At 34.1% G+C, this 72,089-nt stretch overlaps 4 protein-coding genes and 3 long non-coding RNA genes across 8 annotated transcripts; 4 read left to right on the top strand and 3 right to left on the bottom strand.

Moving 5' to 3' along the window:
- Window positions 1-1,803: 1,803 nt before the first annotated feature.
- LOC109157705 lies at window positions 1,804-6,015 on the bottom strand. Its single transcript, XR_002050270.1, has 3 exons — window positions 5,669-6,015; window positions 2,171-2,176; window positions 1,804-1,818 (listed from the first exon to the last, which is right to left on the bottom strand). It is a non-coding gene; the product is annotated as an uncharacterized LOC109157705 (long non-coding RNA).
- On the top strand, window positions 2,592-5,661 carry LOC109157704 (myb-like protein AA). The gene is made up of 2 exons (XM_019305543.1): window positions 2,592-3,036; window positions 4,386-5,661. Exons 1-2 carry the CDS (start codon window positions 2,691-2,693, stop codon window positions 5,294-5,296), a joined length of 1,257 nt encoding a protein of 418 aa, XP_019161088.1. The 5' UTR covers window positions 2,592-2,690; the 3' UTR covers window positions 5,297-5,661.
- A 1,402-nt stretch (window positions 6,016-7,417) lies between the features above and the next one.
- On the top strand, window positions 7,418-9,449 carry LOC109157827. The gene is made up of 3 exons (XR_002050291.1): window positions 7,418-7,561; window positions 7,655-7,722; window positions 9,239-9,449. It is a non-coding gene; the product is annotated as an uncharacterized LOC109157827 (long non-coding RNA).
- A 15,242-nt stretch (window positions 9,450-24,691) lies between these two features.
- On the top strand, window positions 24,692-27,494 carry LOC109157852. The gene is made up of 2 exons (XM_019305690.1): window positions 24,692-25,372; window positions 27,017-27,494. Exons 1-2 carry the CDS (start codon window positions 24,903-24,905, stop codon window positions 27,264-27,266), a joined length of 720 nt encoding a protein of 239 aa, XP_019161235.1. The 5' UTR covers window positions 24,692-24,902; the 3' UTR covers window positions 27,267-27,494.
- A 14,872-nt stretch (window positions 27,495-42,366) lies between these two features.
- On the bottom strand, window positions 42,367-44,147 carry LOC109157854. Its single transcript, XR_002050294.1, has 3 exons — window positions 43,950-44,147; window positions 43,791-43,862; window positions 42,367-42,977 (listed from the first exon to the last, which is right to left on the bottom strand). It is a non-coding gene; the product is annotated as an uncharacterized LOC109157854 (long non-coding RNA).
- Window positions 44,148-44,368: 221 nt separating this feature from the next.
- On the top strand, window positions 44,369-48,779 carry LOC109157853 (mitochondrial import inner membrane translocase subunit TIM10). Of its 2 annotated transcripts, XM_019305692.1 has the most exons (6): window positions 44,369-44,499; window positions 45,584-45,730; window positions 45,913-45,965; window positions 46,366-46,404; window positions 46,492-46,561; window positions 48,378-48,779. In XM_019305692.1, exons 2-6 carry the CDS (start codon window positions 45,689-45,691, stop codon window positions 48,426-48,428), a joined length of 255 nt encoding a protein of 84 aa, XP_019161237.1. In that variant the 5' UTR covers window positions 44,369-44,499; window positions 45,584-45,688; the 3' UTR covers window positions 48,429-48,779. The 2 variants fall into 2 exon arrangements, with proteins under 2 accessions (XP_019161237.1, XP_019161236.1); XM_019305691.1 differs by lacking the exon at window positions 44,369-44,499 and having other exon boundaries at window positions 45,525-45,730.
- A 100-nt stretch (window positions 48,780-48,879) lies between these two features.
- LOC109157850 (probable serine/threonine-protein kinase At5g41260) lies at window positions 48,880-52,546 on the bottom strand. The gene is made up of 10 exons (XM_019305687.1): window positions 52,327-52,546; window positions 52,035-52,249; window positions 51,797-51,932; window positions 51,164-51,297; window positions 50,968-51,073; window positions 50,787-50,872; window positions 50,489-50,677; window positions 50,124-50,288; window positions 49,360-49,473; window positions 48,880-49,266 (listed from the first exon to the last, which is right to left on the bottom strand). Exons 1-10 carry the CDS (start codon window positions 52,406-52,408, stop codon window positions 49,024-49,026), a joined length of 1,470 nt encoding a protein of 489 aa, XP_019161232.1. The 5' UTR covers window positions 52,409-52,546; the 3' UTR covers window positions 48,880-49,023.
- Window positions 52,547-72,089: the final 19,543 nt, after the last annotated feature.

Genomic DNA, 72,089 nt, shown 5'->3' with positions numbered 1-72,089 from the left:
TCAAAAGATAATCTATTTGCGATTTTAGCAAATAATCTGCCGAATACATCTATTGATCATAATGATCATAAAAGAAGTGACTAGGTCCTATATCCTTGGACCAAACATAGCTATCGATACTCCTTGACACCAGAAGTGTAGGAGACCTATCGGTGAAAGAGATATGAATCATAATACTAGATCTAGTAAAGAAATATTGTCACTCTTGAAATAGTTTGAATAATTATGTCCTGCAGACGTTCGTTCAGATGACGAAAAACCCTGGTAAGACTTATAGGTGCACCAAACAAACGTAATACTAGGGATACGGAACGACCAGATCAAAATATCTTTGGGAAATGTTTAGAATCTGGTTGTTTTAGAAATTGCCATTACTTTTACAAATATGGGAGTTTTACAAAAAAGTTATAGTTGTCGACAACACAATTGCTATTACAAATTGCTCGTTATATAATCTGGATCCAGAGTTAGGCACCAGAAGTGCCATGACTATTTAATATATAAAGGAGAAATTAAGGCATAGCTTGACTCGCTAAAATGAATAAATTCTCTTTATAACAATACACCATTTGAGCGTTAACCCTGAAGGTTACAAATGAGTGTGTGCATAAAAGAGAAATAAGAATAATGAGGTGATAAAGCGAGTTTGTAGCCTATGGGTTCACGCAGAGACCCTTAATTGAATTTAATCAAATATACTCTCCCACGGTAAATGGCATTAAGTTCCGCTACATAATACAATTGGCAGAATAATAAATTCAGATATGCAGTTAAATTTATCTTGAGAAATCCTTGATGGATTCATAATTCTCGAAATGAGGATTTTGAAGTATTATTATGTGTCATTATTTACTCTTTAAAGGGTTGCGAATGGAGTTAATATCCTCATTGAAGGAATAATATGTACCATTGTGTGCTCGATAAAGGGTTGATAATGAACTTATTATCTCAGTCAAGATTGATGGTGTAAACATCAATGAAATATATAAAGAACTCGAGAATGTCAGTTCATGTTTAAAGACTGAGACTTTTGAAATAAAAAGCTTGTGAAAGCTATAAGTATTATCTCGACTTGAAGATCGAGTTTTTCTTTGAAGATTCTTTTATATACACCAGTCAACCTACATCTAAAAATGTTTTTTTTCACATGTCTATATGCATATAAGTGTCATGTTTTTATCAAACTAAAGGTTGCCTAATAATCTCTTGAAGCAGATAAGGAACTTTTTTGGACTCGAAGTCCCTTACTTCATTATCATTGGAGCACCATTATAGAACCAGAAGTTCCATAACCGCAACATATTTGCGATAAAATTGCTAGCAAAATCTAGTGTTCCCCTACAAATGAAGTACTTGAATAATGATTGACATATCCTCCGGTATCTTCGAGATACAAAAACATGACATTTATGTAAGAAACCATGATACGGTTTTAATAGGCTACTTGGGTACTGGCTGTTTTTGTTTGATCCCCGCAATGCCAAGTCCAAACTGGTTATACAATGTCTTTCCCTAAATGTTCAAAATGAGGACAATAATACTTGTGTTGCACAAATGTTATATGAGCTCTAGAAGAGCCATAAGATTATTAGACATTTACTCTAGTGACAATCCAGAAGATTTGTCCAATCCATTTCTTCAAATTTTTGAAATATATGTAGAACTTGAAGATTTTTATCTTCAGGGGGAGACATGAAGTACATTTACTCGAATCAATCCGGAAGATTGAATGTGAAATCCTGAAGATTAAGTCATAAAAGACTCACAGTTGCGCATTATTTGCAACACATAAATTCATAAATATCATGTACTCTTTTCCTCACTAGTTTTCTCCCATTGGGTTTTTCTAGTGTGGTTTTTAACGAGGCATGTGTATGATATAGTAATGACAATGGAAAAGGTTGCGAAATAATTGCTTAAATGGACAAACCCCAAAATCCTGAAGATTATGCAGTTTGCGCCCTGAAGGCTTATGGTTGTACTCTTTTTCCCTTAACTAAGTTTTTCCCACAGGGTTTTCTTAAGTTAAGGTTTTTAATGAGGCGACCAATACAATATATGTTTTTATATATATCATGTACTCTTTTCTTCAACTAGGTTTTTTCCCACGTGGTTTTCCTAGTGAAGTTTTTAATGAGGCATGAATGTATGCTATCCATATACCTTGTACTCTTTTCTTGTCTAGGTTTTTCCCACTGGGTTTTCCTAGCAAGTTTGTTATTAAAGCAAGATTGTGGACAAATAATGTCCAAGGGGGAGTGTTATAAATATTTCATTCATTATGGACATTATTGTTGGTTTGTAACATATGTAACAGTTATGTCATTTAGTATAATACTTAATGATTGTACATGTATATATATTCAGATATTGAAATAACAGATGGAGGGGTCTCTCTGGCTTATTGTGTTCTTTATCTCTTCTCTATCTTCTTTATCTAAATTCTATTGATCAATATGTTTGAGCTAATAAACATATTACAACAGTAATGACATAATGGTCATTTAGTTAAAATAAAAAAACGTAGGTAAAATTGTGATAGCAGCAATGTCCGGAACAGGTGCCTACAATATCTACGCACCTGTCTTCCTCACTCGCAGCACTGCAGCTGTTTGTACTTAGGCGGGTACCTAAGATAATACTATAAATTACTTGAAAAAGAATCAAATTAATAATAATAATACGCAAAAATGGAGCTTGACACCGCCGAATTGGAGGATGCGGCGGTCTCTGCTGGCGACGCCACCGTCGAGAGCGGTGCCGGTGGCGGTACAGGTGAGGAAGACGACGAGGTGGTGGTGTTGGAAGACGGCAGCGGAAACAGCGACCAAATGAGCGATAAGAAGGCGGCGGCGGACCGAGTGAAAGGGCCGTGGTCGCCGGAGGAGGACGCGATACTGAGTAGGCTCGTGAGCAATTTCGGGCCGAGGAATTGGAGCCTGATCGCTCGAGGAATTTCCGGCAGATCGGGGAAGTCGTGTCGCCTCCGCTGGTGCAATCAGCTTGACCCTGCCGTCAAACGCAAGCCGTTTACTGGTAACTCTCAATTTCATTTTCTCCGAAACATATTTAGGAATTTTGCTAATTTGAACCATCATCATAGGGCAAAATGTGTAGATTCACTTGTAAGAGAAATAGGATTTGATAATTGCATAGACTCGCTGTTTACACCAATGTGGATGTGACTTTAAACATACAAAGAGGACTGAGAAGAAATCATAGTTGTAAAGCTTTGTCTTTTACTAAATTGTGAATTAGTATCAAAGAAAACAAGTTACAAGCAAAGTGAATGGAATGGAATCTCTCAAATCAAATTCCAGTTGTTATAAAAAGTTGAATAGTGAACATTGATAGGGTGTCCTATGAACACGAAAAAGGAGAGTGTATTTTCCATTTCAAACATAAGTGCATCCTTGTTCTTTCCCTATAATGATAGCCCCTCCTACAGTCCTACTCTCCTAGGACACATTAGATGGTAGTGGTATGAACTGAGGCATTTAAACTCGAGATTTCATACTTCTAGATGAGGGTAAAAGTGTTGGTAATACATATATATATGCATGAAATTCCTATGTTAACTGTGGAGGTTAGCTGTGCTTAGAAAGTAGTTTATTTATTTATTTATTATTATTATTTTTTACTTTTTGAAGTAGTGAAACAATTTACATATTCATTAGATGTTCTGGCTTGGAGAAAATTGTATTGAGTTCAATTTGTAAGCATTAAGTTATAGCATGCTGTCAGTCGGTTTACCACTTCCATTGCCATTTCTCCTTGTAGAGTAATGAACAGAGAATTGCTTCTACCTATTTTCCTTGGTGAGAACAAATATCCGTTGTAAATCTTGCTTGGGAGTTTGTTTAGAAAGCAACTAATGCTTGCTAATCCATTTGGTAATGGATGTTGAAATATACTATTTAGAATTCTGTGTGGAGTGAGCTATACTTGTAGGCTTTCCATTTTAGAGAACAATCACTTTCATTTCAACTGGTTTGGGACATTTGATAGAGTCTGGACAAGTTCTTTGTTAGGCACCAATTCTTATTTATTTCTATGTCTAACACCTAAAGCCATATGGCCCAAAGTAGATCACCCCCGGGTATGTTTGGCGTGGGGGGATTGTTGTACTCTACCTTTTCTATCATCATTCCTCGTATTTCTGCATGTAAGGGGAAATGTGCGTAGTTTACCACTTTGCCTTAGATAGGATATTCTGCATTTTATAATTATTCTACAGTGACGTAAATGCTTTTAGTACAGAATGTGACAAAAATTTCAATTATCTAAATTCTAAAATGCCAACGAGACTAAAAAATCTATCAATTGTGACAAAATTTGATGATCTAAAATACCAACGAGACTAACAAAACTATGAATTGTGACAGAGGAAGAAGATCGCATAATTCTCCAGGCACATGCTGTCCATGGAAATAAATGGGCATCAATTGCAAAGCTTTTGCCTGGAAGAACAGACAATGCAATTAAAAATCACTGGAATTCTACCTTGAGGCGGCACTATGCGGCACTTGGAAAGCTTAAGGGTGAGTTTGGTAACATGGGTGAAGATGTTAGCCCTGAAAGATCTAAAGCTTCCTCTGAGGATACTCAATCATGTGGAGACGTCAATTCATTGAAGGCTTCTGAGGGAAAAGATTTCTTCTCGGTTGAAAATCCAAATGATGTACCCTCTGAAGACAAGAACCAGGATGCAGTTCAATCTATTGAAGAACCAAGGGAACCGCCTACTCTGTTCCGCCCTGTGGCGCGTGTAAGTGCTTTTAATGTTTATAATTCTTTGGACGGCCCAGAAGCCTTGTTCTCAGTACCAAGAGTTACTCCTCTACAAGGATCTTCGCTTCAAGCCACCTCAAATCCAAATATCGGGATCAGCAAATTGCTTGAAGGAGCTTTTGGTGAACAATTGGTTCCTTGTCAGTGTGGCCATGGTTGCTGTGGAAATTCACCTCAAGGAAATCATAACAGTTCCTTACTGGGTCCTGAGTTCGTTGACTATTCAGAGTCTCCATCCTTCCCAATCCATGAATTGGCTGCATTAGCCACCGACATAAGTAACGTCGCTTGGCGTAATAGTGGATTGGAAAATGGAAGCATCAACTTGTTCTCCAATTCAGCTAGTAGTGTGATGTGTGGCGCCTCTCATGCACAAGGAGAAAGTTTGGAGGAGATGAGGAAGAGCGACCACCATTCACAGCTTGAAAAGGGCAAGGCATTGATGGCAGATCCAGCTTCAACACCAATATCTAGACAACCTCTACAAGTAAATACTAAAACTTGAAGCACGAGCTAATCGGGTGAATTCATTCGCATAATTTGGTAAAATTTTCAAAGCCACATGACAAGTAAGTAATCCAGAATACATTATCGTGTATTTGAGCCTCTAATCAGTAAAATATCTTGGCCTTGGCCCATGGCTTAGAGTTGCTCACAAATTGTTCAAGCTAAAAGCCTAAAACAGTCTTGAGTCCTTGCATTAACGTGCTGGAGAGATGGGATTTGCATGGTTGTTGTGCCTTAACAAGAACAACATACTACATTTTTTAGTTGTTTTCAGATTTTCATTTTCTTTGAAAGCATTTAGCCAAAGGTTGCGGTGGTAGAAATGTAGAATGGAATAACTTGGTACATTTTTGCTTTTGCTTCCTTTTACATTTTTTTGGATGATGAGGGAAACCTCACAACCCTTTTGGGTATAAGTAAACTCAGCCTTGTGACCCTAGCTGGCAAAGGACCATAAGGAAGTAAACCAGACTAAGTTACCTATAGTTGACCGGCTCAAACCAAGGAGGCAAGGATTTGAACTCGTGACCTTGTGGTTACAAGCGTGGATCTCAAAGGTTGAGTCCCCAACCCCAAGGGCCCCCCACACCATGGTGACTTAATAGCTCAGCAGACAGGATCAAATGTCGGTGCGCACAAGGGATCTACCCACTTTGGGTATAATCTCCACACTGCTACTGCCGAGGTTCGAACCTTGGTCTCTTCTCCTAAATACTGCATGTTGAACCAGTGAGCGAAAACCGTGCTTACTAACTTAATTTTACAGTTTGTTTCTTCTGATTGTATACTTCTACTTGGTGCCGTTTGAGTGGGGACCTTTCTGTTGGCCGACAACTCGTGTTCTGTACTTTGGTATAATGTTCTGTACTTTGGTATAATACCATTGCCCTGTGCCCCTATTATGTGTGTTTGTCTTTGCAGAAGCCTCTTATTCTTGGAGATATCTTGATATTGACATACATATATGGAATTTAGACAGCAAGAAGATGGCAGCAGACATTATTATTTTGTGAGCCTATGCGGCTATGCTCATATTTACTTGATGAAACTCCATGTACATTATTATCCTTGAATTGGATATTCATCATTAGAATTTTTCTCAAATGTCTTTTACTACCTCTTTCTAAAACTGGCAAAAGAGAAGGATATTGGGGTTGATAAAATAATTTTTTTTTTTAAATGGTGACATGTAACAACGGCAAATTATGTTGTGCATCCGTATGCACCATGCAAAAATGTGCATCGTTTTATTAGAAACTGAATTTTTTTTTTTGATCGAAACTGATTTTTTTTTTTTTTTTTAAGTGAGATGCATGTTTTTAATAAAACGACGTCGTTTTTGCATCCGTATGCACCATGCACAGCAACAGTCTTTTTTTTTTTTTTTTGGGGGGGGGGGGGGGGGGGGGGAGGGGTGGGTAAAGAGGCATTATAGCAACCCCATCTGGGGTTTATTTGAGGTTTTTTCTTTTAAAAAAATATTAAAAGCGCGGTGCACATTTTGCACACCAATTGCGCTTAGTGGAGACTCGTGCCTGTTGGACACGTAAATCATAATTTTATTTTAGACGACAATTTTCTCTCGTCTTTTTTTTTTTTTTTTTCATTTCATTTTCTCACTTCTAATTGACCTGGAAAAAAAAAATCCCCCAAAAAAATCACTTTTGGATGCTCTTAGAAAAGCTCCCTCACGTCATTATCATTTTAATGATGTTTTCTAATCAAATTATTACATGTGACCCTTTTTTTATTACCGTTGTCGTGGTTATAAAATATGAGTTCTACTATGCATATTCTTAAACTCTCTTAATTTTACATCCTGATGTGACAAATAAGGATGAGTTATTTCCATCATGGGTGTGACACCCCGTAAACCTAAATACTAATTGAGGATTAATTGAAGAATTAATCCAAGCTTTCTTTGCTAATTCATTTCTAAAAAATCCTGAAATTTAATAGTCGAGGGACTAAATTTTGACTAGTCACTTAAATCTATTGAGTGTACCTTGTGCTTCATGAGTTGTGTCCTTGTCCCCTTGTCTTTCCAACCTTAGTAAGGGTAAAAGAGGCTTTTCACTCATGAATTGTTGTTCAAGCTACCCTAGCAAGATATTTCATTTCATTCATTCAAGCCTAAGTCTCAAACACTCTAGCCTCTCTCTAAAATAACTTAGCTTATTCTTCAAGCAAGAAGGTGAACCTCCAAGCCTTGCAAGATCCTTCACCAAGATTCCTACTTTCTTCTTCTTGAGCATAGGAAAGGGTAATGTTCTTAGCTTTTTGGTGTTTTTAGCCATCTTTTGGGTGTCTTTAACTAAAGTTAGAATCTTTCTTGTGTTTTGGTTTGTGTAAGAAGTTGGTGTGGAAGAAGAGCTCTAGGAAAGGCTTAAGAGGGTGAAAAAGAGTAGTTGTTGGTCTACAAAGGTAACCCATGTTATACAAAACCTATTTTCTTACTTAAATGATGATTATTGGCTTCTACTTGATGTTCTTGATGTGATTTGTGAGATTTGATGCATGGTCTTGTGATGATGCATGTTTAGAGCTTGTTTTTAGGTTTCTTGAATGCCATTGCTGGGCTATTTCTTGGGTTCAAGTCATATCATTGTTGTGTGTGAGATTTTGGGTGTTTTGGACTTGAAATTGGCCTTGTCGTTGATTTTTCCCGAAAGGAAATTTTGGAGTACGGAGCGTATCCCGCGGGCGGAACGGCGGGCAGTGGCCTACCCGCCGCCCCACCCGCAGGGAACAGGCTCTCGTGGGCATTGTACCCCCGCGGGCAGGCCCACGGGGGGGGGGGGGGGGGCGGGGGGGGGGGGGGCTACCCGTGGCCCCACCCGCGGGGAACATTATGGTGGGTTGCGGGGATTTGTTCCCCGTGATCCTTTTCTTCTTGGTGTTGATGTTTTGACCTCCCGTTGTTGGATTATTGAGCTATTTGTGAGTGTTCTTGATGTTTCGTATGTCTAGAACGGTGTGTTAGGAATCCATATAGGATTTGGTGTCTTGAATCGTGCTAAGGTCCAACCTTGTGATTCGTTGGGCTAATATGAGTCTTGAAGGTTCGTTTTGACCATTTTGGTTTACTCGCTTGTTGAGCATGCTAGTTTGATGTTGTTATGCTAGTATGTGTGGTTTGTTCCTTCTTATTGGGGTTGGCAACTTGTGTTGTTAATCATTTGGTGTGGGATTGTATCCTTCGTTGTTGAGTAACGTCTCATGTCTTTGTTGTGATCTCTTGACTGATTCTTATGGTGTGATCTTGAACAAATCGTTGTACCCTTTGTTGATACTTGATTGGGGCCATTGATGGGCCTTGATCTTCTTGATGATGATGATGACTATGTGTGACTATGAATGAGATTGGTGGTGTGTGACTTGAGCTTTGCTCACAAGATTGGTGGTGTGTGAATATGATATTTAATGGTACCCTCGTGTACTGAGAATTCGGTGGTGTTGGTGGGGGACGACGGTCCCAGGCAGAATAAGGTTGGACTCAGAAGTATACGGTGACACTAGGAGGTAACGGTTGGAATTGTGATAAGGTCGAGACTAGCCATAAGGTTGGAACAGGGCATAAGGTTGGAACTTGGAACTATGAAACGTGACACATGAATGTGTCTTTATGTGATTGTGTGATTCCCTTGCTTATAAGCATGTCTTGATGTACTCTACCTTGTGAATGGTAGGTTGCATCCTGAGTTGTGTTGTCTTCGATGTTTGTGGTCTTGTTGTTGTTGTGAGGTTGATGATCCTCGTTCTTATTGAGAGTGTGATGAGTCTTTGATGTTGACTTCTTTCCTTGGTTTTGAAATGATATATATTGTATTCCCCAGTTTCAAATGGCTTTGATTATATCTATCTATATTATGCTATTTAACGCGTATTGATGGGTTACCAGCATTATTCGCTGACCGGGTGTTATCCCTATGTTTTACAGGTCTTGAGTAGATGACGAGCGCGCTAGTCGTTGTGGTAGCTAGTATAGTTCCCTCTTTTAGTTGCTTGTGTTGGGCCTGTGAGCCTTTGTTAGTTCATGGCCTGTGTGCCTTAGACTTGATATTGTTTTGATGGATAGTTGTAGACTTAGCATGTGCACCCATGGTTTATGGGCGTGGCATAACGCTTTCCGGTTTTATTTAGCTTTCGCTTTTGACTGCTTTGATGATTAGTCTTTTTATCTTTGAATTTATGTTTTTAAAAATGTTGGTAAACGGGGGTGTTACAATGCGAGTACACCGAAAAGTGTTTACATCAAGAACTTGTGACATGGAGTGAAAGTTAGGAGTATAAAATGATAGTACATCAAATATTTTTCATAAAATATAGGGTTACTTGATTGAGTTGATTCACCCAAATAATAAGTCAGACTTGACTTGAAGGTTTAGTTACAAGTTGTTGCCTCATCTAGACAAGACATGTAACATACATCTCCATCCAACGTACTCTAAAAATTGTGTCATTACTCATTAGACCTAAGACTGGAATTGGCGACAAGTATGAAGTAATACAAAAGTAACTTTGTTCGGTTTTTTAGTTGATCTATAAGGTTGTTCTCATCCCAGTAAATCTCTCCCTTGCTAAATAAGATTTTTCCTTTTTCTTTAATGCCACTATGGCTAGCAAGCTTGTTATTTTTGCAACCTTGTTAATGGCAGCAAAAGCTACCATGTAGTACTTTTTTGTTTGTTTGTTTGTTTTTTTTTTTTTTTGTTTTTTGTTTTTTGTTGTTTTTTTTTTTTTTTTTTTTTTTTTTTTTTTTTTTTTTTTTTTTTTTTAGTTTTGAGTTAATGTTTTAAAGTGATGTGGTATTGGAGTCCACTTTTAAAAATGGATTAGATTTAATTTGCATGATGTAATGTAAATAGTAAATGAATTGTAAATTTAGTAATGTGGAGGTAGGACTCACTTTTGAATGTGAGAAAGTATTGCAGGGATAACTACAGTTTCGCTGGATAATATACACTCAAATATGTGAAATTGTTATTCAGTTTCATTTTGTATGTTGGTACCGTTGGTAGAAAACACAAATAATAATAAAAAATAAGATTATTATTTTCTGGAAAGAAGGGAAGAAAAGATGAAGAAATTTGGCTAGTGTTTGGTGTTGGGTTTTTGCAAGAGTCAAGTGAGCACTCTTTCTTTAAAACCTTATTTGCCACCTCCCAAAGATGCTAGGAGCGTTGTGGCCTAGGCTTCCCAGGATAAAACTTGCTAGTGATTCAATGTTTGAGCACTCAAACAAGGAATCCGGCGAGCAAGACACGGTTATGAACACAGTATGGCTAAGAAGAGGAGTAGAAGCAGAATTTTGAGGTTGGAAAACAAAAGTTTCGTGCAGTGTTCTTGCTGTTCTCACTGTGTGTAAAACTCTACTGCCTCTACCCTCTCTTATATAGGGTTGAAGGAGCCAATAGCCTTTATTATGGCAATTAAAAATGACATTAAAGCTGCCTTCCAACAGCTATAACAGCAGGCCACTACCTGGGAATTGAATTCAGAATTCAAAATTGGAATTAATAGACAATTAATTCCGTAACAGATGGATCAATTAATTCCGTAACAGATGAATTCAATCCCCTCAACAGTCAGAACTTTCGGGTTCCAGACCGTTAGCGTACAGGGTTCGGTCTCAACTTTCGACCTCATCCAGTTTCGGCCCTTGCACCTCTCGTGGACTCTGTTGCACGAGAGTTGTGCTCTCGGTGCACCACAACCTCTCGTGTTCTCTTGTAGCACGAGAGTTGTGCTCTCGGCTCGTGCTCTCTTGTAGCACGAGAGTAGGTGCTCTCGGTTCGGTTCTGGCCGAACCAAGTGGCTATAATGAAAATGATGTCCGCAAGGCTAGCCAATTTCCGAATGACATTCGTGCCCCCAGGTGCCGGCGCACACGAGCTTGGGCTTGAATCAAGCCTTTTTCAATCTCTGCTAGTTGGAATTTGATTTGCACCCCCACCCCCACCCGCGCACGCGCGAGAGAGCCTCTATGCTATACAATTCTACAAGCTTCAAAAGAGTTCTTGTATATAAGGGGGGAAAATCTTCATTCCAAAGCAATGTGGGACAAAAGCTCACTTTTTCCCTTCATTTTCCAGCTCAAATGGGTCTACTTTGAGAATCAATATCTCATTCACCCATTATCCGTTTTGAGCGTACAATATATCGATCTCTTCGTCTCACTACGAAGAATCCGAATCCACTTTAACCCGACCCAAATCGGAAGTGAACCCCACTGATAATTGTACCACAAAATAGCCACTTAACATGCCATTTTATGCCATTTTAAGCTATTTTTCCAACATTGTATACATTGCAGTTTCATTTCAACACAACTACAGTTTCACTTGATAATATAAAAATAATACGTGAGGCAGTGTCAGTTTGGATACACTATAATTTCAGTTGGTAATTAATACATCAAACATGCGCGCTCCGTTAATTGTAACGGCGCGTTGTTTTTTTTACTTAAAAAATGGCGTTGTTTCATAGTATAATTGCTGAAAACACCTTATGTACTTTCGTTATTGTTAGGTGTTTGGCTCTCATTGGTTAGAACTACATGACAAGTTGAGTCTTTATCAATATTTCAAAAGAGACTCTCGTTTATATTATAATTTTATTATTTTCTTCCTATAATAATATTTAACAAATTTTATATTATAATTTTATTATTTTCTTCCTATAATAATATTTAACAAATTTGTAACTAAATTCTAGATTAATACAAAGAAAGAGTCTTTTCCAACATGTTATTGATCATCGACTCACATTATCTTCATCGGTATTTAATCCTATCAACAAGGTATCCACAGCCCATCAATCATAATCTTTTGCATGTAAATAATTCGTCACTTTTATAATTGGATTAGAGAATATCAAAAAGCAACTTTGAATTTTCACCCAAACAAAACTTAAAAAAAAAAAAAAACACTTTTTCTCCCTGAATTATATATTTATAGCAATTTTTCTTCCTGAATTATTTAAGTGGCTATTTTTTCCCTGAAATGTTAAATGGACATATTTACTTTTAAAATAAATATTTCATTTATTTTTCTTTTCCAACAAAGTATCCTCAACCAGGGGGAAGGCGGCCAGTTGGTCGCCTTCCGCCGGAGAAGGCGAGGTTGCCTTATTTTTTGTCGGAACGGAGCGCTGGTCGCCGAATTTTTCGTCGGAATTGAAATGACATGTAATAACAAGTCATTTACCGATTCTTGGGCTTCATTAACTCAATTTGACATGTTTGAGGGTTTAATTACACTTTTTAAAAGTTTAGGTACATAATTGACTTTTGGTGTATAATTTAGGGGCCTATTTGACCATTTTCCCAAACTTATTTTACGAAGTAACTTATATGAAATTACAACTGTTTATTAAGCATAATTTTGTTTTTGGGATTACGATGAAAACCCACAATCACTAGCTGAATGTATGTATTAAGTAAACCATGATCTTATGTAAAATTCTGCAGATCACAGAGAAATAAACCGCACTAAGAAATTCATGTGCACCAGACTCAACCGAGAAGATGTTGATAAAAATCAAATTTATAACAATTTAGTACAAAAAATTGATCTAAAATCATGCTCCGCTCATTTCACCACTCCTTTTCCAATTATATTTTTAATTCTTAGAATAATGTCGGTTATTGTTTTTTTAAACAAAACAAAAAACATAAAAAACAAAAAACAAAAAAAAAAACAAAAAAACAAAAAACAAAAAACAAAAAACAAAAAACTAATGTCGGTTATTGTTATTATATGTACACAACTTACAAATAACCAAAGTACTAGAAAACCAACCTTTTCTGTAACTGACCAAGAAAATCAAATAATCACATGATCACATGTATCATTGTCTAATAAAGGGAAAGGGGGAACTAAATAAATGAACAAGAAGAAAAAGCAAAAGAAAAAATAAAAGTTGGAAAAGAAAAATGATTCTGTGAGGCCAACTGCCCCAATGCAAATAGTCCAATATTTTCTGGTGCACTGCCTCCTCCTCCTCCTCCTAAACCACCACAGTGGTCCACCATTACTGAAAAAGTCACAGAAAAATGGTGTATGCATGCATTCTTCTTCTCCAAAAGATTGAATCCCCAATTCCAATGACATCTCACACTCAATGGTTCAGTAAACATATCCAAATATCGGTGCGCACAAGGAATTTACCTACTTTGAACATAATTTCCACATTGCCGCTGTCGACGAGGTTCGAACCTTGGTCTCTTCTTCTAAATACTGCCTACTGAACCAGTAAATTAAACCCGTGCAGACAATGCATCATTCTTCTTCTTCCATCGTTGGTGGCTCTGCCGCTATTATATATACTAGTATAGTACCCGTGCGATACACGGATAATAACATATATTCAATAATTATATATATTATTTATCAAATTTAAATAATGTAAATAAATACTCAAAATATTGTATAATATTCTAACAATATCTTATTATAATAAAGTATGTATAATACCTAATATCAAATTTTGCTTTATAATGACTTAGTGTTGAGATTAAATAAAAATTAAAAAAAAAAGAAAAGGAAAAAGAAAAAGGGACAATATACCCATCACTTGGCAAACTACAAAAATACCATGGACATACAAAGAGAACTATGCCAAAAATATCACAAAAACTGGACCTAATTTGTGGGTATTTATAAGCAAGTTAAGGGACATCTAAAAGCTAGAGTACAAAGTGACTTTGCTAGACATAAATTTTGAATTTAAAAATTTTAAATAAATGTAGTCAGCACAACAAATAATGTATTTGGCTGCTTAGAAGTATTAGAATTTGCATATACTAAACTATTACACTAAATATAATGTAATATTAGTAAGCGCAGGCTATGTGTATTGTTTAAGATGTTTAAGATAATATATTTTTTTTAGTAAATGCAGGCCATGCGTGTTGCTTCCATGGTGGACCAGGGTCACCTTTCATGGTGGGTCCTGGTCCAAAACGACATCGTTTTATATCAAATGTCAATTAGTACATCATATTTAACAATATTATCATAGACTATGTTCATAATATTTGTTCTATATGTTCATAAATCAAACTTTAGTGTCCCTAAACACAAAACTAAATATACATTATATGCATTTTCATTCATCTATAGTTGGTTCATAATATTCATTCAATGCGCATAAAAATAAAGCTTAATGTTCATAGACAGTATACTATGAACGCATCATGTTTAGTACGGAGTAATATTCATTGTGTGTTATACTCATAATATTTGTTATAAATGTCTATAAAATATAGACATTAAAGATCATGAACACTAAACTAAATATATACATCATATGTATTTACATTCACTCTATAGTAGGTTCATAGTGTTCATAAAAACAAAGTTTAATGTATATAAATATTACTATAGACGCATCATGTTTAATAACATTCATCACGTACTATGTCAATAATATTTATAAAATATTTCACTTTTGGTCCCTTGACAATAATACATGAATCATATTTGGTCCTTGACTATTAAAATTTTCTAATTAGGTGCATGACTATGTAATTTGTATCACATTTAGTCTTGTCGTCCAATTCCGAGCTAACTATTGCCGGAAGTGCTGCATTTGCTTCTTCCCGAATGACCACTTATGGAAGGAACAATGCATACATTTACTTATTCCGGAAGGAGCACTTCCGACAATAGTTTGCCGAAAAATTACATAGTCATGCACCTAATTAGAAAATTTTAATAGTCAATGACCAAATGTGATTCATGTATAATAGTCAGTGGACTAAAAGTGAAATTTATTCTAATATGTATAAGCAATTTCTTGATATTATTCAAATATACTAGTATTTGTCCCCGTGCGATGCACGGAATGAATTTGTTAAAATATTTTAAGAATATTTGGATCGATATATAATTATATAAATTATTATATCGAATATTATATAATGCAATTGAGGAATTAAGTTGGATCGATTGTATTTTATAAATGTTATCATTGCTTGAATTCGATCAAATAATTGTCCAAAATTAATAGTCAATATATAGATGTACACATTAAGTGCAGAAACTTTAAATATTTTAAATATCAGTGTTCAGTGAATTATATCTGATGATCATATTTAATTTTGAGTGAATTATTAATATTCATTACCTTTTACAATTGGTCTAATTTGTTTTTCATCTTTAAGCAAAATCTTCCTTACACATTCTATACATAATTTTACATCTTTATATATGAGTATTCTAATGAGGTCCTATAATTTTGAATAAAGTTGTGCTACAAAAATAGTCATAATTAATTTCTTTTGAATCATTCATATGCATGAACATTTTCATCTTTAATTACACAATTTTCCTTATAAATTGTGGATACTAACCATTCTATTCAATTTTCCATTTGTAAATATATATCTTTACACAACTATATATTTCCAATAACATATACACACACACATTTTTTTTTTTTAATATTTCCAGTAACTATACATTTTATAAAATATATAACCGAGATTAATATTTTTTTCATCTCGGCTAAACTTTGATTTTTTTTTTGACATACTCGACTAAACCTTATAATTACACAATCCTTATATATTCTTAATATAAAATAACATTTGGTGTAAAAACGATTAATTTTCATATCGATTAATATTATTTCCATCTCGGCTAAACTTTATATTTCCATCTCGTATTGCAAAACATTTTTCATCTTTAATTACAAAATTTTCCTTATAAATTGTGGATACTAAATGATTCTATTTCATTTTTAATTTTTAAATAAATATATATATATATATATATATATATATATATATATATATATATGTATATATGTATATATGTCTTTACATAATTACATTTTAGTAACATATATATACAGATTTTTTTTTATATTTTCAGTAATTTTATATTTTATAAAATATATAACCGAGATTAATATTCTTTCTATATACTGAGTCAGTTTGAAAATATTTTTCATTTTCAATCAATTATTAATAGTCATTTCCTATTTCAATTGGCCTAAATTTCGTGTCATTTTTATTCTCAATCAATTATTCTTTTTAATACGTATTAATTAATTATTTAATTATTAATAACAGTTTTTTTTTTTTTAATATTTTCACTAACTTTACATTTTATAAAATATATAACCGAGATTAATATTTCTCTCGATCTCAGTAAAACGTTGAGATGCAAATTTCATTTTACATGTTTATTAATACATTTTATACCAGTAATTTTTATATTTTTAGTAATTTATTAATATTCAAGTATTAATATTCATTTCCTTTTCCAATTAACATAATTTTCATAAAAAAATTATATTTCCAGTAATTTATTAATATTAAAGTATTAATATTTATTTCATTTTTATTTTTTAATCAATTATTAATAGTCATTTCCTATTTCAATTGGCCTAAATTCTGTGCCGTTTTTATTTTTAGTTAATATTTTTGTAATATTCTTTTAAATACTATAATTTTCCCTATGGACGTGCAGATGTGGGTAAACGAATAAAACAAATGAATATTCGAATGAATTTAAACCCATTAAATCTTTCAATTTAAACAAAAGACATAAATTTTAAATTTTAAATATAAAATCTATATGCTTATTCGTGCAGTTGACTGAATATGTTTATTACCAATTAATTATATTACCAATTTTATATTATAAAACACCATACATATTATTACCAATTATACTATTATGTTATTACCTAATTAATATTTTTATACACGTATTACCAATAGAATATTTAATTTGTTATAAAATAGGAAAATTTGTTTTATATATATATATATATATATATATATATATATATATATATATATATATATAGATTATGTATTATTTTTATAATTAAGGTATAATATTATTAAATCGAAATTATTTAAAATATATAGATCTATACTAAGAAAAATCTTATTAATTTCAGATATTAAAATTATATATTTATATTAAAGGTAAATTTATAAATAATTAAGTTTCAATAAGGGGAAAATTGCATCTTTGGTCCCTGAGTTATACCCAAGTTCCGACTCAGTCCCTGAGTTATGACCGTATCCATTTTTAGTCCCTCAGTTATGAACGAAGTGGCGTATTTGGTCCCCGAGCGTTAAAACTGACGAAAAAATTAAAAAAATATTTAAAATTTGAGGGGTAAAATAAGAAATTCACATTTTATTCTCCTTCTTATATCATAGCCATTTTCACAACATTATTTTCACTTTTTAGCCTCTTATTTCATGATTGTTCAATCCATATATTCTCAAGATATACAATTCTTAATAAAGTTACTACAGAGCTTACGAAAGAATTTTACGTACTAAAAATCTCAAGTTACTCCCTTGGTGAATTTGTCATAAAAATAACATGAGAAATTTGATATCTTCTTGTATTTCAAAAGTTATGGTTTAATTACCATTATGTTTAGTAAGAGATATCATACACTTTTCGGATGATGTGTTTTACATGCTTGAAGACAATGATCAAGTGTTATCTTGTTTGTACTGATCAATCACAAGTTCCTTATACGAGACTCAGGTTACTAACAAGTCATACGAAGATTATTGAATTGCTTTTAGAGTTGAAGAACCTTGAAATAAAATGATGCTAGGAAGTTGAAAATAATGTTGCAAAAGTGATTTCAATATAAGAAAGTGAATAGAATGTGAATTTCCTACTTTACCCCTAAAATTTTAAATATTTTTTAATTTTTCCGTCAATTTTAACGGTCAGGGACCAAATGCGCCACTTCGCTCTTAACTGAGGGACTAAAAATGGATACAGTCATAACTCAGGGACTGAGTCGTCACTACCATTATAACTCAGGGACCAAACTCGCCATTTTCCCTTCAATAAGTTTAGTTATTTCCTAAGTTATATATGGTTAGTAATGAATATTTTCTATATTAGATTATGCTTATATATGGTTTACCCGTATTAACCATCACTATATTAGATTAATATTTTATTATTTTAATATAATATATAATTAAATTAAAATATATGGTTAATATTTATTCAATATTATTATGAAAGTATTACAATTATAAATTTACAATTATAGCTTTATATATGAAAAATATAGAAACTTAAATAGTTTAAATCAAAATTATTAAAAACAATGCGTCTAAGTACAAAATAAATTATACTTGATTTAATAATTAATTATTAATATAATTGCCTAATATAAATTTACAATTATTAATAATTATTTGTGGTAATTATTAGGCATTAAAAAATAAATAAAAAGAATAAGAAAAACAGAAAAAGAAATAATATATAGATGCTATACGATATCTTACATAAGGCAAATTGATATAAAATTTAATCTAGAATTATAGTAGGAATAGGAAAGTAGGATATAATATATTATATTAGTAATTGTATTAACATATTTTAATATACAATTGTTGTACACAAAAGAATTTTATTTTTATTAATAGTATAGAAAAATTTAATTTCATTATATTTTAAATAAATGTTACCATAATTATATGTAGTAATTTGTCATATATAAATTTCTTACTTTAATAATATTAATCATATGATAATCTATTCTATTAATAAAAAATAAAATCCTCCCTGCATAACACAAAGAGAACAATGAAAAAACACCATCAGATACTTAGTACTTAAAACACAACCCACAATATATTTATAAAAAAAAAAAAAAAACCCTAAATTGTACTTTCAAGTATGCACATATAGAGATATTTTAATCTATTGGCCTTCAATTCTTTCTTAGAATAAGAAGAAGTATCTTCATTAGATGAAGAGGAACCACTTTCCACCACCTTCTTCTGAATGTTGCCATCGAAATTTTTTTTTCTTTTTCTCTATAACTTGTTTTAAAACGAATCCTTTTTTTTTTTTTTTTTTTTTTTTTTTTTGTGTTAGCTTTCTCGACGGTAGCTTTCGTTTCTCACTTAACTACAAAGTCACCAAAAAATAGTGAACTCGGGTAATATCCCTTACTGACTCCATAACCATTGCATCGCACAAATAACAAAAATCATGACTGGAAATAAAATATATAAACAATATTACAAAATTATTGTTTTAAACAAAGAAATAATACAAAAAAAAAAATACATATAATACAAATTTTTTTTAAAAAAAACAATAATTAAAAACTATGGAAGATCAATTACAGACAAAAATAATACGAAAAAAATATTTTCTAAAAAAATTAAACCTTTTTGCATCGGCTTAATCGGAGCAACTACAGCTGGTTTGGAGTGGCATCGACCCAGAAAAATCCATAATAACTTTTTTTCACAGAAATAGAAATAGCTAGAAGAGAAATTGTACCTTTAATGCATTGAAATATGCATATAAGTTTGAGCAGCTATTGAACCACAATGATTAAACTGATAAATTGGTGATGAAAGAATCACTTGCAAGGGAAAAGAGGGATGCAATGTAAAATGAAGACTTTAATTTTTTTAGTCATGAACTCATTGTATTTATAGGTGAAAAATATGAGAATTATAAATTTGTAAGATTTTTCAAAATGAAATTGTATTTATTTATTTAAGGTATTGGCATAATTAATTTATTATATTGATATTCCTAATCAAGTCATTATATTAATATTCCTAATTAATTCATAATATTGATATTACTAAATTACCCTTAAGTTTGAGCGGAAAAATGAAATAGGGGGATTTTGTTTATATATATATATATATATATATATATATATATATATATATATATATATATATATATATATATATATTTGTTCTCAAAAGGTTGAATCCCAAACTTCGAGCCCCTCACGACCCGACCCGACAGAATATCTGAGATAATGTAAATCATAGAATGTAGTTCAACCTAGACATTTCATTTACATTCATAGTTTAATGACGTAAAATATGTAATTTTACATTATATTTTTACCCTTCTAAATTTTTTTTGGTCAGGTCATGAGGTGTCCTGGCGAGATTGATTAAGGGATAAAATGCTAGCCATATTGATTTTTTCATACAAGTTGAACTCACAATCTCTCTTAAAAAACGAGAGTGCACGGCCACTCACGCTAATCAAGCTGGTTTTTTTACCTTTATAATTGACGCCTCTAAATATATTTCTTAACATAAATGGTCAAATTTGAAATAAAATTAATGTTAATGAGTCAATTACAGTTGAATTAAAAGTTGAGGATGAAAATTAGAAGACATCAATAGTTGATGGAACTTTTATTTGTATATAGTAAGTGTTGAAGCCATTAAAGAAATAAAGAAAATGGAATTTAGGGTCCGTTTGGAAAGCAGGAAAATAACTTTTGGAAAATGTTTTCTGGAAAATGAGTCATTTTTCGGAAAACATTTTCCTTTCCAGTGTTTGGTTGCATTTTGGAAAACTGTTTTTGTGTGTTTGGTTCATTTTCTGGAAAATGAGTAGAATTGTATAATTAAACATTTTAATTATTTTATTTAAAATATTATAACATGTATAATAATATATAATAATTTTAAATATAATTAAAAAAATAACTAATAATATATCAAAAATATTATAGTGGTGGTGGTGGTGTAGTGGTAGTGGTGTTATTTGTTATATAATAATAATAATAATAATAATAATAATAATAATAATAATAATAATAATAATAATAATAATAACTAGTGGTGGTATGACGGTGGTGGTGGTGATGGTGTGGTGGCGGTGGTTGCGGTGGTATGGTGGTGGTGGTGGTGGCGGTGACGGCGGTGGTATGGTCGTGGTGGTGGCGGCGGCGGTGGTGTGATGGTGGTGGTGGTGGTGGCGGTGACGGTGGTTGCGGTGGTATGGTGGTGGCGGCGGCGGCGGCGGTGGTGGTGGTAGTAGTGGTAGTGTGATGGTTGTGGTGGTGGCGGCGACGGTGGTATGGTGGTGGTGGCGGCGGCGGCGGTGGTATTGGTGGTGGTGTGATGGTGGTGGTGTGGTGGTGGTGGCAGTGGTGGTGGTGGTGGTGGTCGTGAGGTGGTGGTGGTATGGTGTTGATGATGTTGGTGGTGGTGTGATGTTGATGTAAAAGTTGGAAAATTACTTCCACCCCAAAAAAATGGGAAGTCATTTTCCTCCAAATCAAGCCTATTTTCCAAAGTCAACGGAAAATGATTTTAGTTGACTTGATTTTCGAGGCACATCCAAACAATGGAAACTTGAAAAATGATTTCCAGAACTCATTTTCCAGGTTTCCAAACACACCCTTAGTTTTGTCCAAGAAAGCTGTAAATACAATTGTAACGTAATTGTTAATTGTTAATCCCGACCATCATCATCTATAGCTTTTGTTTGATTCCTAGAATACACTTGGAATGAAATGACATTATCAGGAACATGTCTATTCCGTTGTTTGGTAATGCTTTTTGTTCCCAATAATATAGTTTCCGAGAATGAGTTATTCTGCTTGCAAGGATATTTTTATCCCCAGTTAAATCTACAATTTGTTTAGGTATTTTTAATTGACTGATTACTAATTGTAGTCAATGTTTTGTTTCCCCCTCCCTCATTTTTTGTTTGTCATACTATCCACCATCATTGTAGCTTTAATTTGGTTGATGACTTCAAATTTCAAATTTGCTATTGACCATGGTGGATCTATTTCATTCATTGTTGTCACAGTTTCAATATTCGCATTGCCTCAATGGTAATCATTTACCATCCCTATATAGTATCTTCTTTAGGATTTCTACAATGATCACATAAACTATATTTTTTCTTTTACATTATTTTTGCTGGAGTAATACCTTCCCAATTGGTTGACTCATATACATTATTGCAATATTGCATGTATGAACTTCATGTTTAAGCCCAATCCCACCACTGAGTTGGATAATTTTGTTAGGTTAACACAATGTAAGTTATATTCAAATCATGACATTTGAATTCATACACAATCAAACAAATTAAACATTAATAGTGATGGACAATATTGGCCATGTTTGATAACGCAGTTAGCTTATTAGTCAAATTTGGCTTATTTGATCACTATAAGTTGTTTGACTTGGTTAAACATTCAATATAAGTGTTTGATTAATTAGCTTTTTGTAACAACTTATTGCTCTAAAATGCTAAAATTTAAAAAACTGCTCAAAGTAGTTTTTTCAATAACCTTTTTGAGAAAGTCATTTTGCATGTAATCAACTATCAGCTAACAGCTAATTTACCAAATATCTTTCTACAATCAACTAATCAAACTCACTAACATAATAAGCTAACAACTATTTATCAAACACCCCCAATATAAGAGCATTCTCAATGAGAATTTTGGAGACCGAGAGAGGGTCGTTACGTTTTTGGGAATGTGGAGGAGAGACAAGAAAATACCAATACTATTATTATTGTTATTTTTCCTAAATACTCACCTTGCATAATTTTTTAGAAGAATAAAATTGTGTCCCGAACAAAACGGGTATGGGTGCGTAAAAATACTACCTAGCATTTATTTTATTTTATTTTAGTTTATTTTTCTCTTTCCTCCAACTAACAATAAAAGAGTTAACAAAAAACTCACCTCAAAAATTTATCCATTGGCTTTTCTCTATGTACCCACCCCACCCCCAAGTTTTTCTGAGAGATTTTTGTCATGAGAGATAGGAGAGGAGAGGGGAAAACCAAGTCCAATTACAAGGACCTGATTTTTTGCATAGATTTATGAAAAAAAAAATAAAAATAAAAGGATAGGTGAGTAGTACTAAGGGTGTGTTTGGTTGACAAGTTTAGCTCTAAAAAATGAATATCAAAGTGAGTAACTTGTTCACCTAATGGTCACATCTAGATAGTGGCCAACTACAATGACTTAATTTTTGCACAATTTTTAAGAAAAAAAAAAAAGATCATCGTGTTCACAAAATGTGAACGCCTAGTGGGTGCACGCACCCACTGGAGTGCCAAGGTAGTTACTAAGTTGTTTTTTCCTCTCTCTCTCTCTCTCTCCTTTCTTCGACTATACAACAAACGTGAAAAAAAATTCACTAAAATGCTTTAACCATTAGTCTTGCTATAAATCATGCATGCGTTCAAGATTCTCACATGAAATCTTCACCGATGCAACAAAAGTTGGAACCAATCTTGTGAGTTGTGAAACACGAAATAACTGCCTTAAAGAGAGACATAACTCACACTTCTAGTCCTTTCTCATGATTCTAGCAAGTACCTAAGGAGATTACGTGCAAGTATTTGGTGCTAATGCTTGGGTCTCTTTAATGAAAGAAATCTTGTAGGGCTGATGAATTCAACAAGATTAAATTTATTAAGTTTGGTTGTATTTTAACACTGTATAAAATACTATATCTCTTACCACTATCAATAAAAAGAGAAATCTTTTGATTCGTCTTGAAATGAATGATTAAGTGTGTAGAGCATGTCTATTGTATCTTTTAGTTAAACCCGTCGCACATGGTCTTTCTAATTCAATTTACCTCTTATGTGTGGTTTGTAAAACAAATATACATAAGCGCTTATGTGATTCGCGTGATTATTGCACAAGAGCTAGAGTTTGTTCACGCACATATTCCAATCGTATTTATGTTTTTTTTCCTATAAAGAAATCTTTGGATTCACATTTTATTAGAAAATGCTCTATTAACATATTATTTGAATTGAGTAGTCATTCAATTGATACACCCCCAGCTACTTAGCCCATCCCCAATAAAAGTTTTTGGTGTGATTTTTGAAGAATGAAGGTTTATGTGGAGGAGAGAAAAGATTTTGGGTCTCATTGCAATACTTTGATTTTCTGTGGGCCCTAGGCAAAGAGAAACAACATAGAAAATGCGCAGTTAGGCGCGGTTCATGCATATACAACGCCCTGTCAGACGTGTGCAGCCTGCTGGCGCATTAAGATGGTTACTTTTATTTTATTGATTTTTCTTTTTGCTTCTCTTTTTTTCCCCTCTTCTCTCTCCCTCCCCTCTGTCCTAATTGACACGTCAAAAAAAAAAAAAAAAATAACTACTCTACTCAAGTTGCTCAGTGGAGGCGTTATTGGTTCTTTGTGTTTCGTAGGTTAAGAAAGTATATGAACAGATACTACAATGTAATAGAGCCAGTAGTTTTCAAAAAAAGTTGCTCTTATATTATTTTAATCCTAATCCGTAGTATTTAGTATATGGTACCTTTTATAATCATTGAATAGTGAAATTGCGCTCGAGTGTTAAGTACGTCAATTGACTCATCTAAAATCATCAATACACACAAATCCTTAATCTCAACATAATTACAGTACAACACAGTACATATCTACCCCACCACGCAACACTGGTCCCACACTCATGCTGCCGAGGAGTCTCCTCGTCTCTTTTCTTCTTCTCTCTCTCTCACTTTCAGTCTCCCTCTCGGCAATACAAAAACCATGACTCTTTCAGTACATTCCCCTCCAGCATTTCCAGTCTTCCACAGTAGATTTCATTAAATTTGTCTTTAAATTTGTCATTTCTGGGTATATATATATAATAAATGGCGTAGTGTTAGTGGGTCACCTGATCCATTACCAAGTTTTCTTAGCCTCAACTCATCCACAAACACAGTGGTTTTGGTAAAATTGGTAAAATTTCTAGCCCTGAACGCCTTTAAAGATTGAATCTTCGAGGCTTTGATGCCTTCTCTTCACTCTGGGTCCTTGAAATGGCGCGCGTTGAGATGGGTCATGTGGTGGATTTGGAATGTGGCGAACACCGCCGCCGGCACTCCTCCGGCGAGGAGCAGCCGGAGGAGGAGGAGGGAAGCTTCTGTTTCTCTGACGCCGACGAAGGGTCATGTTATTCCCAGTTCTATTCCACGGCCGATGGCTCTACCTATGACGACTGTAGCTTCGCCGGTGCGTCTGAGTCTGAGATAGCGGAGACTGTGGACTCCCGGCGAGCTTCGTCGGCGGCGGCGGAGTCCGATTGCTCGGTGGATTTGGAGAAAGGGGTTGGTGAAACCAAGGTGCATTTCGGGAAAATTCAAAGAGATTGTAGGATTTGTCATCTCAGCTTCGACAGCTCCGGGCCTGAAACTGGGGTTTCGATTCAACTAGGATGTTCTTGCAAAGGTGATTTAGCTTCTGCTCATAAGCATTGCGCTGAGACTTGGTTCAAAATCAAAGGAAATAAGTAAAATCATAACCTCAATCACTTCTGTTTTTTCTCCCCCTTTTAATTCCCATTATGTATGTGTGTATTTATATCCATTTTTCTTCTTAAATGTCATTGATTGTAGCTGAAATTTAGGATTTTAGAAGAAAAGTATGCTAAGAATATAATGGAGTTTAGACTTTAGAGTGCCTTGTTCTTTTTTTTTTGGGTGACAATAGAAAGTTGAGGTATGCCCTTGAAAACCAATCATTATGGTCCACACAAATTGTATAGACTATATTTTGTATATTGTCAATAATGTACATTCAATACAAAAATAATGTACATTGTATTCTAGGGATGTACATTATTTTTGTACTTAGTGTACATTATATTATATAATGTACATATAGTACAAAAATAATGTACGTATATTAAAAATGTACTTTTTGTTATGGTCCACATAACATTGTGTGGACCATGGTCCATACAATAATTTGCCTTCGACAACCCGCCTTGTAACCCTAGCCAACTGGTTCAAACCAAGAAGCCTAATAGGTCGCTCTTTATGGGAGTCGAACTTGTTCTTTGAGATGACGAGGGAAGCTTGCAGCCATTACCTGAAAGTGCACTGAGTAAACCCGGTCTTGAAAGCTTAGCTGACAAAGGACCATAAGGAGGTAAACCAGTCTAGGTTGTCATAACTAACCCGTTCAAACTAAGAGGACTGAGATTCAAACACGTGACCTTGTAATTACAAGTTTGTATCTTTAGCTATCTTGGTTGGGGTTAGCCCAGACTGCTTTGTTCTTTGTTATTACTGCTTGACGCCTTTGATAGACAACTGGTACATGGTTCCTATTGATTCCTATTCACTACTACTAGGATTCTTGTAGCACATGCTTAAGGGCTATAAAGTGATAATAACAAAATGATTCATGTTTTGATACACTTTTATTATTATTATTATTATATGTTTTGTGAGAATTATTTTTGCAAGTAAACATAAATGATTGTTTCCCCTGCCCGGGAAGGGATGCCTTTCGTGTATTTTATTGGGACAAACAGGTAGATAAAGAAGATGAATGGAATAAAATGAAAGAATTTAAATAACAGGAAAAGTAATGTGAAAATATCCCTTTTGGATTTAGCTTAGCTCCTATATGAGACGACGAAAATTAAAGCTTGAAAAATATCTAATCACACCCAAGATTCCTAGCCATTCTGTCCTTATACTTGGGATGGCTTTCTTTATCAAAGTGGAGACTTGACCCTTGTTGATTAAGTCCTTCCATTGTGCTGGCAAGTGGATATATGGATTTTGCATATTTTATTCGTAAATTCCAAGTGCTTTCTTATGTATTTGGTTGAAAACGCCTTTTTCTCTTATGCTTAGTTAAGATTTGCTGTGGTTTGCAAATGTTCAATTATCTGCTCTTCCGGCACGCTATGAGCCTTTGATCCTAAAGGGCATCTATTGCCACCTTTACTGAATGGTTCGAGAGTCACCCTGGAAGTCTTGCTTATAGAATTTGTGTGGTAAATTTGTTCTTTTTAGTGCAATTCTATAGCTCTCAAATGCCTTATCTTGTTTTGGACCACGGACCACCTATATAGAAAAAACTTTGTTGATTACCTATTTCTTCATGTTCTAGATTGACCATTTCGCAATTGCTTTTCCAGGATCTGTGAAATTTGCAACTCTATTGCACGTAACGTTGTTGGTCCAAACGATACTGAGTCATCATTGGAGCTACAAGCAAACGAGATGAATGGTGGTGCGGGCACAAATGCAGCCACGGGAACATCTTCTTCCTCCACTTCTGAGGCCCGAAGTTGCTGGGGTGGGCAGAAGTTCTTGAACTTCCTCTTAGCTTGTATGGTATTCGCGTTCGTCATCTCATGGCTCTTCCACTTTAACGCCCCTTCGTAGGCTGGCAGTGAAGTAACGACCTCACGGAGATGATCGTGAGCTCGCAAAGGCTTTCAGCGTCGCTTTGTTGATACGTACCTCTCGATACAAATGTAGGTTAGAAAGTAGAAACTCAGCATTATTGAATTGCCAGTTTACTAGTGTACTGCAACTACATTTCCTTGTGTGGATAACGCCTTATAATTCAAAAATGAGTATTTTCTTTGAGATTAGTTAGTGATTTACTTCTATAGATGAAGTGAAGTGGTTGGTATTATGAGTTCATACCCTATTAGGATCAATCATGATATAGTTTTGTTGTAGTTAGAGGTGAAAAAAAAAAAAAAAACCGAATCTACTAAAGAACTAAATAATCGATACTCCAATTGCCCGAAAAGTTTGGTTATAAGTTTTCTAGTTCAAAAATGATTTCGGTTGGTTATTGGTTTTCTTGTTGATCATGAAAATCTATAACGAATTGAAAAATTCATGCTTAAACAAGTATATATAAAAAAAAAAAAAAATTGGTAATTTGTTAATATGTTTTAAATTAATATTATTATTTTAAAGTGCTTATGATACCATTGGGCTTTGGTACAAGAGAAAATGAGCATGTTTCTAGTAGAAAATATTTTTAAAGTTTCAACTTGGACATTTGATTTTGAAATTTGCAAGTGTAATATGTTTTTAGTGTTTAAAAATTTTGAGTTTTAGACAATTTTTAAGAAATTACAAGCATTTAGTTTATTAAGTTTAGGTAAAAATAACCAATCAAAAATTCTCAGTTTTAGTCAATTCAGTTATGGATAGAAGCTTGGTTTTTTTTTTTTTTTTTTTTTTTTTAATGCTATTGGCTCTATTACAATATAGTATCTGTTCATATACTTTCTCAACCTACTGAAACACAAAGAACCAATCGAAATCACAACCTTCCAAATGAAAGTCCAACCCAGGTACCATTAGACCACATAATTTTGGTATTTTGGTTGGTTATAGTTGTTAGGGAAATACATAAATGCAGCGTAAGCATCATAAACCTTTTCTATAATTTTATGTTATGTTAAAAGAGTTCAAAATTGTTACTCATGGAACTTGTTTTAACGGGGGGTTGAATCTTTGCATTGCTCAAATGTCTAGTCTCTAGTCCGTCCACCGACCGGACACATAAGAGCACATGAACGTAAAGGTTTTTACATGAAAAATGTTCTCTCTCGCAAAAATCCTTTTTTTTTTTTTTTTTTTTTTTTTTTTTTTTTAAAAAGAATGGGGCAAGACTATTTACAAAGCCGATTTTGGACCCAAAAGGTTCTAGCTTTTTAAGAGGTCTAAAACTACCCAATTGAATTAATCCATTAGTCATATATTAATGAATTAATTCAATATCAATAACTACTTATCAATTTCTTTTAAAACTACCTCTCTACATTAACACAAACAAAAAGGTGCGACTTCTTACGTTCAGAATCAAACTAGCAACTAGCAATATTTAATAACTTATTATTAAATAGTTTGTATTATAAGTCATGAGTGACAACTGCAGTATGTCAGTCTACTTAATTGACAATGAAAGAGATTATAATGAATATTTCTGTTATAAATATCATGTAATAATATTCTTTCACACAACACTTGTTTTAACATATAGAGATCATGGTCAAAACAATCATTATTGTGTGGATCATGGTCTACACAAGTTGTATAGACCATATTTTGTATGCTGTAAAATAATGTATATTCAGTACAAAAATAATGTACATTATATTCAGGGGATGTACATTATTTTTGTACTGAGTGTACATTATATTGTATAATGTACATACAATACAAAAATTGTATAATGTACATTATTTTTATACTGAGTGTACATTTTCCTGGTCAAACTTGGTTAAATCCATAACTATTCTACATGGCAGTAAATCAATAACCTCACAGTGATTTTTTTTTTTTTTTTTTTTTTTGTGGATATACTCAGGATTTCCACCGTCGGACACAGTAATTAATTTTCTCGTTGAATTGTAGACATATTTTCTCGGTGAGACAGTTGGCCTAGAGATTTACTCAATTCTCAAAACTAAGAATCGAACCCTTGACTGTGAGATAGCATCACAGAGACGATCGCGAGCTTGCAACAACATTCAACGTCGTTTTGTTAATACGTACCTATAGGGCCAATACTTATACAAAATAATAGAGAATGTAATGTTATATACTCATAATTAGAGTTCTCAAGCCTCAAGGTGTGTTATGATCCCAACAAGTGAGTGAAGAAGGAATCGAAGAAGGAAGCATAAACGACGTTGCATGAATAAGGAAACGGTTGGGCAGTTAAGCGAAAGGCCAGAACGACGACGTTCCATTACGTGGCAATTAGATTAGCTGTGTCATACGACGTCGTTTGACGATGTGGTTTAGTTAGGCAGTTGGGTATTAAAGCTGTTAGTTCGAACTGTAATGGCATCAAAACTCTAATGCAAAATTCAGAATTCTTCTCACCTCTTACCTCTTCTACTCTCTTCTTCCCTAAATTCTCTAAAAAAAAAAAAAAAAAAAAAAAAAAAACCCCTAGAATCATTACATTTGGTATCAGAGCCCTCAAATGGAGGCACGATTGAATCAATTGGAACTCGTGGTGGCCGATTTGAGCCTCCAAATGGATTCGCAGCAGAAATCAACTTAGGAGTTAGTGGAGAAACTGGTTGCTCAGATGGATAACAAGATGAACGACTGGAAGAACGAAATAGTGGAAACACTCCGATTGAACCGGCCACCACCACCACTGATGAACCTCACTCCAGGCGAATCTTCTGTTAATGGAGTCAAACAGGAAGTTCCGGCCAGCTCACTGCAAGGCCAAGTGGCACAGTCCAGAAGAGCGGGGAAAAGTCTAGCAACCTCAGTACCAATAGCTGGAATGGATGGATATGATGACGAAGTGAAGCTGGAAGGATCTAATATGGCCAGAAGGGAGCAGTTCGCCATGATCCGGAGGCATGAACCGGGCTCTCCTATGATGAGGTACCGGTACGATTTTCCCCCTTTTTGATTATGAACAGCCACGATTGTGGATTAGTAGATGCGAGAGATTCCTTCTGATGTCACATATCCCTAAAATCGAAGTTATGCATGTGCTCTATGTCAATTTAACTGGTAGAGTGGGGCTGTGGTATGAAGGGTATCTGACTGGAATTAAAGGTCCTTTTATGTGGTCACACTTTGCTGAGGCCCTATGTAGAAGGTTTGGAGAGGATAGTGGAGCAGTTATGGAAGATTTCACTATCCTTAGACAAACAGGAGGAGTTTTAGACTTCACAGACATGTTTGAGGAGTTGAGAAGCCAGCTTGTCCAAAAACACCCCACACTCACTGACTTGTACTTCCTGGAAGCCTACATTGCTAGACTTAAACCAAACCTCAGATGTTTTGTGAAAACCATACAACCAAAAACCCTAGCAGATGCCATGTGGTTTGCGAAACAGTTTGAGAAGGGGTTGTAATCCAATGAACCACCAAAACCATCCTACCATTACAACACCAAGCCAACAACAACATTACCACCCCCCAAACCATACACTTCTAACCTTAAACCTACAAATTCCCTGGGATCTACAGCCTCCAATAGCCTGAGTACTACTGCTAAGATGCCTGAAGCAGCTAAACTCAAGTCACAGTTGAGAGAACAGAATAAATGTATTAGATGCTTTGAACTTTGGCAACCTGGCCATAGGTGCAAGGGTTCCACCCTCCGTGTTATTGAGGAAGGGGAATTTCATGATGCCCCTGAGGAGTTATTGGCAGAAGGACAGGAACAAGGGCATATAGGTACTCAAGAACAAGCTGAGGTCTCACTTTATGCCATGATTGAGGGGAAGGAATGAACACCATTAAGCTGTTGGGATCCATACACAAACAAACAGTGGTCATTCTTGTGGATAGTGGAAGTACACATAGCTTCCTAGATCCCAAGCTCCTCACTCAATTAAGGATAGAACCAGAAAGAACTCAGGTCCTTAATGTGACAGTAGCTAATGGAGAACAAATGAGATCTGATACCATTTGTAAGAAATTGAGATGGCAAATTCAAAAGGAAGTCTTTGAAAAGGACTTCAGATTGTTAAAGCTGGGAGGGTGTGACATGGTTCTTGGAATGGACTGGATAGACCAGTTTGCCCCTATACAATTACACACTAGGCCCCTGGGCATATCATTCCGTAAAGAAGGAAGGAGAGTGTTGCTGAAAGGATTAACCAGGAAGCCTCATAATTTGCAGGCAGCAACTAAAAGGGACCTCAAGAAATGGCAACATTGTGGAGTACAAGGATTCCTTGTGCATTGTGAAGGGGTTAGCAGAAGAGAAGTTGAAAGCAGAACCAGTACATGTTATAAGGTGGAAGTTCAAACAGAATTCACAGAACTGACTGCAATACTGGATGAGTTCAATGAATTGTTTGATGAACCACAGGCATTACCCCCTAGAAGGGCTTATGATCATGCAATCCCCTTGATCCCCCCTTGATCCCAGGAGCACAGCCAGTAAACATCAAACCATACAGATACTCTTTTGACCAAAAGAATGTGATAGAAAAGATGGTGGAAGAAATGCTAGAAGCTGGGGTGATCACTGAGAGTGTATCATCCTTTTCATCTCCTGTTCTGCTAGTGCCCAAGAAGGATGGGACTTGGAGATTTTGTGTGGATTATAGGGCCTTAAATAACATCACTGTGAAGAACAAGTACCATATCCCAGTAGTAGAGGATCATTTTTCTGAGTTAGCAGGCTCTAAATATTTCTCTAATCTAGATCTGAGAGCAGGATATCACCAGGTGAGAATGAAGGAAAGAGAAGAACACAAAATTGCTTTTAAAACTCACCAAGACTTGTATGAGTTTAGGGTCATGCCTTTTGGCCATACCAATGCCCCAGCTACATTCCAAGCTCTAATGAACCACTTATTCAAACCATTACTGAGAAAATTTGTCTTAGTCTTTTTTTGATGATATTTTGATTTACAGTCCAGGACTGAATGAGCACTGGAACAATCTGAGGGAAGTGTTAAGTCTAATGAGAGCACACAAACTGCTAGCCAAGCTTAGCAAATGCTTTTTTGCAAAGAAAGAAGTGGAGTATTTGGGGCATGTTATATCAGAAAAAAGGAGTACACACAGATCCTTCCAAGCTTAAGGCTGTTGCAGATTGGCCAAAGCCTGTCTCTATCAAGGGGCTAAGGGGTTTTCTAGGCCTAACTGGGTACTATAGAAGATTCATCAAATCATATGGGGTGATTAGTAGGCCACTGACAAATATGCTAAAAAAGAATTCTTACCACTGGAATGAAGAGGCTGAATCTTCCTTTGAGAGGCTTAAACAAGCCTTATGCTCAGCTCCAGTCTTGGCCCTACCTAATTTTCAAAAGCCTTTTACAATTGAAGCTGGTGCTTGCAGTAAGGGAATGGGGGCAGTAATGATCCAAGAGGGTAAACCAGTGGCATATTTCAGCAAGGCATTTGGAGAGAAACACTTAGGGCTGTCTATATATGAGAAAGAGTATATGTCAATCACTAATGCAGTGGAGAAATGGAAGCCATACCTATTGGGCAGACATTTCATTATCAAGACTGACCACCATAGTCTCAAATTCCTACTGGATCAGAAAATCACAACTGCCACTCAGCAAAGGGGACTAGCTAAACTCTTGGAACTGCATTATACTATCCAGTATAAGAAAGGCATTGAAAATTGTATTGCAGATGCCTTGTCCAGGAGAGAAACTGATCAAGAGTGGGAAGTCAACAACATTGGGCCTAAGCTTAACTCAGTGTTTACAATTAGACCCCAGTGGATGGAGGAAGTGTTTGACAGCTATGAAGATGATGATTGGGCCCAAAGACAATTAACAACAACCTTGATCACTCCTGGAACTGATCCTAGGATCACTATTGTTGATGGCTTAATCAGATTTAAACAGAGGCTATACATTGGCAGTAAAGGAGAATTGAGATCTAAGCTAGTGTCTCAGATGCATAATTCCCCTCTAGGAGGACACTCTGGCCAGCAAGGTACATATCAAAGATTGAGGGCCTTATTCTATTGGCAGAAAATGAAGGTGACAGTCAAAGAACTGGTGGAAAGATGTGATACTTGTCAAAGGTGCAAACCTGAAACTGTGGCTTCCCCTGGCCTATTACAGCCATTGACCATTCCTGAACAAGCTTGGAAAGGCATATCCATGGATTTTATTGAAGGGTTGCCAAAGTCCCAAGGGAAAGAAGTGATCCTGGTGATTGTGGACAGGCTTACTAAGTACAGTCACTTCCTTGCATTAGCTCACCCATATAGTGCTGAGGTGGTAGCCATAACTTTCATGGAAAACATTTACAAATTGCATGGGTTACCTGAGGACATTGTGACTGGCAGGGATGCAATATTTTTGAGCAAATACTGGCAGACTACATTCAAACAATTACAAATTCAATTGAGCATGTACACAACATACCATCCACAATCAGATGGCCAAACTGAAAGGCTTAATAGATGCTTGGAGACCTACTTGAGATGCATGGTATTCAGCAAACCTAAGACTTGGGCTAAGTGGTTATATCTAGCAGAATATTAGTATAATACAAACTTCCATTCTTCATTGCAATGTACTCCCTTTCAAGCACTCTATGGTTACATGCCACCTATGTTAGCCTTAAATACCAGTCAAGGGATAGGAGATGGGGACTGGTTGTCTGAAAGAGAATCAATGCTAGCAGTGCTCAAAGATAACCTTAGAAGAGCCCAGGAGAGAATGAAGCAACAGGCAGATAAAAATAGAAGTGAAAGAAGCCTAGAATTAGGGGATTGGGTGTATCTCAAAGTCCAACCCTATAGGCAAACTACTGTGGCTGTAAGGGCCAACATCAAGCTTACATCTAAATATTATGGCCCCTATTAGGTGATAGAAAAGATAGGAACTGTGGCCTATAAGCTTGCCTTGCCATCCACTGCACAGATCCATCCAGTCTTCTACATTTCACAGCTAAAGATGAAGGTGGGAGGCAATGCAGTGGCTCAGCTAGAGCCCCTTTAACTGGCCAAGAAGGAGAGCTGCTGGTTCATCCAGTTGCAGTCCTTAATAAGAGGCTTGTGAAAAGAAACAATCAAGCTGTGACTCAAATCTTTGTCCAATGGGCGAATTTACCAAAAGAAGCTGCAACATGGGAGGACTTCTATCACATCACTAACCAGTTTCCAACGTTTGATCCTTGGGGACAAGGATCTTTGAATGGGGGAGGCAATGTTATGATCCCAGCAAATGTGTGAAGAAGGAATCGAAGAAGGAAGCAGAAACGACGTCGCGTGAATAAGGAAACGGTTGGGCAGTTAAGCGAAAGGCCAGAACGACGCCGTTCCATTAAGTGACAGTTAGATTAGCTGTGTCCTACGACGTCATTTGACGATGTGGGTTAGTTAGGCAGTTGGGTATTAAAACTATTAGTTCGAACTGTAATGGCATCAAAACTCTAATGCAAAATTCAGAATTCTTCTCACCTCTTACCTCTTCTACTCTCTTCTTTCCTAAATTCTCTAAAAAACCCTAGAATCATTACAAGGTGATCCCGATGAATACTCCAGAATCGCCTAATAAATAATATCACGGACATACCACATACTTTGATAGATCAATATTTGACTATATGTCTATTAAAATAATACTACGAGTCAAGTCAATCAAAATGACATTACTAATCATGCATCACCTTAAACATTTTACCTCCTTTTTATTTTTATATAAATGAAATCAATATACAAAAAAATATATTAGGTTCAAACTTGTGACCTCTCATTAAAAGAATTATAGAGGTGCAATTGAGTTATATGCTATTTGTTTAGTCCATGTTGCCATATGCATTCAAATTTATAATGTAACAATTATGGGACGTTTGGTTCACGGAATGTTAGATTAATGTATTTGGTTTAAAATTAAAGTATGTAAATAAGACAACGATAATAAGACAAATTAATTAAAATGCCAAAAGTCCAAATTAATAATAAGACAAGGGAATGTGAGATTACCTAAGATTTGGAGGGTATCTCACGTTTTCTTCCAATAGCTAAAAACTTATTAATGTAGAAGTTATGTGACATTCTTTAAGAAAATTATATAATCTGAATTAAACATGGGAATCTTATGATTGTGGAGTGATGAAACGGCAAATTATGTCATAGACCCCTTGGCAAAGGCGTTTACGCCAAGAATATAAATATGAGCGACCAATAGGCTACGGCAAATTATGCTGTGAGCACGTGCCCACCTTGCAAGGTGCGCACGGTTCCACATCCATTATTTTTATACTGTAGATTCATAATGTATATACTGTAGATTCTAATTGTTGAATTCTGTTTTTACAAATCAGAGAACTATATGTTCATAATTTGATAACTATACAGTTTAGAAATTATGAATTTACAATACAGAAATTATGAATCTACAGTACAGATATTATGAATCTACAGTATAGAAATTATGAATCTACTGTATAGAAATTATGAATTTACTGTATTTAAATTATGAATCTACGGTTTAAAAATTATGAATCTAAAGTATAAATTTTATGAATCTACAATATAGAAATTATAAATCTACATTATAAAATTATAGCTATGGAATAGTGCTCACCTTGCAAGGTGGTACATGCTCACATCATAACGTTCCTAGGCTCACTGGGTAGTTCATTCCCCAAGATCCAAAAATTATGTTGTGGCCCGTTGGTCCATTTTAGGGAACGTTATGCTGTGAAATTGTGCCCACCTTGTAAGGTGGGCACGGTTTTATATCCATAATTTCTATACTGTAGATTTATAATTTCTATACTGTAAATTCATAAAATCTATACTTTAGATTCATAATTTCTAAACCGTAGATTAATAATTTAGAAATATAATTTTTGAAACACAAAATCCTATTAATTGGCGCGATCCATGCTTCCTCTTGTTGTCACTTCCCCCATAAATGAATTCTTGATTTGATCTAGTCCCCTGGTGTGCTTAAGTGTAATTTTAGTGCCTTGACACAGTGTACCTTCAAGAACAGAATCAAATCCTCCTTCCCCAAAAGACAATGATAATAGGCATAGTTTCTCATCTATGTTGAATATATACTGTAAATTAGGTGTATCGTTTCATCAATGCCCAATGTGTGTTCTAATTAATTGACCAAAGTTCATGTTAAATTTTATTTGTATTTTTTAATACACTGTATTCTAACATATTCATAGTATATGTTTAACAATTATGTTAATTTTGATTGGGATGAGGTTCGAATCTAAGACCTTATAGAAAAAATCAATGAGTAAGTTAACAATAATAAATAGTTAACTGAATATTCCGTTAATAAAATTTACATTAACAGAATGCATGTATATTTAGAAAAAGTAAATGATATACAAGGACGGAGCTAGGATTTCGTTTGAGTGGGGGCGAAGAAACAAAGACAACATTAATAAATTTAGACATACTCACTGCCTCACAAGCATACAATCCTCAAATTCATTGTCTAAATTGAGACACTGTTTAAAGAATCCTCATATTAAAACATACCCACTGTTCAATCTATACTATATATAATAACAAAATCCTGGAATTTTAACTTCCCGCCAATTCTTAAAAAATCTCTCTTCCCAATAAAATATATTGATTTCTTCTTTCCCATTTGTACAATAATTCTAGGTTAAAGTTCTATTCTAAAATTTTAAAATAGTGTAATACAATTCCCTTTGTACATCTACACTATATATAATAACAAAATCCTGGAATTTTAACTTCCCGACCAATTCCTAAAAAATCTATCTTCCCAATAAAATATATTGATTTTTACTTTCCCATTCATACAATAATTCTGGGTTAAAGTTGTGATGTGTAAAAAGTTCGGCAAGGCATAACTTTTGACTCGGTTGTCCGTTTTGGACAAATGTTTTTTTGAAATCGCGTATTTTTTCGAGATCTTTCCACCGCAAACTGCCGTAGGCGGTTTGGCCCACCAATTTCTAAAAAAATGGTTTATTAAATTGTTTCTAAGAAAAAACTATGAGAACTTTATGTTTTATTAATGAATTTTTAAATTTTTTAATTAAAAAATTGTCCCGTGCATTATTTGATAATCTCTCTTTATAATTGGTCAAATTATTTAATTATGGTAAATTAGGGAATAATTAATGATGGTAATATAAATCCTAGAAGAATATTAGAATTGAAGAATATTTAATTATTGTTATATTATTATTGTGACTCACGGAATACAATACAAGAATATTTAATTATGATTATATTATTATTGTGTGCCTCACGGCCATTATAAACTAACAAAACTTGAAAAGAAACTAATAATAATAATAATAATAATAATAATATAAGTGGTAAAAATAATATTTAAAAGTAATTAAGTGTTAATAATAATAGTAAGAATATTAACGTAAGAATTATAACATAGAATAAATCATAATAATTAATAACTATAGTCTAGGATTAAATTTGAAATTGTCAAGAAAGATAAGCGACCTCTGGTGAAATTAACTCTTTATTAATTTAAATATTCTTAATATATTACAATAATTCCATTCCGTGCATCGCACGAGTGAAAATACTAATTTGTTTAAATATTGTCTCACACTCTCACCCCACAATCCTCATTAGAATTTAGTTATTTAGAAATACTCACTGCTCATTGCTCATATTCATATAAATTGATAAAACTAAAACAAATTATGACACTCTTTAAACAAATTGAGTTGAAACAGTGCTCATATTCATGTATAAAAAGCACATTCATAAACCGAACAAATTCACATTCAAAAATTGAACAAATTGAGTTGAACCACTACTCTGTCTACTCACATTCATCAACAAATTGAACAAAGAACATACAAAAAGCACATACATATGTTATAGGAAATTAGGGCAAAAATAAAATTAGACAAATTAGGGCAAAAATACAAACCTAAGTCATGAGAGGAGACGAGAGGCAGTGTTCCTGTTGTCCTGCTAACCGGTAAGGCAGCGCGCCGGCGATCGGTCACCGGTGTGGCGGTGTTCCGTGTTTGGTGACAATTGGCAAGGTGTGAGCGTGCGGCACAAACAGGGACAGAGTGACAGAGCTACGGAGGACTCCTGAGTCCTGAGAGGAGACGAGAGGCTGAGAGGGGAAGTAGCCAGAAGCCGGTAATTTCGATAGGCGGTAGCGAGACTGCGAGAGAGTCAGAGAGGCGAGAGGTCTGCGGTGAAAAAAGTGAAATAATGAAAAATTTTAAAAAATTATATATATAATACAGCCGCAAAACGCTGTCGATTTGGGGCTGTATAATTTTTGGCAGTGAGGGCAGTTGCCCCCAGGCCAGCTCCGTCTCTGATGATATAATAGAGGGTAAAATTGAACAAATAATAAAAAATATTAAAATTAAAATAATATAAACAATTCATTTCAACAAACAATTACACCAACATATTTTATTTCCCGTTAGGGGCTTAACTTTATTGACTCTTATTAAGTTTGTGTATGTATTGTATATAGTATATGTAGATAGATGTGTCTATAATTACTTTGGAATGTACTTTTAATTTATTTATAAGTACATAAATTGTTAACTACAAAAACAGATGGTGTACATGGTATAATTTGCTGTAGGATGCACTCAAGAGGGCAAATTATATCGTGCACCTCGGTGCATGCATAATGGATTGTGCACCGAGCTTCTAAACGACATCGTTTTGTTTAATTAAAAGAAACGGCACCCGTTTCGCGCCGTTTCACACCATTCCGCAAAAAGTAACTCTGTTATTCAATTTCATTTTGTATACACTGCAGTTTCATTTCAACACAACTACGGTTTCATTTTGATATAACTACAGTTTCATTCGATATTTATACACTCAAATATGTGAAAAATTGTTATTTAATTTTATTTTATATACACTATAGTTTCATTAAAACACAACTACATTATTATTTCGATATAACTACAGTTTCATTGCACAATATATACTCAAATATGTGAAATGTTATTCGGTTTCATTTTATATACACTGCAGTTTCATTTCAACACAACTACAGTTCCATTTCAATTCAATTGCAGTTTTATTTGGTAATATAAAAAAAATACGTAAGACAGTGTCAGTTTAGATACACTGTAATTTTAGTTGATAATTAATACACCAAACATGCGCGCTCAATTAACTGTAACGACACGTTGTTTCTTTACTTAAAGAAACGGTGCCGCTTTTGAACCACGTGCCACAATTGTTATTGCATGGACCATGGTCCAAAACGGCGCCTCCCTCCACTTACGGAGAGACGCCGCCGTTAGATCTTTAATTTATTTATTTTTTTCTAATTGTTATTGTATTACCAGAGATGTGCCCGCACTTCACCTTCTTTCTCGCGTTCTTCATTCTCTGCCATTTTCGTCTCCAGAGCTTCGTCGTCTCCAACGCTTCGTCGTCTCTCCTGCTGAAACGAAGAAAAGCTTCATTGCTACAAAGATTCGTAAGGTATTATTCCTACTAGAGCTTCAAACAAGAATGTATATTATTTCTGGATTCTACCTAGGGTTTATGCATTTATACCTTTATAGTGGCTTCTCTGCATTTTTTTTTTTTTTGGATTTTTTGTTGGTGAATCAATTCATAGAACATGCAACATTTTCTACCAAAGGTTTTTGTTGAATTTTCTGAGTTTATTTTTATGTGATTTTAGGAGGCAAAACACCCAGAAATTAAAAAGCACAATAATATTTCCAATTTAGATGCTTGATATGTTGAATGTTACATGTAATGTAGCAATTCTAGAATATCTAAATCATAAGAAAACTTGTGAGGAATTGAAGATTGGGTGTTGGACAGGTAGGTCCTCATAGCCCTCAGGCAATCCTAGTTCTCTATTCCGGTTGATGGTTTTCGAAATCTGAGCTGTGTATAAGTGTGATGTGAGTATAGTCGCCTTCACGCCATGCCTAGAAAACTGCTTGGCTATGTCCACCATTAGTGCCATGCGGCCTGGAGCTATCATAGGCAAAAAGTATACATAGAGAGGGGAAGATTGAGTTTCTATTTTGTTAAGTTTTTTTGTGTTGTTTGAGAAGCTTTACTATTTCTAAGTATGGTAAAATCAAGAATTGGGTGTCCTGGGAACTAATGGGGGTTAGAATTTTCCTAATGTATAAAAAGTATCAGAACATTGGGCATGGTTATAATAATGTGTGAAAACCACCCAAGTTGTCATTGCTGATTGATATATATAGCTTCCATTTTTTGGGTGTTATCAATTCTGAGTTTATATAATAATGTTTGATGTTTTGGAGTGATGCATTTTATTCTTAAATATTATGATCTTTATGTTTAAAATTGGTTGTTGAGTTGATTATTGAGTTTGAATACAATCAGTTGGTGCAATTTAGCAGTCCACTGAAAGGCATAGGCCATCATTTAGTTCTTTGTCCATAATTTGCTGAAAATGTACATTATTTTTTCTCCTAGTGTACATTATTTTTTTCCCTAGTGTACATTATTTTACAGTGCTTGTGTTTAAATGCAACAAAATTAAAATTTCATTCAATCTAAAAATGTACATTATTTTTGTCATTAGTGTACATTATTTTTTCCCCTAGTGTACATTATTTTACAGTGTTGGTGTTTAACTTCATCAGAATGAAAATTTCATTTATGTAGAGTATTCTAACCTGTTAGTCACAGCAAAAGATGACTTCAAACAAAGATACTAAGCAACCAAAGAGAAAGTATCAAAGGAAGAGAGCTAGAGCAATATATAATGAACGAACATCACAAGAGGCCAAGAGCAGCAGTAGCATCTCGAGAAAAACAACCTTAACACTAGAATGTCGCCTATCGAATTCTTACGGTTGATGGAGAAACTAACAGATGAGCAAAGAAAAGCGATAGAAGATATTGGATTTGGATCACTACTACAGTAAAAATTGTCATGCTGGGATACATAATTGTGTGCATATCTGGTGAACAGATTTGATATATATGTGCAGGCCATTTTTCTAAGATCCTTGAAAGCAAAGTATGCATCATGCACAATAATGCTGCCAATATAATCAATGAGGAGAAAGATGAAGTGCTGAAGAAAGCAAGAGAAATATATGTTTCAAAATGACATTGAATGTTCAGTAGATTTGAGTAGGTACTATGCTTTAAATTCAAAGCTTAACATTTGTAATATTTTAATGTCATTAATCATATTATATTTTGCAAAATTTAGATATAAAAAAATTTAATATCTAAAGTAATTAACCACATCATCAAAAATTTAAAGGGAATGCAAAGTTATCAAAAACCTAATGCATTACTTAGCTTTTATGTATATATATAAAAAAAATATACTACATAAATAAAATTTTTATTCTGATACACATAAACACCAACACTGTAAAATAATGTACACTAAGGGCAAAAATAATGTACACTAAGGACAAAAATAATGTACGTTTTCAAATTGAATGAAATTTTAATTCTGGTGAAGTTAAACACCAACAGTGTAAAATAATGTACACTAAGGGCAAAAATAATGTACACTAAGGACAAAAATAATGTACATTTTCAGATTGAATGAAATTTTAATTCTGATGAAGTTAAACACAAATACTGTAAAATAATGTACATTAGGGGCAAAAATAATGTATACTTAGGACAAAAATAATGTACATTTTCATATTGAATGAATTTTAATTCTAATGAAGTTAAACACCAACAGTGTAAAATAATGTACAGTAGGGACAAAAATAATGTACACTGAGGATAAAAATAATGTACATTTGCATATTGAATGAAATTTTAATTCTGATGCACTTAAAAACTAACACTGGAAAATAATGTACACTAGGAGAAAAAATAATGTACACTAAGGACAAAAATAATGTACATTTTCAGCAAATTATGGCAAAGAACTAAATGGTGGCATAGGCCTTTCAGTGGACTACTAAATTGCACCAACTGATTGTATTCAAACTCAATAATCAACTCAACAACCAATTTTAAACATAAAGATAGATCATAATATTTAAGAAAAAGTGAATCACTCCAAAACATCAAACATGGAATTCTAAATCAAGTCTATATCCTGCAAAATTCTATTACAACTACAGTCAATTATCATTTGAAATATTTTGAGATCCAGACCTAACACAAACTAACTTTGAACTACTACTACCACTTGAATGAACAAGATATCCACTCCCGACAATCCCATAAACAACCTGTTGAACTGAAGATTGGACTGCAGCCTTTGTGTTTCGAAGTCTTCTAAACTAATAGGACCAACATCAGCTTCAATATTGCTTCTAAAATCATCAAAACCTGCCTCACAAACTTGACAAGCTTTGCAGTTATCTTGACTTGAAATAACTAATCTTTGGAACTTCCTACCCATTTGTATAACCCAAACTGAAGATGCAACCGTACACATATTTGAACCGGATGAAATATCCATTATCCTATCTTCAACAACTCATTTTGTCCACCTTCAACATATATATTGGTCAGGTATTGTTCCAACGCAGTTAATGTTGAGAATACGTAGACAATGTGAGCATAAGATTCCCATCTCAGAAAAAAACTTACAACTATAGCAAATGTTCATATCCTTGAGGTTAAAGCAAACCTCATGCCGAATAATGTCAATATCCGGGCGCCAAACATGATATTTCAACTTGTCCCCACTGCTCACCACTATCTCTTAACTGAAAATTACAAAAAAAACACAACTATAACCAAATGGAAATACAACTATAACAAAATGACCAAAATGCACTACATTAATGAAATTTTTCATTCGGATGCACATAAACACCAACAGTTTAAAATAATGTACACTAAAGGCAAAAATAATGTACCCTAAGGACAAAAATAATGTACATTTTCAGATTGAATGAAATTTTAATTCTGTTGCATTTAAACACCAGCACCGTAAAATAATGTATACTAGGGAAACAAATAATGTACACTAAGAACAAAAATAATGTATATTTTCAGATGACTTGTCTCTTTTAGTGTGAGCATGGAATCAGATTCAGAACATTACTTTCCTCTTTTTTTCTTTGTTTTTTTTTTTTTTTTTTTTTTTGTTGTTTTAAATCTCCTTGTTTTCATTTAGAAACATAATCAAATTCAATGTCGCATTCAAAATACTAGATCACCTGTCAAGCACTAATTGCTTAGTCTAGTATTAGACAGAATGCACATAAACAATCAATAAGAAATGCAAAATCTATAAATTATTGACTTTTGAATTTATTTTATCTTATACATTACTAGTGAACACCATACCAAACCAAGTTCCAACAAAATCTATTTGACTCTATCTATTTCAAGCAAACTGCGGTTCCAAATTCTATGAATCATGTGACATCAATTGAAAGGTAATGGAAATTATGCATGAAAATAATGTACATTATTTGTATAATGTACATTATGAACACATATAATGTACAGTATGCAAACGACTAAACAAACCCTAATCACACCACATTCACTGCAATACACGAATCACAAACCTGGATGTGTATGACTAAGATCAACACCAATTGGATAAATTGAATCAACATCAACCAAAGCATTCAAATCACCTACGATACATTAAAAAAAATATACACAATGAATAAAAAGAAAAATAAAAAACGAAGCATAAATTGCATAAAAAATGGTGTAAAAACCTGCAATATTGTCTTCCAAATCAATCGCATCTACTATGTTGTTCGTATCACCAATACTATCCATGATCCGAGATGAGTATTCAATAGCATTACCAAATCGGATGAAGAAACAAATTGCGCAGTTCGAATCAAATCGAGGAGAGAAACAATGAAAACCGCGAAGAAATCGCAAATGGTTGAGTCACAGAAAGAAAGAAGAAACGCAGAAGGAAGAAACGGCTGATTTGACGCCATTAACAAGCAAGCTGCGATTTTTTTTTTTATTAAGGCAAAACTACGTCGTTTTGATGCTTGGTTCACACAAATTGTGTGGACCATGGTCCATCCAATAATTTGCCCACGTGCCACAAAGCCGGTATAATTGCTGACTCAAGGGCTGAAAGCCTGAAATTTTATGGCCCGCAATTTTGACGGGCCTCAACGGCAGTTACAGGCTGCGAAGGGAAGTCTTAACCAATTAACCCTAAAATAGTCTAATAAACTCCCTCTTTCACCCTCTTTGTGGCGCAACCTTCTGATTTGAGGAACACCGTCGGCTCGTCGTGACTCCGTATGAATTCTATATTTCTTTATACTCCGCATCAATGAATTTTGAATTCTGTTACTTCTCTATACTCTGTATGAATTCTGCACGCTCCATTCCAGTTGTTCTTCGTCATCTTCTATGGTCAAAAATCAAAATACAACTTCTGGACATATTTGATATATAGTTTACTTTGCTTTAATGTCAGAGTATATCATTCATAATAAGCTAAATGGACTTAACTTCATGTTCACTTTGTTAAGTTAAATGAGCGTCAATCTCATTTGTAAATTTATAATAAGCTTGAATATAATACTATATTACTATTGATCATTGCTAGGAAAGAACAATATGAAAGTTCATTAGTATAATTTTTCCCTTTTAATATGGAAACAGAGTTCACTGCCTATATATATAAAACAACTATACTAGTAATTAGTATGTTAGTCATGTTAAGTATGTTAGTTTGTTATTTGATATATTTAGAAGAATTGGATTGTATGGGGATTTTCTATGTATTAATTGACCAAATTGTGACTTGTAATTTGTATTCTGTTTGTGTAGGCATGTTGCTTACTTTCAAAATTTGTTTAATTTGGTATTTTAGCTCTTTAATTGTTTGAGAATGATGTTTTAAGCTTTTAAATTGGTATAATTTTATATATAATATATACTCAAACCAGGGGACGGGATTCCCAGAAGAAATTCCCCCGGGGATGTTGGGGTTGGGGACATATACCTCTCTCTTAAATGAGAATACAAAACATGCATCCATTATGTTTGCAACCCAATTGTCAGAATAAATTTCCATATTGTATTGAACTGTATCATAAATTAATCAAAATATGGGCTAACCTTTAAATTCCTAACCAATGGTTTGATTTTTTTAAGAACAATTTTAAATTATTAAATTGTAATTGTTTGAATTTTTGGAATCTTGAGAAAATTAAAATCATTAAAATTTTAATACGGAGTATTAAAATAAATCAACATTTGTTGAACAATTCAATACAGTGATTTAAGAAATTTTGCTATTATTTTCAAGTCCACAAATTCTATACTCCTTGCTACAGCTAAAACTTTTCTCTGAAGCTCTGTGTTTATTTTCTAGGGTTTTACTCTTCCACATCAATTCACTCTTCCCAGGATACAAGTATACACTCCATTTTGCCACTTTTGGTGAACCATTCTTTGTTCCTCCAGACCTCCACACATAATGGCATCTACTAATTCCCCTACTGCCATGGAAAAAGAGCAGGTATTGTTTCGATTTGGTATCTGTAACATACTGCTTGTGATTGTGATCAATGCTTGGTTTTCAGCTGTTTGTGGATATCGATATACATGACGCTTCCCATTCATTAATTTGATTGTTTGGGGAGAATTTCAATTTGTGTGTGTGTGTTTTTCCTGATTTTTTCCCCCTCTTATTGAGTGCAGATATTTGGGATGGCTGAGAAAGAGATGGAGTACAGGGTGGAATTGTTTAACAAGTAGGTATTTTGCAGCATTTTAATGGACTTTGAAACCCCACTGTTCAGTGGCTTGCACCAATCAGTTTCATCTACCAAGAGTAAAACATTGTAATCAAATGAACTGAAACTGATACTACGATCTTCTCACTCCTTTTTCTAAATTTACAGCTGATACAAACTCTATTAATTTGTGGTAAATGGTCATGTGTTTAGAATATTACTTAAAACAGAAGTCAAGGGGTGATGTGGTCTTGCACTCCTTTCCTATTGGAAAACAATGATGTGGAGATCCACTGCTTTTTCATGGCTTCACATGATACCTTAAGAATGCAATTTTTTTTTTTTTTTTTTTTTGGGAAAATGCTACTGTGATTCAGAATTTATCTAATCCTTTTATTCATCTTTTGGTTTCCTTCAGGCTTACCCATACATGTTTCAAAAAGTGCATTGAGAACAAGTATGTTTGTTTTGATACATTTTACTTGTAGCCTTATCACTTTGTTTCATGAATAGCTTGAGAAACTGATCTTGAATTGCTTCTCAGGTATAAAGAATCTGAGTTGAACATGGGTGAAAATAGTTGCATTGACCGCTGTGTTTCTAAATACTGGCAGGTGAGTTTTCCACTTTGCATTTAACCCTAACATAGGATCAATGGTTGAGTCAGTGCTAGTTAATATACCCATTATAATTTTTTTTTGGGGGGCTCACACATGTCTGCTTTACATGTACTTTAATTTCCATTCTTAAACAGAAATCTTCACTCTAATCAGACATGATAAAATGTAATATGTTAATTGCCATTAATCAGTCGCTAGATAAACCTTATATATATTTTTTAATTTTATTATATTTTTGTGACATGTTTAATGTGTCTTAAGTTCCAATATATATATATATATATATATATATATATATATATATATATATATATATATATATATATATATATATATATATATATATATTGGTTGGCACAATCTAGTTATGATCATACACTTTAATGCTATTTCCATATTCCCTTAATAGAAGACTTTCACCAAATATCAGATGAAATTACAGGTCATGTGGGATAATGATGTTATAATCCGAGTTTCTTGCCTCCGTGATTAGGCACCATCACAATATGTTTCCTAGGCTAGAGAAGTCTCAAAATGTTTAAAGAACAAAATTAAGTCTCCTAGTCCAAGGCGGCTTTGAAATGCTTAGAACTCACATTTCTAAGTTTTCTAACCATTTGAGTGTTTTTCTTAAAACAATTTTTATGGATCTTTGGAGTTTTAGTTACTGCACTACCAATGGCATAATTTACTCACATGGCTGCCCGCATTCCTGTTTAGTGCTTTTTCTGTTTTCCATTTTTAATTTTTTTCCCCCTTTTTCCATAGTTTTCTAATTTTTCTTTTTTCCATTAGAAAATTGATAGAAAAAAACAAAAAACGTGTTTATCAACATTTAGTTTCCATATTGTTTTTGAAATGAAAAAATATGAAGTTATTTAAACCTACGTGTTTATTGATTGATTTTCTTCATTTAAATCTACAAATAATGCTAGTGGTAGTTGACAATAATTCGAGTAGTGTAGTTATGTGTGTGCATTGGATTGAGTAGGTTATATCTATTTTTTTTTTTATATTCAAAATTTTGAGTGCTATTTTCCGAGCTTTAATTCGGACAATAGGAATACTATCCATGGATGACAACGAATAAAATAATATCGTGTGCCCGACCTCTAGAACCCTAATATGGCTGGTTTGAATAGTTGATAGTTGGGTTTTAAACGGTTTAGGTAGTAGTGAAATCCCCATATCTGATTGTGTGTGGGTGCGTGTATAATAGGTTTCGGGATGATTTTGAGTACTATGTATGTAGTGTCAATTGGGTTTGGAATGGGTATTTCTAATATTCATTCTTATGTAGTTCTAAATGTATTCGGATTCACATTTGAAAATGACTAAATAGATGAGTACTTGCGTATTGTCATCCCTAATAACGTGGATAGAGTAAAAAACAAAAGATAATATTATATGTAGTCATATTAGTGGATATATAGATAGTATGGATAGTGGTGGTGATAGGAGGATAAGTAGATAAGTAGGTAATATGGTAGGTAGGTGATGGTAGAGGTATATAGGTAGTTGGTTAGATGATGACTAGATTAATAAGTGATGTGAAAGTTTGTAGCTAATAATAATAGCGATTATTGATAGAGTTCTGTGTTTTTGTATTTGCAAAATTTAGAAAACAAGAACTCAAATCTGTTTTTCAAATCCTTTGTTAAATTGAAAAAAAAAAAAAGGAAAAACAGTTTTCCAGATGGAAAAATGGGAACCAGTGCTAAAAACACAAATTTTATTTTGTTTTTCATTTTCCAGAAATCTCATTTTTTTTTTTCCAGAAACTAAACGCAACCCTAAATGTTTTCTGCAGGTGACTAATCTAGTTGGACAACTTCTTGGTAGTGGTCGCCCTCCCATGTAAGAGTTTGGTTCAACATCTCTCGATGGATGCTAAGAAGAAGAAAATAAGTACAACTGCGTTTTTTCCCCACCCCCCCATCTATTTTGGCATTTAGAAAACAACACTATAATTTGCATCAACTTGAGAAAACCCCTTGCTATTCTTTTATGCCTTCATGTTTACTGACAGCAAGATGCAACTTATAACAGTTTCTCAATCACCGAATTAGTAAAATGAGGTTTTGTCGGAGTGGTTGAGTAGAATAAGTGATTGATTTTGTAGACCAAAACAGAAAAATATATAGCTATGGACTAAAGTAGTGAAGCAAATGGATTTCTTTGGCTTCTCATGAAGAAAGTGAATTGTATTGTTAAAAAAATTCTCTACTTTTAGATGATGAGTATAGTTTTAGAGAGTAAAAGTTCAATTACTATCTCTCTACTTGCAAAATTTATGTGATAAATTCAAGGTGTGAGGCAAATCTCATTGTAACATGTAAATCAAATCTTTAACTTACAGCAAATGAAAGCAGTCTTCCAAAAGAGAGATATATATATAGATAGCAATATAATAAATTCAAGAATAAATATAAAGAAAATGCAAGTGTGAACTGCTTCTAATTCTTGTTCCTTTTGGCTTCCAAGTTGGTGGCTTCTTTTAGTATCTCCTGGGCATCATTCTCCATCCCCAGGCTGAACAGTGCAGTTGCCTGAAGATAGAATGCAGTGGGCCATTCCGGCGAAACTACTTGAGCCTGCAGTGCATCCCCCAGAGCTTCTTGTGCCATCTCGCTCATCAGGTAACACAAGCATCGCCTCGCGTAAACAGTGGGCGACACCATACTTCCCCCCTCGATGAACTGCACGAACACAATTCTCTCCTCATCAATACGAGCAGCTAAGGCTAAGGTTGTCTTTAAACAAGTATGTAGTGGCCGCATTAATTGAGTTACCTGCGAGTAACAATCAATGGCGGTTGCAAAATCCTTGGCCCGGAAGGCTGAGTCGCCTTGCTTCTTGGAATTCAGGGTCTCTTGCATCTGGTCTGTCCATACTTGGAACGATAGCTGCAATGCATTAGGATCAAGCGTTTACCACTGCGTTAAAAGCTATAGCTCACAGCAAATATGCAACTTTATTTCTATATATACTGCCACTACATTTTCGAGAAATAGAGTGCTGGATTTGACCATTCACCGGCCTCCGCCCAAGAATATATTCATTCTTCTGCAACAATAGTATGGTATGCAAAGTGCTTATGAAATCATTTCAAGGAGGGTTGACAATGATATCAAAGTAGGTCCGGTCCCATGGAAAATGGTATTAGGTGGTGCAACAGGGAAAAGCTAGGTGACAGCTTTCATGGCTGATCAAAGAGTAATGTCAAAGGTTGAGAAACATAATCATCACTCATATATATCATCATATCAACAATACATATCCCATTATTTCCCGGGATTTCTTTTCTTAATTTTTGGGAAATGTCCCCTCCCCCAAATCCTTCCCACACTCATTCTATAATGCACCACATGGGTATAACCCGAGAAATGGAAATTTGGAGAAACAAAAGTAAATTTAAATACGCTTTTCTAATTTGAAATAAAGAAGGAAAACTGGAGAATTGAAGTAAACACTGTTAGATCGACTGACATGTACTCAGAAGAACAATCTAATTGCTATGTGTGATCTATATGGTGGTGTTTTAATAAAAACAAACCTCATTGGCAATTCCTTCATCATCCTTGTATCCCGTCTTCTCCAATATTTCATGAAACGCGGTAAGATCCACTCTCAAGCATGCTTCGCCCATCGGTGTCAACAACAATGGCTGCGATGGACTTGCGGTTCCATGAGGGATACCCAACAGAACATATGATGGCACCTGTAGATAGTACATTACACTATGAGGCTTTAGAAATCAACATACTAAATTAACAGTTTTGAAAGTCGTGGATTGAAATTAACAAGACCCCAATAGTCGTAGGACCAAAAGTGAAATTAACTCTTATGAATATTAAGCTTTAAATTTATGAACATGTAGTGTCTAGTGTCTGAACATTGTAAACCTGGCCTTGAGTTTACCTCCGTTTCCTTTTGGAGAGGCATAAGAGACTCAACAAGAGACTTTGCGTTTGGCCTTTCACGTGCTTCGTATTGCAAACAACGCGTGGCCAAACGAACTAGCTGAGTTCCATCGTCATTAGAGAAATGACCCTCCAAACAAGAATCCATTAGCATAAGGAAATTCTTGCCCCGGATTAAATCTAGTGCCTGCAAGAGGATACAAAGAAGAACGGTTTCTCAGATTCGGGCATAAAGCAACATTGAAGCAATATATGAGTTCTCATTATCACATTGAATAGAGTGGTCAAGGATTTACATGGCTTGGGGGAATATGTTTGCCACTCAGAAGGTCCAACAACATAGTCCCAAAGCTATACACCACACTTTCAGGTGTCACTCTTCCTGTCACTCATATGCATAATTAATCTCAACATTAGCCTAAATTTTCACCCAAGAAAAAAAAACTTTATAAGGTTAACCGAGAAATGATTACTGACCTGTCCTCATGTACTCTGGTGGGGTGAAAGCGAGGTTTGTACTATAACTCTTTCCATCTCTGCTATTCTTCATTAGACCGAAGCAAGAGAGCCTGGGATTACCATCCTGCAGAAAACTAAGTGAAATGAGAGACACGTCCAAATTACTAATAACTTCCAATTATAGATACATTGGTGCGGATAGAGCCAAATTCACCTGATCAAACAAGACTCTGTAAGCATTCAGATCATGATATATCGCCCGACCCTTGCTACTGCAGTACTCCAAAGCTTGTGCTAAGTAAAACGCCACCCTCAACCTCATCGCCCATTTCATCGGCTGGCTCTCCCCTATGCCAATGCAGTCATGGGGCTAACATCAGTAAAATGTGATCCTAGACTTGGCAATAAGATGATCAAAATCTATTGGTCTTGTAAACAAGACATCACTACAACTCTTATAAATTTTGGACAAAATCACCATGATCAAGAACCGTGGCAAAGAATATTGCATGATTGGGGTTAACCCCAGCCAGCAAGATGGCTAAAGATACAAACTTGTAACCACAAGGTCATGAGTTCAAAGCCCAACCCTCTTGATTTGAGCAGATCAGCTATGGGCAACCTAGGCTGGTTTACCTGGTCACAAGGCGGGATTTACCCCGTGCTGCGGGTTTTCCTTGTCACCCCTAGAAAGAATATTATATGATCTAATGGAAAAACCCACCTCACAGATTATGAGTCTTCATGAGGTAATTCCAATTATCAACATTAACATAACAAAAAGGATCTTTACCAATTGCTAAAGATTTGATGAAAATAGCAAGAAAAAAGAGAAGAACTAACTAACAGTGAAATAAATGCTTTGCAAGGGTCTCATTGGGCATAAACTCAGCCACCAGCAGTCTCTCTTCCCCTTCACAGCAGCACCCAATCAGATTGGCCAATCTTTCACTCCTTAAACTCCCCACTGTCTTGGTCTCATCCTAAACACCAAACATTATCCCACAATCTCATTCAAAATCTTAAAAAGCACAAAACTTTATGATTATATCCAACACCCAAAACCTGATCAGGTCACCACTCACCATGAATTGCCGAGAATCAGGCCAAGCATACTTGTTGAAACGCTTAACCGCTACCCATCGCCCATTTCTGAGCTGCCCCTTGAAGACCACATTGGGAGCTTTCTCTCCGTGCTCAGATACAATGTTGTCCAAACAAAACCCACTGGTCGCCGCTTTCAGCTCCTCGAAACTGAACTCTGTAAAGCTCGGCCACCCATTTTTCTCCCCATTATTCTCTGCAATCCACCAAGGTTACTCACCCATCACCTTATCGACAACAAAAATAGAAACATAAAACGTCAAATGTTTGTACCAAGATCCGAGGAGTCGAGAAGGGAAGGCTTGAGGTGGGAGTTCCACCAGCAAAAAGAGAACTTTGAGCAGCGGGCACCCATTTTTCTTCGCAAGAATTTCAAGAAAAGGTGATTTTGAAATGGTGATTTGGGATCCAAAGGAATGAGACTTTAAGCAGCGACTTCTCTTTCCTGTTTGCCTTTTTGATCAAGATCATGCAACGCAGACCACTGTGTATATACTGTATTATTATGCTTATAGTATACGTATAGATTGGATGCGCATTCTTTGACTATTTAAACCAAAAAAAAAAAAACATTTATTTTGTTGGTCTATATTCCTTTAAGGTGGTCTGGTCTCACTTTGTCGTGCCTTTTTTGGGTGTTTCAACTCCATCATCATTCCTGTTTTGTGCGTCGCTCTGTCAATTCTATCTCATCATTCCTCTTCCTATTAGTAAAGTGTAGATTAATCTATACTTTGGATCAGATGAGTCTGCCCAGAATAACAAATCTGATCCAGTTTGGATATATTAATTAGTCTCTTCAATTTAAATTCCCAACAATAATGACTACTCATATATTTGCGTATATAATACTCACCATCAGTGTTATGTTATAGTTAGCTAGAACTTTGAATAGAGTTAATCATAGAAATGGTCCTTTTTGCTATAGGTGTAATCCCATAAATGATTATAGTAGATTTGTGCAATTTAAATTCCCAACAATAATGACTACTCATATATTTGCGTATATAATACTCACCATCAGTGTTATGTTATAGTTAGCTAGAACTTTGAATAGAGTTAATCATAGAAATGGTCCTTTTTGCTATAGGTGTAATCCCATAAATGATTATAGTAGATTTTACAAATTGTTAAGTGTGGCTAACTTTTTTCGAGTCGGTTGGACAGTTAGCCGAATGATTATAAGGATCTAAGTTTAGTTTTTGAGGAAGCTGTCTATTGGCCTCATTGGTTTAAACTGGTTAACTATGTACAACTTAGACTAGTTTATCTCTTTATAGTTCCTTGTAAGCTAGAGTCACACGATGAACTTCACTTAGAATGTACTTTCGGGTAGTCAGTGTAGACTTTTTCTCTAATAAAAAAAATTGTTAAAATAAATCATCATCTATTGTGGTTGTTTTCAATTTAGTCCTCAGTGCACTAAGAAGATAATCAAGATATATCCACCAAAAGAAGTTGATAAGAATCAAATTTGTAATACTTCACTTATTTGGCTATCCTTTCGGCAAAATTCTTCAATTTTGGCATTGGTGGTAGTTTACAAGTGAGTTAATGACCGATTTGGTCTCTTGACTATAACAAAATTACTGATTTGGTCCTCGACTATTATCCTTATCAAATTAAGTCATCAACTTTGAAAAACTTACCCAATTTTATCTGATCTTCCCGTCAATTTGAGCCGTAGGATGATAGTCAATTTGAGTTGTAGAATGATAACGGAACACAAAATTGTGAAAATTTTAATTCTCAAAATTAAAAATTTAATTAATTTGATAAGAACGATAGTCAAGAATCAAATTTAAATCAGGCATTAAGTCTTTACAAGTTGAACTTTGACATTCCAAATTCCAAGTCAATATTAGTCTATTTCTAATCCCGTTTGAGACTTGAGACTTGAGAGGCATACCTTTCAGTCTTTCTTTGACGAGTCTTCTCAAGACTGAAAGTTGAACATGCTTACTCACCTGGGGAGAAATTTGTAACCTATTGTTACCATCAATTTTTTAAAAGGTTTCTTTTACCAAATAATAATAATCTTAATATTAGGGATTTATTCATGTAATATGTTATATGTTTCATAATCATACTTCCATTGTTTCATATACATTATCTTACAAAAGTAATTACCCAACATTGTTAATTAATGTTAAAATTATAATTATATTAAAATATTTCAAAAATAATAAATAAATAAATAACACCTGTTTCTTAGTCTCCTGGAAAAACCCACCAATTGGTTGTGTTAAATTGAACACAATGCAACTTTAGACTTAATTAAACAGGCAAAAAATCAGATTTGGATGGATCATCAGCAACCATTATGGAAACTTTTGTGTGGCCAAGAATATTACTCAAGACTCTTTGCTTACTCCTAAAGATGCAGAATTTATGAGTTAATGTGAACACGGGAGGATTCATGAATTTTTTTGAGTAGGGACGAAGTTAAGATAAATTCAAAAATGTTTATAACAAAATATCAAAATTTTTAAAACTTGATATGAATCACAAATATATTCTCTTCCCGTTAATGAAGGATTTTTTTCTAAAGAAGTTAAAATAGCTAAGTTCAAATGAATTTTAAAAATAAAGTTCCTCCCCTCTAGTGATGGGTTAGAAAAGCTAAAATAAAGGGCAATGCTATTGGTGGGGTTTGATCTAGGGGCATCTAGAAAATTATTTGAGTGGGGAAGTTCAAATGACTTTAGAAGTATCAACAACAAAATATCAAACACTTATAATAATGTTTAAATACAAAATACAAAATACATTATAAATTACAATACAATATTTATGATAGACTACATGATAATTTGGGACGGAGCTAAAAATATACTTGAATGAGGTGAAATTTCAAAACACTTTGAAATGCTATAAAAAATATTTATGAAAAAATATGAAACATTAGATAAAATAATTTGCATAGAAAAGACACTATTCATAAATACTTTTTAATTTTAATTTCTTTTTTTCCTAAACTTGTATACTACATTAACTAAATGATTCATAAAAAGTAGACCAAAAAAATATTTAATTTGTCTTGTGAATTGATGGAAAAGTTAAAATAAAGGAGAGATACTAAAACTAAATAAAAGGGAAAATGCTACCGGTGATATAAAATATTTGGTTTCAAGTTTAAAGTTCCAACTAACTAAGCAACTCAAACATTTAGCAATTTGTACATAAATTTAGATTTTATATATAAGTAACTTCTATATGTTCTCTCGTGCGGGTATATTAGAACCGTAGGATGAGATCAGATCAGACCAATGGAAATCAATGAAGATGAGAAAAAATGTGGGAGCAATTTTGTAATTTTGTCAACCATGTATGTTTTAGTGGTGCATTAAGTGTTGGTGTATGGTGCACTTATAAGAGCTCTGTGGTGCACCACCAGGTGGTTGAAAATCAATCAAAGCGGAAAAAATGCACTAAAAATCAAGTACACCACGTATCACCAAAAAATGCACCATATAGCAACTATAAATTCACCACACACTAGCACGTAATGCACCCCCGCTGACGGGTCTAATGCGGTCTATTGAACTCATCGATGGGTTTGACAGCCCCGTTTAGTGGTGCAATACTAAGTGCACTACAAATCAAGTGTACCACGTATTACTTATAAATGCACCATAGAGCACTTATAAATGCACCACATACTAGAACGTAATGCACCCCGCTGATGAGTCTATTGAACCCGTCGACGGGTTTAACACCCCTGTTGAGTGGTGCAATACTAAGTGCACTACAAATCAAGAGCCCAACATATCACTAAAACATGCACCACAAAGCATTTATATATGCACCACATACTAGCACGTAATGCACCTCGCTGACGAGTCTATTGAACTCGTTGACGGGTTTGACACCCCCGTTGAATGGTGCAATACTAAGTGCACTACAGACTATGTGCACCACGCACATAGCACTTATAAATGCACCACATGCTAGCACATAATGCACCACCGAAATATACATAGTGTAATAAATTATGAAATTGCCACTACGTATTTTCTCTTCTTCATTGATTTCCATCCGTTCCATCTCAGCTTATCCTACAGTTGCATGACCGCATGGGAAAGCAACGTCGCACTAGAGCATGGACACACACACACACACACACACATGACAAATGTCTCGTTGTAGATCCGCCCTTGATTTGACCCCAGGATATATAGCATAAAATTTTAAAAAACGACATAAACATTTGGAAATATATATATATATATATATATATATATATATATATATATATATATATAAATTTTTATACATAAGTTACGACTATTGATGGAATTATATTATTATTATTATTATTATTATTAGTCAAAGAAGAAGAAGTCCAACGGGCAAAATCATTTACTACAGATCATTTACTACCGCTCATTCAAGACAAAGAAATAAGTGCTCGGCTCCTCATTATGATGTGACGTTATTCACCGTTAGAAGACTTAGTATAAGTAGAGAAATCTTTGTTGAGTAGAGACACGTTCTAATTCTCTACTGAAAATACATAACAATACAACTTGTTACTTTTAGATTATATTCTCAGGTAACATATTTACCGTTAATACGTTTCTAACTTTTGATACTATTCAAGAAATATGATCTTTTGTGGTGGATTGACTCTGAGTTGGTGCATAAGAGCATCTACACCAGATGAGAAATGTGAGAAAATTCACTACTTTTGAGGGTAAAATGTCATGGTGGCAGAGAGAGAACCAAGAGAGAGAAATGGTAGAAAACATCTGCAAAGGTTGGGATATTACTCTACCCAAGAAAAAGAAATTAATGATGGAAGAGAGAGAACCAATAGAGAAAATGAATTACTCTAACATGCTTATTTTATATACTAGTTTTACACGCGCATTGCGCGTTCGGGATAATGCCCAATGTTTTTTTTTTTTTTTTTTTTTTTTTTTTTTTTTAAATAAGTACTATATCAAGGCAATATTATATTGAAATTGTTCATGCATAGATAATTGAATGTTAAATTTGTGTAATTAAATAGGCAATTCTAAGTTTACAAAAGCAAGATAATATAGTCAAAATTGATTATAATTGTCAATAAAATCATTGTATAGGTATGGTTGAAACCAAATACGGGACATAAGGGAGAGCAAATAAAAATTAGGACACAAAATATTAAATACTCCATATATACTAATATTGAAGAGCTAACTGCCAAACAAGGACATTGCGAGATAGTTTTCCACTTCAATTTGTTGTGTGATTTAAATACGCTTTTTGTCAATAAATTCCCCAAGTAGTTAATATGATTGGCTTAATTATTTTTTTAAAAACAATTATATATATATATATATATATATATATATATACCCTTAGGTCATTTTACATGTTAATCTAAATAGCTAATTTTTTCAAATATCTTTTCACCAACCGTTGATATAATTCGCTGGTCAAATTCGCTAATATAATCCGCTAACTGCTGATTGTCAAACAAGGACATTGCGAGGTAATTCTCACTTCAATTTGTTGTGTAATTTGAATACTCTCTTTGTCAACAAATCCCTCAAGTAGTTAATATGACTGACTTTATTAATTATATATTTTTTAAATTTTTTCATGGTATTAATAAAATACTTGGTAAATAAATATATAGCATTATTTTGTATTATAACTTTGATATTTAATTAAAAAATAGTGTAAAAAAAAAGATAATAGACAATGTAGTAAATATAATCAATTGATGAATTTAAATGTAAAGAATTGTTACATTGGAGAAATATAAAGACAGTATAACTAATAAAATTATTTCTCTTAGAGCAAATAAAAATTAGGACATAAAATATTAAATACTCCATATATACTAATATTGAAGAGCTAACTGCCAAACAAGGACATTGCGAGATAGTTTTCCACTTCAATTTGTTGTGTGATTTAAATACGCTTTTTGTCAATAAATTCCCCAAGTAGTTAATATGATTAGCTTAATTATTTTTTTTAAAAAAACAATTATATATATATATATATATATATATATATATATATATATATATATATATATATACCCTTAGGTCATTTTACATCTTAATCTAAATAGTTAATTTTTTCAAATATCTTTTCACCAACCGTTGATATAATTCGCTGGTCAAATTTGCTAATATAATCCGCTAACTGCTGATTGTCAAACAAGGACATTGCGAGGTAATTCTCACTTCAATTTGTTGTGTAATTTGAATACTCTCTTTGTCAACAAATCCCTCAAGTAGTTAATATGATTGGCTTTATTAATTATATTTTTTTAAAATTTTTTCGTGGTATTAATAAAATACTTGGTAAATAAATATATAGCATTATTTTGTATTTTAACTTTGATATTTAATTAAAAAATATTGTACAAAAAAAAGATAATAGATAATGTAGTAAATATAATCGATTGATGAATTTTTTTGAAAGTTACTGGCTCTATTACATTGTAGTATCTGTTCATATACTTTCTCAACCTACTGAAACACAAAGAACCAATAACGCCTTCACTGAGGCTCGAACTTATAATCTTCCAAATGGAAGTCCAACCCGGATACCATTGGACCACATAGTCCTGGTAATCAATTGATGAATTTAAATGTAAAGAATTGTTACATTGGAGAAATATAAAGACAGTATAACTAATAAAATTATTTCTCTTAATTAATTTATTGATAATGATTTTCTTTTTTTTTTTTTTAATAAAGACCTTGTAGGGACAATGTAGCGAATATAATCAATTGATGAATTTGAATGTAAAGAATTTTTATATTGGAGAAAAATAAATACTATTTTAATAATAAAATTATTTCTCTTATTTAATTTATTGATAATGAATAATTTTTTTTTTGAATAAAGACATTGTAGACACATAAGTCTAAATTGAAAAAATGCATATGTATTATTTTTTGTTGTAGCTACTAAATTATTATTTAATTTACTAAGAGTAAAATAGAGTACTAATTATGCCAACTTTGATTGGGATGAGGTTCGAACCTAAGATCTTTCCTATTGAAATCAATGAGTAAGTTAACGGTGAACTAACTGAAATTAACGGAAAAGATAATATTTAACGGAAAAGTTAACGGATAATCATATTCATTAAGGATAAATTAGGAAATCTTAAGGAAAAATTAAAATCTGATCAATCTGAGCCATTCATTTGATTAAAAAATTTGACCGCCATTTTTTCTACCCATTATAAGCCTAACTCTCTTGGGCTCTTATTAGTATATATATATATATATATATATATATATATATATATATATATATATATATTTAAATCAATTTTAATTTTTTTTTCTTCCCCTTCTACATTATTCTCTTTCCTACTCACTCTTACATTCTCCCTCTAATATACCCAAATAATCATCATATATATAAACCCCACATATTAAATTGTTTGGAATTTGTGGTGCTTTGGACTACGAAATTTTCTTTGTATGTAAACTTTTTATGATGCCACATAGGACCGGTGGCACCCTTTACAAAAGAACTGAAATTATGCTGATTCTAACATTTATTGTTTTCTTTAGCTTTGCAAAGACCCTAACTTTTGACTATCACTTTGGTCAATTTTCTTTTGGGTTAATACCATCTACGGTCTTTTGACTATAGTGATTTTGTCATGTTTAGTTTTAAATTTTCAAATTAATCACCAGTAATCCTTCGACTTTCAATTCAAATTGTTACTATCTGTGGTTCAAGTTAACCACCCATAATCTTTCAATTATAAATTTTTTACCACTAATGGTCTTTCCAAGAAGACCACGACTGATTAAATTTTGAAAATTGAAGGAACATGAATTGTTAATTTAGACCACGGATGGTATCAATTTAAAAATCTAAGGATCACATGTCGTTAATTTAAAAATTTAGGGTTAAACGTGATAAAATCACTATAATCAGAGGACCACATAACATTAACTCATTTTCTTTTTTAGGTTACACTATTATGCTTTTATGACATGATATAAAATTCTCATTGTTCAATAGAAATATATTTCAATTCGTGTATTCTCATAAATTATTACTCTCATCACCTGTATTGATGATTTTATTAGAAAAAGAAAAAAGTGTCACACTACTTTTTAAAAGTCAATTGGCACGTAGTATGTTAGTAAGGATTAAAGAGTAAAAATACAGAATGACTGTATATAACAAATTTTTCATTAAAATCATTCACCTTTGACATGGCAGTTTATGAAACCAGTAATTATATCCTGGAGTCGTGGACAAGGTGGAAGGTGAACCCTTGTTAAAAAAATATACCACCTTATTTTTTTACCTTATTATTTTTATAAATTTTGTACAAATAAAATTAATGTATAAAAAATATATCATTAAAAAATTCTAATTGAGATATTTTAAATAATAATATATTAATTTTTTTTCAATTTTTGTAAATAAATTTACAAGTACATAAAATTAATACTTTGTTTAATACACTCTAACATATTTATAGTATCTGCTCAACAAAGACCTTCCTTATAAAAAGCAATCGTGATGCTAACAAAGCACAATGTATTTGGCCATAAAGTCATTATTACTTAATATACATAATTTGGTTCATTAAAGTCACTACTGCAAGTACAAAAATTCACTATTGTATGTACATAAATTTATTACTGTAAATAAATAAATTAACTACGGTTGATGCTATTTGTATGTGCTTGAAGTATTATTTTATGTACATACAATATTATTTGTATGTACTTAGATCCATGATATAATTTGTCATATACTCATATGACATGTATTTAATTAAGTATATATATTTTTCTAATGTGAGGTGTAATTAATCAATTCACGGTAATTAATAATTTTTTTTTAAAAATAATTATTACCACATCATATGGCGAAGGATTTTGGTGAAAATTTTAGTCCATATAGATTTATATATATATATATATATATATATATATATATATATATATATATAAAAGTACTTGTATTATTACTCAATTAATTAAATATGGAATATTTAGCATGTGGATTATGATTTGGTTAACACTAAAATTGGAGCAAAACATGATGAAATGATGGTTCATCACTACTACCAAAGAGGCACTCTATATAATATATCTTTTGTTTGCCATCCATCCAGGCCACAAGGATGCTGTAATTATCTCTACAACCAAATGGGGATCAAAAAAGGACCACCCACCCCACCTTTAAAGTGAATGGAATTGAGCATGAATATAATGGAAAAAGTTCCATCACACCTATTTCTCACTCATTTCGCACACAAACACCTTCACTTTGCACTTTCATAATATACATGCATGCATGCATACATACATACATAACTAGACATTTTTATCATATATATATTACTTTGTTTTCATTTTTCAAGTCAGTTATAGGATTAAAATATCTTCATTTGTAACATATAGAGAAAGAGAGAGAGAGACTGGATCATATGGAAATGATTGCTAGTGCAATTTAAAAAAAAAAAAAAAAAGAAAGAAAGAAAGAAGAAGAAGAAATAACATAAACTCTCTAATTTAAGTGTTTAAACAATCCAAATTAATACAATGACAATTTCATAATTATTTGCAACTAGAAGTGTACTATATAAAAATATATTTACATATAAGTATACATTTTACTATACAAAAGTGCAGTATTAAAAAAAAAAAAAGTGCACATTTTTTTTTTGTTACACAAAAAGTAAACATTTGTTCATTGACATAAAGTTCTCTTTTCAAATTTTTACATGTAATACCGCATTTTTTAACATTAGATCTTAAATATGTGTGTGTTTGTGTGAGACTTGGGAATAAAGAAAAATTAGCTTTTAATTTGTGCTCGTAGTTTTTCCTCTTGCACAAAAGAGTGTGTACAAGTATAATCTCTTTGATATTGAATTTATGAGTACCACTTACAATTATATTTTTCTATTTAAAATATAGCAAATAAAAAAAAAGGTATTGATAATACCAAATATCTTCAAATAAAAGAAGAAATATTTATATACTCACCTTCCTAGATGCATAAATTGAGAAGTAAACTCCCGACTTAAAACTAAGTGATGAATTTTAAATGATTTTTGTATAATCTTTTCATTCAGATTTTTATAGTTTATAAACTTTGTATGAGTCTATAGAAGTCTATATGAAAAGTATTTATAAAATTTTAAAAACTTTTTCATATTAAAAAGTCTACAAAACTCGATCGTTAAAACTCTAAATTTAATACACACTTACAAACATTTCATAAGTTCTATTAATTTTCTTATAAAAGTTTTTATAATATATACTCCGTAATATATTTTTATAAATCATAAATAAATTAATGCAAGGTAAAATATAAAAATAAAATATGATTGACACGAAAATAGAGTGTATTATACATAAATACAATATCAATGAATTTTCACTAAATGATATAACCAATAAATATGTTTCTTGAATAATGAAACAATTAACGTTGAGTAATATAATTATTAAAATGTCTAGAATAAAAAAGTATGAATTAAAATATTCATCTTGTTAGTACAATTATGGTTGATTGACATTGATTTCACCTTGTTGGGTATCTCTCCACATATCTAGAGCTATTTTAGCCATCCATTCATTTGCATGCTCTCATTGAAGGCTCATCTAGACATTTGAACATTATCCAATCATAGCGATCTTGTGGTGACATATTTAAAAACATATCTTTCTTTGTTTTCATGTTCAACCTGTTGGAGATTACATTCAAGATGGTGGTTTAAAGTGTGTAGAAGGAAGACACTCTTGTCCCACATTGGAAGGATAAGGGACTAATTCCCACCTTTTTAATACCAACCCATTTGGAAGGCTTAAACTATTGTAGAGAGAGAAGGAAAGGAAACCCCACACGCGCGCCGCCGCCGCCCGCCCGGTTCGGTTCGGTTCGCACGTCGCGGTTAGCGTTTTACTCGGACTTTATTTTAATTCCGAGTTTTTTCCTTTTTAGAGGTAGATTTCATGTAGAAATCTACCATCCACACATTAAGTTGTGGTGGAACAAGTCTTCCTATTCTTGTGGGCATTTTCACCACAACTCTTCCTAAAATCGTGGAGCATGAATGGCTGAGAGGGGAGGGGCGGGTATTTCCAATACTATAAATACCCTGCTTCTCCTCAGTTCTATTCACTCATCAAATTCTCTTCTTCTCTTCTGCAATCCTGAGCTTCGGTGTTAACTGGTCGAAAGCAACCGGTAAGACTACAACTGTCTCCGGGAAATTTTTGCTTTTAAGGTAGTGTCTTGCACACGTCACCGATCCCTTCAGGATTCATCCATTCTCAGCCTATAAAAAAACAGTAGCCCCAGGTCTACGACATATTCTATCCGAATTTTCCCCAACACAACCATCTAAAAACAAGTATCACTATCTAAGTTCAGGAGTAAATTAAGAGAAAATATTTGATGCACCGCCGTTGTATAGGTGTTATACAACGGCGGTGAACCAAAACGCGCCACCTCATTAAATTGTAAAATCAATTTTAACTGAACCCTTTTATGCAAATTATAATAATTTTAATATGGTATAATTATTATTATTTCTTTTATTAAAAATAATTATTATAATCAATCAATTAATTAAAACTAAATAATAGTAATCAGATTTTCCAAATAACCATATATCTCTAAATTCCTGAACCGTGATTCTGTATTCTCTCAATCTCTCTAAATCCACGATCTCTTCTTCTTTGCAATGGATTTTTCCTTCGGTCTTCTTCCTCTAAAGGCACAAATTTTATTATTATTATTTTTAATAAAAGAACAGAAACAGAAAGGAATAGAACCCCATGGAGAAAACACAGAGAACAAACAAGGCTCTATTCTTCCCTGGCACAAGGCCCTCCGAACATATTCTTTTGAAGAGTCATTTCCAGTTCCTGAGGGGGAAAACTCAGCAGAGAAACCACACCAATAGACGAGAAGCCACAATGAGCAAGCCAATTAACAACACAATTTTGTTCTCGGTGCACATGACAACAATCCACAACCCAGTCGCGCTTTAACCAAAGCTTGCATTCCTTGATAATATTGTAGAGATGCCCACCTCTATCACAGCTCAAGCAACAATCATTGAGCCAATTAATAATATTCATGGAATCACTTTGTAAAGAAACACGACGAAAGCCTTCTTGCCAAGCGAATCTGAGGCGGTAAAGGATCACCGCCCAAGCTTCCACCATGTCTGGGTTCCAGTTGCCAATTCTACCTTGGAATCCAAAGAGCTAGTTACCATTATGGTCTCTGAGGATGCCACTACACCCAGCCAACCTATTCTGTTTATTCCAGCAATCATCCACATGCATTTAAGGAAACCCATCCCTCTTTTGGTTTGGACCATCAAAGGAGGGAGGGAGCAGAGTTCCTTCGTTGCATACTAGGACTGAAAGTACCACCCAGAGCATTATGGACATCCTTGTTTATTCTCTGTGTTTTCTCCATTGGGTTCTATTCCTTCCTGTTCTTTAAAAAAAAAGAAAAAGAAAAGAAATTCGTGCCTTTAGAGGAAGAAGACCGAAGGAAAAATCCATTGCAAAAAAAAAAGAGCCCATGGATTTAGAGAGATTGAGAGAATACATAATCACTTAGAGATATATGATTATTTGAAAAATCTGATTACTATTATTTAGTTTTAATTAATTGATTGAATATAATAATTATTTTTAATAAAAGAAATAATAATAATTATACCATATTAAAATTATTGTAATTTGCATAAAAGGGTTCAGTCAAAATTGATTTTATAATTTAATGAGGTGGCGCGTTCTGGTTCACCGCCGTTGTATAGCACCTATACAACGCCAGTGCATCAAATATTTTTCTCGTAAATTAATAGTAGCATCGCAACAACAATTATCTTTTTCTTTTCCCCCACAAGCTATGGATATCAGCATCAATTGAATTAAGTGTTAGAAAATTTATATAACACATTAGATTGATTTGTTTCGTGATGAGAACTGAATGAATTGTATTGAATGAACTATTAAACAATTGTATAGATGGGAGGAATATTTACAAGAGGAATCATAGGGAGACTAGGATAGGGAGTCATAATGTGACTCAAATACATAGAGCTCTAATACTAGTCCTAATACTCCCCCTCAAGCACACGGTATGCTAGTAACCTGTAGCTTGTCTCTAAGAAAAGAAAATCTAGGAACTAGGCAAAGCTTTTGTGAATATGTCTGCAAGTTGATCTTTTGTTGAGATGAAATTGACTTGGATATCTCCAGCAGCAACTTTATCTCGAACAAAGTGATAATCTATCTCAACGTGTTTGGTACGAGCATGAAAGATGGAATTAGCACACATATAAGTAGCACCAAAATTATCACACCATAGTTTATTAGGGACAGAGATACCTGGAACTTTGATCTCACGTATTAGTGAAACGATCCAAGTTACTTCAACACAAGCATATGCTAGAGCTTTATATTCAGCCTCAGTAGAAGATCTAGCCACAGTTCTTTGTTTCTTGCAGACCCATGACACAAGATTAGAACCAAGACACACAACAAAGCCACTTGTAGATTTTCGGTCCTCCGGACAGCCAGCACAGTCAGAATCAGAGAAGGCATGAATTTCCCTTGAAGATGACTTTCTAACTCGTAAACCAAAAGTAACAGTTTCTTTAACATACCTCAAAACTCTTTTTAATTGTTCCCCAGTGTGAAACTGCAAGAGCATGCATGTGTTGACACAACTGATTGTATGAAAAGGAAAGATCAGGACGAGTGACAGTTAAGTATTGTAATGTACCGGCCAAACTCCTGTACTGTGGAGGATCATCGTACAATGTTGTATCAAAGACCACGATTTTCGAAGTAGAAATAGGGGTATACAAAGGTTTGCACTCTGCCATTTCAGCACGTTTTAGAATGTCATGCATGTATCTCTGTTGTGAAAGTAAAATTCCATCACTGCATTTAACTGCCTCAATTCCAAGAAAAAACCCGGTTCACCAAAATCTCTGATTTTGAAAGAAGTAGAAAGTTTCAAAACTAGCTGAGTGACTAGATCCGTATTCCCATCATAAGTATATCATCCATATAAACTAACAGATATACACAATCAGATCCCCATGAGTAGTAAAATAGGGACACATCCGTTTTTTATGCCTGAAAACCAATAGATAATAGAAAGGTATGCAAACGATTAAACCAAGCTCTAGGAGCCTGTTTTAATCCATAATGTGACCTTTTCAATAACCAGACATGATTTGGATAGTAGGTATCAATATATCCAGGTGGTTGCTTCATATCACAATTTCAGATAGATTTCAATTTAAAAAGGCATTATGAACATCCAGTTGCTTAATAGACCATCCTGATGATAAAGCTAGAGAGAGAAATAACCTAACTGTGGTCGATTTGATCATTGGACTGAACGTAGCAAAGAAATCCTGGCTGGGTACCTGATTAAACCCTTTTGCAACAAGTCTTGCTTTGTGCCTTTCAATGTAGCCATTTGCTTTTCGTTTCGTATGAAAAACCCAATAATGTTCATACCTGGCTGAGATGTCACAAGTTGTTATGTCTGATTCTGTAGAAGGGAATTAAATTCTTGATCCATAGCCTCACACTATTATCAAAATTTAACTGCCTGAGTGTAACAAGTAGGATCCAAAGGACACACCTGAACCGTTAAAACTGATGGAGGAGCCTGAGAGCGACTGCGAGTGTTTATCTCGTGAGTCCGAACTGTGGATTTAACGGTTTTACCTCGAGGTCGGCCGCGAGGCCGCTTGGCAGGATGGTCCGTGAGCTCATGCGGCTCATGCTCGAGCACATCTGGTGGGTTGACGGCAGTGTGCGGCGGTGAAGACTGTGGGTCGTTTCTGTTGGGCGAAGTAGTTGTTGCTGCGGGTGGTTGTGGCAGGTGGTTCCATGCCGCGGGAGGAAGCACCTGGTGGTGTAGGGCGAAGAACAGATTCGGCCCACGGGTAATTTTGCACAGGTTGGGGAGACTGCACAGTAGTGTTAGTAGCAAAGGGATAAATTGTCTCACCAAACCTCACGTGTCTGCACACATAAATCTTGTTAGTCTGTAAGTCCATAAACCTATACCCCCGGAATGACTCAGGATATCCTAAGAAAACACATGGAGAGGAACAATATGACATTTTGTGACGGTTGTATGGTCTGAGATACAGATAACATAGACACCCAAAGACACGAAGAAAAGAGTAGGAATGATGGGAGTTATGCAATTTTAAATGAGGACTGGAGTTATTTAATACAACGGATGACATTTTATTGATTAAATAGACTGCAGTTTCAAAAGCAAAATTCCAAAATTTTATGGAACAGAGGGACACAGGCTAGGAGAGCTAAACCCGTTTCAACTATGTGTCTATGCTTACGTTCGACACGACCGTTTTGTTCATGAGTGTAGGCACAATACTGTCTATGAACAATTCCTAATTGAACAAAGGAATGATGCAACTTTTTGTATTCAGCTCCTAGGTCAAAATGAATGGATTTTATTTTTCTATTGAAGTAGCGTTCAACCATTATACGAAACTTATCAAAGATGACATATAAATTTGATTTTAATTTCATGGGAAAATACCAAGTGTAGCGGGTATAATCATCCACGAAAATAACAAAGTAACGATAACCATCAATAGATAATAAAGGAGCTGGACCCCAAATATCTATATATATTAAATCAAGAACACTAGTGCTGGATGACTCAATACGTGACAGTGGAAATCGAGCAGATTTACCCAATTGACATGCTGAGCATAAACTGGAATTACAACGAATAGTATGACTAGAGCCACTAATCGAACAAGACCGAAGAATTTGAGTAAGGACACGTTGATGAGGATGACTCAAACAATCATGCCAAATCGAAGTGGTAGCACGAGCAGAGAGAAACGCAGAAGGAGACAAATTTGGAGCTGGTAAAGTGTATAGGCCACCCAAACTACTGCCCGTAGGAGAATTTCCTTGGTGGTAATATCTTTCACAAGAAAAAAAGAAAGATGAAACTCAAAGAACACATTATTATCTGTAGCAAAACGTTGAACAGATAATAAAGAGGTAGACAGACCAGGAACATGTAATATATCAGACATCGTAAAAGACCTAGAAGGGGTATTAAGAGTAGCATGACCAACATGACTAATAGATAGACCCATACCATCACCGACACGTGAAGTGTCATTACCAGTGTACTTCTCCGAGGTAGAAAGGGCAGCTATGTTTGGAGTTGCATGATTTGTGGCTCTAGTGTCCGGAACCCAAGTATGAGAATTTGACGAGGTTTTAGTTCTCAAACCATCCTGAAACACCAAATTAGCCTAAGAACCCGGAGCCCCTGAATAACGCCGAAAACAGTTAGCTCCCGTGTGACCGAATCTTTTACAAATTTGACATGGATCATCATAGCGCCAAAACCAATTAGCTCCTGTGTGACCAAAACGTTACAAATTTGACATGGATCATCATAGCGCCAAAAACAATTAGTTCCCGTGTGACCAAAACGTTTACAAATTTGACACAGATCATCATAGCGCTAAAAACAATTGGCTTCCGTGTGGCCGAAACCTTTACAAATTTGACACGGATCATCAAAGCCATGTCGCTGACTGGATCGCTTCTCATACGGTGTATCTTGATTTGATGTCAGGCTACTGCTTAATGCTCATTTAGGCAGTGATTGTATGCAAAGAAAGATTACAACTTTGGCGAAGTATCCCTTGATTGATGTGTCGAACCTTCACAGTATGCAAGACCGACGATTGGAATTGAAGCTCTTAGCTGCTGATATCACTTTTTTTTTCTGTAGTACTCAACGTGACTATGTGGAATTATAAATACTATTTGGAAGGTATGAAGTTTGACACGGGCATACCTTCAAACTGGTTGGGAGCTATTGCTGTTTCCCTGATGAGCCCATGGCAGGGCGAAACCAGATTGGCTCGTGTGTGGATAAAGGCTGAATTCGCGGGGTATGAGCGGCCCCAGGATGCCGCACGGGTGCTGTGCGCTGCGCCGGACTCTATGCCCGTGTCAAAGTGGTATCAGAGCAGGACGTACTTATATTGTTGGGCGTTATGGTGGGATCCTCATGGGGTGAGGATTATGCGAGCACGGTGGCGTGAGGCATGCGCACGTGCTGATGACGGCTCCACTCTGTAGGTTTTTAGTCATAAGTTTACATGGGGAAGACATTCCTTCCTCCTGGATTCCGCTTTCATCCAACTGATGTTGAAATTATAGTGTATTATCTCAAGAGGAAGATCATGGGAAAGAAACTTCATTTTTTTGAAGCTATATCAGAGATCAACATTTATAGGTTTTCCCCCCTGGGATCTTCCAGATAAAGCCTGTTTGAAAAGTAAAGATCTTGAGTGGTATTTCTTCTGCCCGAGGGAGAGGAAGTGTAATAGTGGTGCTAGAATGACTCGAGCAACTGAAACTAGGCACTGGAAAACTACCGGAAGGGATAGACCTGTAATTTACAATGAGCGGATTGTTAGGATGGTTAAAACCTTGATTTTCCATGAAGGCCATGCACCAAAGGGGAAAAGAACTGATTGGGTTATACATGAATACAGAATTGAGGACTTACATATGGAAGAAGAAACTCTTTAGGATTCATATGTGCTATGTAAAGTATTCAAGAAGAGTGGACCAGGCCCAAAAAATGGTGCACAATATGGTGCATTATTCAATGAGGAAAACTGGGAAGATGATTTTGAAAATTGTGATAAACATATTCCATTTGCCATTCCTCCGCGTCCTATTAACCAAAATTGCTCGTCTGTCACCGACATGATTGACCCAGGGTGTTCATCTCATCAGCCCTCAGCTGAACCAGATCCATTTGTCGTTCCTCCTACCAAACTTGAAGATCATATTAACCAAAATTGCACATCTGTGGCTGACATGACTGACCAACAGAGTGGAGTCGTCATCAGCACGTGCGCATGCCTCACGCCACCGTGCTCGCATAATCCTTACCCCCTGAGGATCCCACCATAACGCGCAGCAATATAAGTACGTCCTGCTCTGATACCACTTTGACACAGGCATAGAGTCCGACGAAGTGCACAGCGCCCGTGCGGCATCCCGGGGCCCCTCATACCCCGCGATTCAACCTTTACCCACACACGAGCCAATGGGATTTTTATGAATCACAAAATCCTAGCTAACTGATACCAGATGAGAACTAAATGAATTGTGTTGAATGAACTATTAAACAATTGTATAGATTGGGGGAATATATACAAGAGAAATCATAGGGAGACTATGATAGGGAGTCATAATGTGACTCAAATACATAGAGTTCTAATACTAGTCCTAATATTCCTCAACTTAAATATTATTCCCTCCATATTCGATCCTATTTCTTTTTTCTTTTTTCCTTATAATAATTTGTTAAAGTTTCTTCCTCATTTATTTCTTGAGGTACAAATGAAGTATATTGTGAGAATGGTGAATCTCGAGAATCTACCTGCATATTATTTTGTGTAAATTCGTCATTAACAAAATTAAATTGTAGTTGATCAATTCTATACTAATATTTTTTAAGGAAAGTTATGAAATATACCATAAAATTAAATTTGAAAAGAATAGATGAAATTTTTGTTTGGTTCAGACATAGAAAAAAGTTGAAAATTTTGGAATTGGAGGGTTGGATTTAACTATTTATATTTATGAGAAAAAAGTCTACCAAAATTCTAATATAAAACTTTTAAAGAGTTTTTAAAAATCTGAATCAAATATTGACAAACTTTTATAGTCTTTAATCTATAAAATTTTATAAAAGTTTTGGTTAAATACACCCCTAAGGTTTTAGAATTTTATACATTATGAGTTTAGAATATTGTGATCAGAGTATCATGTAGATTTTTTATTTTTTGTTTTTGTTGTTTTGTAAATCCTACAAAAGATATTACAGGATAGTCTCATTGCCTCGTTGACAAAAGCTCTAAAATTGGAGTTTATGAGACAAAAGATTTGGAGTGGAGTGTTTGGTTTAATCATGGGAATCAAATCCTTAAAATAATAATAAGAAGAATAATAATAATTGATAGCCTATCCTTAACCCAATTCCATTACTCTATTATTTTCAAAACTCATTTTAATTATTAACTGTGAAGTATTTAATTCTAATTCTAATGTAAAAATGCCTTTATATCTAAATTCAATTTTAATTTATATATATACACATACATACAAAATCAAAGTTGTTATGGAGCCAACGGTCACCCTACAACTCCAACTCCTCAATTCCTTCGATCCAGATATTTTCTCCCCTAAAATTTATCTTAAATATAATACTATCTACTGAACAAATGAATTAAGTCTGTACAAAGATCTTTTAAAACTCATTTGGTTGGAGACTTGGAAATACTCGTGAATATTATTCCCGTCACATGCCCATTTCTATTATTAATAGAAAATAAAATATTTAAAAAAAAAAAAACAGTGGACCACCACTGCGACCAATAATATATTGCCACGAGAAAGAGAAAGAAGCAAAACTTGTTAATATATTGGCAAAATGTTAAAGAGAAAGCTTCAAATGAAACAGGAATGTCAAATACATCATGCATTTTCAGATTGAAAGGACATTACCATGCCTGACCCTTTAGGAAAAATATTACATCAGCTCTCACTTTTTACTCTCAATATTTATTCCTTTTATCACAAATCTTTAATGTAAACATTTTTCTGAGATTCGCACAGGACCGATTTTTGGCTCGTGCATAATACCCAACAGCACAAGGCCTCAATTTTAAAAGACCCAATATCTATTTTTAACCTAGCTACTTAAGAAATAAAAAAATACAATTAAGCTTACATTCCTTTACGCCTATTTTTATCAATTTTAAAACTCATCAATTTTTTTCACAAATCACAAACCACCATTAAAGATGGCAAGATTCTTCCTTCCTCTAATTTTACAACTTTCCCCTAAATTTCTTGGATTACCAAAGTTGCAATTCAGTTTTAATTCACTTCTCTCTCCTAATTAATTGAGCATGATTATACTTTTTGGTATGACTTCATTTATTTACAAAAATCCAA

Source organism: Ipomoea nil, unplaced genomic scaffold (assembly GCF_001879475.1).
Source record: "Ipomoea nil cultivar Tokyo-kokei standard unplaced genomic scaffold, Asagao_1.1 scaffold2792, whole genome shotgun sequence".
Taxonomy (NCBI): Eukaryota; Viridiplantae; Streptophyta; class Magnoliopsida; order Solanales; family Convolvulaceae; genus Ipomoea; species Ipomoea nil.
The sequence above is the reverse complement of the archived record's forward strand: the minus strand, read 5'-3'. Positions and strand labels throughout refer to the sequence as shown.

Bases quoted from the DNA above. Each gene is read 5' to 3' on its own strand.
- LOC109157850 (XM_019305687.1), bottom strand. From the start codon at position 52,408: ATGGGTGCCCGCTGCTCAAAGTTCTCTTTTTGCTGGTGGAACTCCCAC. The intron at 51,298-51,796 runs GTTAGTTAGTTC...GCATTGGCATAG, and splicing joins TGCAAAGCATTTATTTCACT to GGGAGAGCCAGCCGATGAAA. The intron at 50,289-50,488 runs GTAAACTCAAGG...TACTATCTACAG, and splicing joins CTCTCCAAAAGGAAACGGAG to GTGCCATCATATGTTCTGTT.
- LOC109157853 (XM_019305692.1), top strand. From the start codon at position 45,689: ATGGCATCTACTAATTCCCCTACTGCCATGGAAAAAGAGCAG. The intron at 45,731-45,912 runs GTATTGTTTCGA...TATTGAGTGCAG, and splicing joins CTGCCATGGAAAAAGAGCAG to ATATTTGGGATGGCTGAGAA. The intron at 46,562-48,377 runs GTGAGTTTTCCA...TGTTTTCTGCAG, and splicing joins GTGTTTCTAAATACTGGCAG to GTGACTAATCTAGTTGGACA.
- LOC109157704 (XM_019305543.1), top strand. From the start codon at position 2,691: ATGGAGCTTGACACCGCCGAATTGGAGGATGCGGCGGTCTCTGCTGGC. The intron at 3,037-4,385 runs GTAACTCTCAAT...GAATTGTGACAG, and splicing joins CAAACGCAAGCCGTTTACTG to AGGAAGAAGATCGCATAATT.
- LOC109157852 (XM_019305690.1), top strand. From the start codon at position 24,903: ATGGCGCGCGTTGAGATGGGTCATGTGGTGGATTTGGAATGTGGCGAA. The intron at 25,373-27,016 runs GTAAAATCATAA...TTGCTTTTCCAG, and splicing joins TTCAAAATCAAAGGAAATAA to GATCTGTGAAATTTGCAACT.